The sequence below is a fragment of the Rhamphochromis sp. 'chilingali' genome (assembly GCF_963969265.1).
Source record: "Rhamphochromis sp. 'chilingali' genome assembly, chromosome: 7".
NCBI classification, from domain to species: domain Eukaryota; kingdom Metazoa; phylum Chordata; class Actinopteri; order Cichliformes; family Cichlidae; genus Rhamphochromis; species Rhamphochromis sp. 'chilingali'.
The window spans coordinates 23,416,453-23,484,786 of record NC_137934.1 but is presented as its reverse complement, the minus strand read 5'-3'; the positions used below and the strand labels follow the sequence as shown (position 1 = coordinate 23,484,786).

Genomic DNA, 68,334 nt, shown 5'->3' with positions numbered 1-68,334 from the left:
TTTGATTGTCCACAGAAGTCACTTCATCTAGTATTAGTGCACAAACAAGAGCTAGCTAAACAAAGGAGCAAAGTCATAATCATTATCAGTTATTGTCATAAATGTAATGGATAGAGGGAGTTTCCACTGAGTGTTTTACTGTTATATCAGCCTATCTGCTTTCGCTTCCTCGTTTTGGTGAACATATAAATGCTGCAGATTAAGTCATCTTCCTGAATCGTCGTACAACACACATGCAACATGTACACTCGTAAGCTTATCCTGTTTGTGGCTGCCTCTCTTTTCAGTCCAGGTGAGCTGCAAAGGTCTTCTGTTTGAACAAATCAGTGAAATATTAAATTCGAATTATTATGTTTAACGTCAGTACATTTCTTTCTTTTTGTTTCAGTTCTCACAGATGAAGACTTTTACCAAGTGAGAGCATGCTGTACATTCAAAGGGCCACACTTTGAAAAAACCGAGTACATATTAACTAGTATTTTTAATAAGAACTTGATGATGGAGTACAACAGCACAAGAGGCAACTGGACGGGATTCACAGCGTATTCAATTGAAACAGCAAAATGGTGGAACAGTGATCCCTTTGATGCACTAACAAGAAAGATTGAAAGGAAACTGTTGTGTACGGACACATCAGACCTCATCCAATCCATATGTAAGAGATTTGTTTCTTAATAATGTTTTAAAATGTTGAATGGAGTTTTGATGCCGTGAAATTTTTACATCAAATATTTTTCTGATAATTTTTGATGACATAAGATTATTATATTTATTTTACTGTAAATAAAAATAGTACTTCATTTGTTTTGCTCAGTTGCATGACATTACAGTTGATTTCCAAGTATGCCATAATTGACAACGATTCTACGATACATTACATATATTTAAGGAATACATCTGTTCACAGAGGAGGTGTATTAATGTATTTTTCTTAATCATAAGCATTGAACTTGTGTTTTTTTAGATAATCTGACAACTATACCCACTGTCAGACTAAAATCAGTGAAAAGGCCTAATGGCGAGCACGCATCTACGCTTGTGTGCAGTGCCTACAACTTTTATCCAAAACAAATCAGAATGATGTGGATGAGGAACGGCCAGGAGGTGACCACAGATGTCAGTTACTCTGACGTGATGCCTGATGGTGACTGGTACTACCAGACTCATTCCTACCTGGAGTACATCCCAACTTCAGCAGAAAAAATTGCCTGTATGGTCGAACACCTTGGTCTCTCCGAGCCGATGTTTGTGGTCTGGGGTAAGTTTGCTGCTGTGATGCCAATTAAAGGTAGAGAGATAAAACTGAAGCTGCATAATTACGAGTTTCACTTTTATCTCACTGTTTCAGACCCCTCCCTCCCAGTGGAACAACGAACTCAGATAGCTGTTGGACTGTGCGGACTCGTGACTGGATTTGTTATTGCAATATCTGGAATCATCTACTATAATAAGAAGTCTGCTGCATACATCACTGTGTGTCAAAGTAAGGAGTTTGTTAGAAGTGTACATAACATAACATATTCTGATCTAAGACTGAAAGCCTCGGTGTGCCCAGCACTCAGTAACTTTCATGACTTTGTCTCTTTAACCTTCTGTTTTCAAGAGAATCCTTAAAAAATCCTGTTCCTATTCTTACTACAGTGCATATCATTATTAAGTAGATCTGTTGCCTCATCATCATCATCATTTTTTTCTATGCTGCTCTTGCTGTGTTCATAAATTGGGCCTTTTCTGTGGTTGCAACAATATTAAGTTTTGCTAACTTAGTAAATCTGACCAATAGAGTTGTTAAAATGATAAATATGCTCTTCTTTTTAACAGGACAAGTGTTCATTCCTGTGGAATCCCTTCCTGAAGCTGGAGCAACTTAACAGCCTGAGCAAACAGGCTCAAAAATACAGGCACGCTCCATCCAAGGTGCCCCAAATATCACAGCTCTTTGAATAACGATGTCTGTTGTGAGTGACTGGAGTGACCGGGGCTTTGCATTTTTTACCTACGGGACAGAGGATACATTTGTAATGTAGTTAATACTCTTATACAGTATAGTAATATAATTTTATAGAAAAATGATTACACTGTATCTACTGCCATTAACCCTCATTAAGCAGTAAACCCTGTGAGTTAACCAGTGGTGAAAGTGGAAAAGTAGAAAAACCCTGGAATAATAGGATGGTTCAAAAGCTACCCACAGTATGCACACCCACATGGTACCTTCCTAGCAATTAAGTAAGAGAATGATTATCTCCAACTATATAGAACCAACTAACATTTTGTTTATTAATCTGAATACCCTGAAATTTTATGATTTAGTTGAATATAAAATGGCACAGATAATGTATAAAGCACAAAATAACTTGCTTTGCCACAGTACTCAGAAGCTGTTTAAAGTCAGAGAAAGTCAATATGGGAACAGGTTTCTTTAAAAAACACACAAACAAGATAAGGACAAACATAAAGCAAATATGTGTTTCTAGAGGAGTTAACTTGTGGAATAGTTATGACAGTGATTTAAAAAGGTGTAGTTCATTTTCCTTGTTTAAAAACATGTTTAAAAATAGAGTATTAGAAAAATATATAAATCAAGAATGAAAAGAGCAATAATAATAATAATAATAATAATAATACTGAAACTCTTGGTTGTTTTGCTTTGATGTAGTTGCTTATCTAAGGTGGAACGTTTTTTGTTTTGTCTTTTGTTTGTTTTTTTGTTTTGTTGCTTTGCTTTGTTTTTTTCTTTGCTTCGAGCCCTGTGTAAAGGAGCCGCATGGGTTGAAAGGGTTGGCGTAATAAGCATATGCTTCAGCCTATACCTTTTGATTAGCCTTGTCTTGTGCTTTCTTACTTTGTGGTAATCTTTATTCTGTATTCACTGAGATATTTGAATGCTACTCAAAAAAAATCTCTCCATCGAGGCATCAAACAAATATCTAGCACAGGTCCAACCGGTGGGGATACTTACCGCTATACCAACAAGGAAGGCTAATATATGAGAAGATGCAGTACCCAGAAGGTAATGCAAAGAAGCAACATTCAGCGTATGGAGGTGTAAACAGTTGGAAACAGAGTTGAATCCGACCTGATAATAAATCCACAACGTCCACGGATCACTCTATAGATAGACAGAGAGATACTTTATTGATCCCACAACAGAAATTATTGTGTTACAGCAGGAGGATCAAAAGAATAAAGAAATAAAATTTTATATAAATACAACAATGATTAAAACAAAAAATCCCCAAAGAAAATAAAAATCAGGTTAAGTTAAAGGAAACGTAAAAGTACGACTGACAGCAATTTCAGAACAAGCAAGAAGCACTCAGAGTGCAAACCTCTGCCATGGCCTTCAATCTGTGGGCAGTATTTACTTTTAGGGGAATAGTGTCACGTAAGTGGTGAACAGTAAGAGGATAAACAGGTTTTAGTAAAAACAAAGGTAGCATTGTGTAAAACAGGAACTGATCTGTTTGGAAGATGTTCAGCAGCACTAAGAAATAAACCAGGGGAAAACCCACAGGCGCTCATTTAAGCACACCTGTTCTTTGATGTTATCGCTTTCTGCCAATCACTCTGTGGCCAAGTACCTTATAAAGGCACTTAATTTCAGCCTTACACCATTTGGCAAAGGCCTAGTGCTGTCACTTTACACAACCTGATTGACACGCACACACATTCTGAATTCACCTCTTCAGAATGAGGAAACTACAGTTTTTTATAAACCACATGCAGAGTTGAGAGTTACAGACATTCAGACTTCATGTGGCCTTCATATTAGCTCAAGAACAGTGCATAGAGAGCTTCAACAACAACACTCAAGACAGAGCTTATGATATCACTGCAGTCAGCCTCTCTGATACTCTAGCTGGGGTCTCTGGACTGTCCCTCTGTCTGATTTTAAAACTTGAGGCGAGGTTTGCTGTGATTCTGTGATTTTTATTCATTTATTTTGTTTTTATGATTTTATTCTGCTGAAAACACATGTTTATAGATTATCTTTCTAGCTTTCTGGGGGTTTTTTTTGAGTATGCAGCCATTTGCATCTCTGCAAGTATGTATGTATGTTGGAATGAATGTCTGACTGCGTGGTGAAATATGTGTAATTATCTTTAATGTATGGCTTTTATTTAAACTGTGAATAACTGTAACTCTGTGTTTTGAAGAGTGCTATACAAATAAAGCTATTATTATTTGTGATTGTTGATAGATCCATCTTTGTTTAGAGATATTATATCTATATCATATGTAGAGATTTTTTTGCTGGCAGTCAGATGCAAGGAGCAGACAGTCGGTGGGGCCCTCGAAGGTGGTGTTTTTCACATGTAAAAAGAATATAGTGTTCAAAGAAATTGAATGAAAACTTTTTAATCAGACTATACTGTCAAGTCGATGAAACTTCTGGGATATTGATCTGGTCAGTTAAGTAGCCAAATAAGTTGATGATCAATTTTAGCTGCTTTGGTTTTTGTTGGAGAGTGATCCATGTGTGTATGGTGAATGAATCAGCTTGCTTGGCTGATGGTAGAGAATAGAGATGAAGTATACTAGAAGAAGCACAAGGAAATTACAGACTGGGATTGAACCACAAACTTTCCAGTTAGTAAGAGACCTGCTCTACCACATGAGCTACAGGAACCCTTTGTCATTGTCATGAATGTCATGGAGAGAGTGTATTTCAACTGAGAATTTTGTTGGTGTATCATACTCTTTGCTCACTCGGCCAATTCTATCAACTATTAAGAGTGATTAAAAAAGCAATGGACTGGTGTATCCAGCCCGGAAAAGGGTTACCCGGGCTCCACCCTGGAGCCGTCCTGGGGAGGGAGCGTGGCAGAGAGCACCTGGTGGTTGGGCCTTAGTCCATGAAGCCAAGTCATGTGCAGCCCTAACAAGCTACATGAGCCTGCCCTCATGCGGGTCCACTACCCATAGGAGGCACCGTAGGAGTTGGATTATTGTGTATTGATTGGTGGTCAAGAGCGGGGTCTTCGGTGGACCTATCCCTGCCTGTTGAGGCTGGCTGTTGGGACATGGAACCTGTGTTGAGGAAGGAGACTGAGCTAGTGCTTGAGGTTGAGAGATAGATACTAACTAGAAAAATTTGCATTTCCTGCGAAAATGCAGTGTGGATGCTTAAAGCTGAAGCTGTATGCAAAAACTAGCTGAAAAAGCTGAAAAGTTGCAGAAATTGTAAAAACTTTGCAGAAGCAAAAGAAGTTTGCTAAAATGGAATAACTTAGCAGAACTGCAATATCTTAGAGGAAACATAATACTTGGCAGAAATACAATAGCATAGCAGAATTTAGCAGAAATATTGTAACTTACCAGAAACATGATAACTTCTCAAAAATACAAGAATTTAGGAGAAATAGTATAAGATAACAGAAAGAATATATTTAGCCAAAAATACTTAAACATTACAGAAACACTATGATTTAGAAAAATAGTACAACAGAGCAGAAATATTGTGATTTACCAGAGACACTGTGATGAACTATGAATATTGTAATTTTAAATTAAGACTATGTTTTAGCACAAATATTATAATTTGGCAGAAATACTATAATTTAGCACAAATACTATAAAAAGCAGAAATACTATAATTTAGCAGAAATACTATATTAAGCACAAACCCTATAAAAAGCAGAAATACTGTACTATGATTTGGTAGAAAAAACTATAATTAATCAGAAATACTATATTTGGCAGAAATACGGTATTTGGCACAAATCTTATAAAATAGCAGAAATAGTATGATTTAGCACAATAGTAATAACTTAAACAGAAAAATTGGAAAAGCAAAAATGGACAGCTGAAAAAATGATGAACATGCTGAAGGTCCCTCAACTATACTTGTTAAATGAAAAAAATCAGCAAAAAAATCTATAACAGCCACACAATCACAAATATGTACACATAAGAAAACACACATGCACAGAGAGACACACACACAAGATCCAATTCAGTCAACCAGTCTAAATATATTGAATTTGAATCTTAGAATGAGATCATCCCATTAAAAGCCTTTCTCTCTCTCTCTCTCTCTCTCTCTGTCACACACACACACACACACACACACACACACACACACACACACACACACACACACACACACACACACACAGGGAGAGAAAAGTGAGTTTCTAGGTCAGCCTGGGAGCTGCTGAATTTGAATCCACCAATCAGAGAGCCTGTGCACTCTTTCCCTCCAAAACAGGTGCATCCTTTTTACACACGCAGCACAGAGAGACACAGGATCATTGCAGTCTATTTCTCATAATGACGACTCCCCTCAAACAAATGACCATAATTTCCTAACCGTAGGAGCTAGAACGGTCATTCTTACACCGTTTTGTTCAGAAGAGATGGGGGAATCTTCAAGTGTTGACAATTTATCATTAAAATATGAATTTTTAGAGATATATGACACGGATGACTTGTTGACTTAGAAGCCACGAATTCCCCAATATGCAAATTTGAATACCTGGAGCCCACATACATGATTGGCTGGCTGGGAAGCTGTGCAGGCCCTGATTTGTGGATTTGAATTCCTCAGCCCTCAGATATGATTGGCTGGCTTAGAAGCCATGAAGTCCCCAATATGCAAATTTGAATGCCTCAGGACACATATATGATTGGCTGGGAAACCGTGCAGGACCTGATTTGAAAATTTGAATGTCTAAGTCCTCACAGAGGATTGGCTGCCTGGGGACCAGGCAGAAATATATAGAAATACTATGATTAAGCATAAATACTACATTTAGTAGAAATACTATGTTTTAGCACAAATACTATAAAAAGCAGAAATACTATAATTTAGCAGAAATACCATATTAAGCACAAATCATATAAAAAGCAGAAATACTATATTAAGCACAAATTCTATAAAAAGCAGAAATACTATATTAAGCACAAATCTTATGAAATAGCAGAAACAGTATGATTTAGCACAATAGTAATAAGTTAAACAGAAAAATTGGAAAAGCAAAATGGACAGCTGAAAAAATGCTGAACATGCTGAGGGTCCCTCAAATATACTTGTTAAATGAAAAAATCAGCATAAAAATGCACAGGGAGAGAGAAGTAAGTTTCTAGGTCAGCCTGGGAGCTGCTGAATTTGAATCCACCAATCAGAGAGCCTGTGTACTTTTTCCCGCCAAAACAGGTGCATCTTTTTACACACGCAGCAGAGAGAGGCACAGGATTATTGCAGCCTATTTCTCATAGTGAGGACTCCCCTCAAACAAATGACCATAATTTCCTAACCGTAGGGGCTAGAGCGGTCATTCTTACACCGTTTTGTTCAGAAGAGATGGGGGAATCTTCCAGTGTTAACAATTTATCATTAAAATGTGAATTTTTAGAGATATACGACATGGATGACTTGTTGACTTAGAAGCCACGAATTCCCCCAATATGCAAATTTGAATGCCTGAGGCCACATATATGATTGGCTGCCTGGGAAGCCGTGCAGGCCCTGATTTGTGGATTTGAATTCCTCAGCCCTCAGATATGATTGGCTGGCTTAGAAGCCATGAAGGCCCCAATATGCAAATTTGAATGCCTCAGGACACATATATGATTGGCTGGGAAACCGTGCAGGACCTGATTTGAAAATTTGAATGTCTAAGTCCTCACAGAGGATTGGCTGCCTGGGGACCTGGCAGAAATATATAGAAATACTATGATTAAGCATAAATACTACATTTAGTAGAAATACTATGTTTTAGCACAAATACTATAAAAAGCAGAAATACTATAATTTAGCAGAAATACTATATTAAGCACAAATCCTATAAAAAGCAGAAATAGGATGATTAAGCATAAACACTACATTTAGTAGAAATACTATGTTTGAGCAAAAATCCTATAAAAAGCAGAAATACTATATTAGGCACAAATCCCATAAAAAGCAGAAATAGCATGATTAAGCATAAATACTACATTTAGTAGAAATACTATGTTTTAGCACAAATAGTATAAAAAGCAGAAATACTGTAATTTAGCAGAAATACTATATTAGGCACAAATCTTATAAAATAGCAGAAATAGTATGATTTAGCACAATAGTAATAAGTTAAACAGAAAAATTGGAAAAGCAAAATGGACAGCTGAAAAAATGCTGAACATGCTGAGGGTCCCTCAAATATACTTGTTAAATGAAAAAAATCAGCAAAAAAATGCACAGGGAGAGAGAAGTAAGTTTCTAGGTCAGCCTGGGAGCTGCTGAATTTGAATCCACCAATCAGAGAGCCTGTGTACTTTTTCCCGCCAAAACAGGTGCCTCTTTTTACACACGCAGCACAGAGAGGCACAGGATTATTGCAGCCTATTTCTCATAGTGAGGACTCCCCTCAAACAAATGACCATAATTTCCAAACCGTAGGGGCTAGAGCGGTCATTCTTACACCGTTTTGTTCAGAAGAGATGGGGGAATCTTCCAGTGTTTACAATTTATCATTAAAATATGAATTATTAAAGATATTTGACTTCTAATGCACCATAACTGAGTAGAGCGAAGCAAAAACTGCCTTGACTTGCCCTCAAACAACGCTTTGTGACTTGAAATCTATTTGGAGTATCGATATCATTCTTTCACCGTAAGAGACAGCAGGCTTTGGTGAACAATCATGGAAATTTTCAGGTCTCTGTGGAAATCCAACAAAAAGTTATGACGAGAGAAAAAAGTGGTTCATTTCCACAGTTTGAAATCTGAAGAAATCTGAGCGAAGGACGAATTTCCTACCCTCAAACAAGTCCAACTCATTTCAGAACGGTAATAGGTGAGAAAGAAATTCTTGAATTGTGAGCGTCAGGGGTGTCTGAAGATATTCGGGGACAAGCCTCATGTCTTAACTTTGCTTCGTTAAGGAGATATGACGATTCGAATATGCCTCTCATTACAGAAATCCAGCGGTGATTTTGAACAAGCTCTCCATTCACTTTATATGGAGAGTTTTCTGACATTGTGTTGGTCTGAGGAGATTTGCGAAAATTCTATAAATCCCACAACAATGATAGTGACATTTCCTGAAAGCCAGCAAAAATACCTACGTTTTGATGTATAATTTGTGGAAGTTGAGTGAAAATTGAGCAAGTAGCAAACAGTTGTTCGGACATGAAGAGAAGACTGCAAAACCTTCAGTGACACACTGGAAGCCAAGAGCATAGCAACCATAACAACGCATGTATTTTGTGAAAAATCACAATTTTGCAACTCAAAACTTTAAGAGGCATAAAAGTAAAACAGTAGAAGATTTGAAAAAGCTGAATCATACCTGAATAGCCCAATAATTTGTGAACATTTTAAAATTTGAATGGTTGTTCTAGGTGAAAATATGAGGAAGTAGTTAAGTTTCAAAAACAAGCAAATTTTAGCAGAATTGCAGAAGTTTCCCATTCATTTCAATGGGACAAATTAAAGGAAAAAAGCTTAATATTTTAAAAAGTATAATAGTTAAAAATAGCAAAAATCGTAGCAGGAAAGAGCAAAAATAGCAGAATAGTTTAAAATTTGAACGGTGAAAATCGGCTGAAAATTGTGGAAGTAGTTTAACGGCGAAAAGTGTACGGAAGCAACTAGAATAATAATAATAACTAGAAAAATTTGCATTTCCTGCGAAAATGCAGTGTGGATGCTTTAAAGCTGAAGCTGTATGCAAAAAGTAGCTGAAAAAGCTGAAAAGTTGCAGAAATTGTAAAAACTTTGCAGAAGCAAAAGAAGTTTGCAAAAATGGAATAACTTAGCAGAACTGCAATATCTTAGAGGAAACATAATACTTGGCAGAGATACAATAGCATAGCAGAATTTAGCAGAAATATTGTAACTTACCAGAAACATGATAACTTCTCAAAAATACAAGAATTTAGGAGAAATAGTATAAGATAACAGAAAGAATATATTTAGCCAAAAATACTTAAACATTACAGAAACACTATGATTTAGAAAAATAGTACAACAGAGCAGAAATATTGTGATTTACCAGAGACACTGTGATGAACTATGAATATTGTAATTTTAAATTAAGACTATGTTTTAGCACAAATATTATAATTTGGCAGAAATACTATAATTTAGCAGAAATACTATATTAAGCACAAATCCTATAAAAAGCAGAAATGGTATGATTAAGCATAAATACTACATTTAGTAGGAATACTTTGTTTTAGCACAAATCCCATAAAAAGCAGAAATACTGTACTATGATTTAGTAGAAAAACTATAATTAATCAGAAATACTAAATTTAGCAGAAATACTATATTAAGCACAAATCCTATGAAAAGCAGAAATAATATGATTAAGCATAAATACTACATTTAGCAGAAATACTATATTAAGCACAAATCTTATAAAAAGCAGAAATACTATATTAAGCACAAATCCTATAAAAGCAGAAATAGTATATTAAGCACAAATCTTATAAAATAGCAGAAATAGTATGATTTAGCACAATAGTAATAAGTTAAACAGAAAAATTGGAAAAGCAAAATGGACAGCTGAAAAAATGCTGAACATGCTGAGGGTCCCTCAAATATACTTATTAAATGACAAAAATCTGAAAAAAAATTTATGACAGCCACACAATTACAAATATGTACACATGAGGAAACACACATGCACAGAGAGACACACACACAAGATCCAATTCAGTCAACCAGTCTAACTATATTCAATTTAAATCCTACAATGACATGCTGCCAAATAAGGGCAGGGTACTCTCTCTCCCACTAAACACACACACACACACACACACACACACACACACACACACACACACACACACACACACACACACACACACACACAGAGGGAGAGAGCTGCCGAATTTAAATCCACCAATCAGAGTGGCTGTTTACGTTTTCCCGCCAAAACAGGTGCATCTTTTTACACACGCAGCACAGAGAGGCACAGGATTATTGCAGTCTATTTCTCATAGTGAGGACTCCCCTCAAACAAATGACCATAATTTCCTAACTGTAGGGGCTAGAGCGGTCATTCTTACACCGTTTTGTTCAGAAGTGATTGGGGAATCTTCCAGTGTTGACAATTTATCATTCAAATATGAATTTTTAGAGATATATGACATGGATGACTTATTGACTTAGAAGCCACGAATTCCCCAATATGCAAATTTGAATGGCTGAGGCCACATATATGATTGGCTGGCTGGGAAGCCATGCAGGCCCTGATTTGTGGATTTGAATTCCTCAGCCCTCAGATATGATTGGCTGGCTTAGAAGCCATGATGGCCCCAATATGCAAATTTGAATGCCTCAGGACACTTATATGATTGGCTGGGAAGCCGTGCAGGCCCTGATTTGAAAATTTGAATGTCTCAGTCCTCACAGAGGATTGGCTGCCTGGGGACCTGGCAGATATATATATAGAAATACTATGATTAAGCATAAATACTACATTTAGTAGAAATACTATGTTTTAGCACAAATACTATAAAAAGCAGAAATACTATAATTTAGCAGAAATACTATATTAGGCACAAATAGTATAAAAAGCAGAAATACTATATTAGGTACAAATCCTATAAAAAGCAGAAATACTATATTAGGCACAAATAGTATAAAAAGCAGAAATACTATATTAGGCACAAATAGTATAAAAAGCAGAAATACTATAATTTAGCAGAAATACTATGTTAGGCACAAATCCTATAAAAAGAACAAATACTATAATTTAGCAGAAATACTATATTAGGCACAAATCTTATGAAAAGCAGAAATAGTATGATTTAGCAGAAATACTGTATTTAGCACAAGTACCGAAAAGTACCAGAAATACTATGATTTAGCAGAATAGTAATAACTTACAAAATTACAAATATGGAGGCATATTGAAACAGAAATGCACAGAGGGACACACAAACACAGGCTCTAATCCAGTCAACCAGTCTAACTATATTCAATTTAAATCCTACAATGACATGCTGCCAAATAAGGGCAGGGTCCTCTCTCTCCCACTAAACACACACACACACACACACACACACACACACACACACACACACACAGACAGACAGACACAGAGGGAGAGAGCTGCCGAATTTAAATCCACCAATCAGAGTGGCTGTTTACGTTTTCCCGCCAAAACAGGTGCATCTTTTTACACACGCAGCACAGAGAGGCACAGGATTATTGCAGCCTATTTCTCATAGTGAGGACTCCCCACAAACAAATGACCATAATTTCCTAACCGTAGGGGCTAGAACGGTCATTCTTACACCGTTTTGTTCAGAAGAGATGGGGGAATCTTCCAGTGTTAACAATTTATCATTAAAATGTGAATTTTTAGAGATATACGACATGGATGACTTGTTGACTTAGAAGCCACGAATTCCCCAATATGCAAATTTGAATGCCTGAGACCACATATATGATTGGCTGCCTGGGAAGCCGTGCAGGCCCTGATTTGTGGATTTGAATTCCTCAGCCCTCAGATATGATTGGCTGGCTTAGAAGCCATGAAGGCCCCAATATGCAAATTTGAATGCCTCAGGACACATATATGATTGGCTGGGAAACCGTGCAGGCCCTGATTTGAAAATTTGAATGTCTAAGTCCTCACAGAGGATTGGCTGCCTGGGGACCTGGCAGAAATATATAGAAATACTATGATTAAGCATAAATACTACATTTAGTAGAAATACTATGTTTTAGCACAAATACTATAAAAAGCAGAAATACTATAATTTAGCAGAAATACTATATTAAGCACAAATCCTATAAAAAGCAGAAATAGGATGATTAAGCATAAACACTACATTTAGTAGAAATACTATGTTTGAGCAAAAATCCTATAAAAAGCAGAAATACTATATTAGGCACAAATCCCATAAAAAGCAGAAATGGTATGATTAAGCATAAATACTACATTTAGTAGAAATACTATGTTTTAGCACAAATAGTATAAAAAGCAGAAATACTGTAATTTAGCAGAAATACTATATTAGGCACAAATCTTATAAAATAGCAGAAATAGTATGATTTAGCACAATAGTAATAAGTTAAACAGAAAAATTGGAAAAGCAAAATGGACAGCTGAAAAAATGCTGAACATGCTGAGGGTCCCTCAAATATACTTGTTAAATGAAAAAAATCAGCAAAAAATTGCACAGGGAGAGAGAAGTAAGTTTCTAGGTCAGCCTGGGAGCTGCTGAATTTGAATCCACCAATCAGAGAGCCTGTGTACTTTTTCCCGCCAAAACAGGTGCCTCTTTTTACACACGCAGCACAGAGAGGCACAGGATTATTGCAGCCTATTTCTCATAGTGAGGACTCCCCTCAAACAAATGACCATAATTTCCAAACCGTAGGGGCTAGAGCGGTCATTCTTACACCGTTTTGTTCAGAAGAGATGGGGGAATCTTCCAGTGTTTACAATTTATCATTAAAATATGAATTATTAAAGATATTTGACTTCTAATGCACCATAACTGAGTAGAGCGAAGCAAAAACTGCCTTGACTTGCCCTCAAACAACGCTTTGTGACTTGAAATCTATTTGGAGTATCGATATCATTCTTTCACCGTAAGAGACAGCAGGCTTTGGTGAACAATCATGGAAATTTTCAGGTCTCTGTGGAAATCCAACAAAAAGTTATGACGAGAGAAAAAAGTGGTTCATTTCCACAGTTTGAAATCTGAAGAAATCTGAGCGAAGGACGAATTTCCTACCCTCAAACAAGTCCAACTCATTTCAGAACGGTAATAGGTGAGAAAGAAATTCTTGAATTGTGAGCGTCAGGGGTGTCTGAAGATATTCGGGGACAAGCCTCATGTCTTAACTTTGCTTCGTTAAGGAGATATGACGATTCGAATATGCCTCTCATTACAGAAATCCAGCGGTGATTTTGAACAAGCTCTCCATTCACTTTATATGGAGAGTTTTCTGACCTTGTGTTAGTCTGAGGAGATTTGCAAAAATTCTATAAATCCCACAATGATGGTGACATTTTCTGAAAGCCAGCAAAAATACCTACGTTTTGATGTATAATTTGTGGAAGTTGAGTGAAAATTGAGCAAGTAGCAGGAAGTTGTTCGGACATGAAGTGAAAATTGCAAAACCTTCAGTGGCACACTGGAAGCCAAGAGCATAGCAACCATAACAACACATGTATTTTGTGAAAAATCACAATTTTGCAACTCAAAACTTTAAGAGGCATAAAAGTAAAACAGTAAAAGATTTGAAAAAGCTGAATCATACCTGAATAGCCAAATAATTTGTGAACATTTTAAAATTTGAATGGTTGTTCTAGGTGAAAATATGAGGAAGTAGTTAAGTTTCAAAAACAGGCAAAATTTAGCAGAATTGCAGAAGTTTCCCATTCATTTCAATGGGACAAATTAAAGGAAAAAAGCTTAATATTTTAAAAAGTATAATAGTTAAAAATAGCAAAAATCGTAGCAGGAATTAGCAAAAATAGCTGAATAGTTTAAAGTTTGAACGGTGAAAATAGCACAAAAATTGTGGAAGTAGTTAAACGGCGAAAAGTGTACGGAAGCAACTAGAATAAAGTATAAAGAATAAAGAGAAACAGGAACTCAATAGTGTGGATGCTTAAAGCATCCACACAATAACTAGAAAAATTTGCATTTCCTGCGAAAATGCAGTGTGGATGCTTAAAGCTGAAGCTGTATGCAAAAAGTAGCTGAAAAAGCTGAAAAGTTGCAGAAATTGTAAAAACTTTGCAGAAGCAAAAGAACTTTGCTAAAATGGAATAACTTAGCAGAACTGCAATATCTTAGAGGAAACATAATACTTGGCAGAGATACAATAACATAGCAGAATTTAGCAGAAATATTGTAACTTACCAGAAACATGATAACTTCTCAAAAATACAAGAATTTAGGAGAAATAGTATAAGATAACAGAAAGAATATATTTAGCCAAAAATACTTAAACATTACAGAAACACTATGATTTAGAAAAATAGTACAACAGAGCAGAAATATTGTGATTTACCAGAGACACTGTGATGAACTATGAATATTGTAATTTTAAATTAAGACTATGTTTTAGCACAAATATTATAATTTGGCAGAAATACTATAATTTAGCAGAAATACTATATTAAGCACAAATCCTATAAAAAGCAGAAATGGTATGATTAAGCATAAATACTACATTTAGTAGAAATACTTTGTTTTAGCACAAATCCCATAAAAAGCAGAAATACTGTACTATGATTTAGTAGAAAAACTATAATTAATCAGAAATACTAAATTTAGCAGAAATACTATATTAAGCACAAATCCTATGAAAAGCAGAAATAATATGATTAAGCATAAATACTACATTTAGCAGAAATACTATATTAAGCACAAATCTTATAAAAAGCAGAAATACTATATTAAGCACAAATCCTATAAAAGCAGAAATAGTATATTAAGCACAAATCTTATAAAATAGCAGAAATAGTATGATTTAGCACAATAGTAATAAGTTAAACAGAAAAATTGGAAAAGCAAAATGGACAGCTGAAAAAATGCTGAACATGCTGAGGGTCCCTCAAATATACTTGTTAAATGACAAAAATCTGAAAAAAAATTTATGACAGCCACACAATTACAAATATGTACACATGAGGAAACACACATGCACAGAGAGACACACACACAAGATCCAATTCAGTCAACCAGTCTAACTATATTCAATTTAAATCCTACAATGACATGCTGCCAAATAAGGGCAGGGTCCTCTCTCTCCCACTAAACACACACACACACACAGACAGACACAGAGGGAGAGAGCTGCCGAATTTAAATCCACCAATCAGAGTGGCTGTTTACGTTTTCCCGCCAAAACAGGTGCATCTTTTTACACACGCAGCACAGAGAGGCACAGGATTATTGCAGTCTATTTCTCATAGTGAGGACTCCCCTCAAACAAATGACCATAATTTCCTAACTGTAGGGGCTAGAGCGGTCATTCTTACACCGTTTTGTTCAGAAGTGATTGGGGAATCTTCAAGTGTTGACAATTTATCATTAAAATATGAATTTTTAGAGATATATGACACGGATGACTTGTTGACTTAGAAGCCACGAATTCCCCAATATGCAAATTTGAATACCTGGAGCCCACATATATGATTGGCTGGCTGGGAAGCTGTGCAGGCCCTGATTTGTGGATTTGAATTCCTCAGCCCTGATATGATTGGCTGGCTTAGAAGCCATGAAGGCCCCAATATGCAAATTTGAATGCCTCAGGACACATATATGATTGGCTGGGAAGCCATGCAGGCCCTGATTTGAAAATTTGAATGTCTCAGTCCTCAGAGAGGATTGGCTGCCTGGGGACCTGGCAGATATATATATATAGAAATACTATGATTAAGCATAAATACTACATTTAGTAGAAATACTATGTTTTTGCACAAATACTATAAAAAGCAGAAATACTATAATTTAGCAGAAATACTATATTAGGCACAAATAGTATAAAAAGCAGAAATACTATATTAGGTACAAATCCTATAAAAAGCAGAAATACTATATTAGGCACAAATCCTATAAAAAGCAGAAATACTATATTAGGCACAAATCCTATAAAAAGCAGAAATACTATATTAAGCACAAATAGTATAAAAAGCAGAAATACTATAATTTAGCAGAAATACTATGTTAGGCACAAATCCTATAAAAAGAACAAATACTATAATTTAGCAGAAATACTATATTAGGCACAAATCTTATGAAAAGCAGAAATAGTATGATTTAGCAGAAATACTGTATTTAGCACAAGTACCGAAAAGTACCAGAAATACTATGATTTAGCAGAATAGTAATAACTTACAAAATTACAAATATGGAGGCATATTGAAACACAAATGCACAGAGGGACACACAAACACAGGCTCTAATCCAGTCAACCAGTCTAACTATATTCAATTTAAATCCTACAATGACATGCTGCCAAATAAGGGCAGGGTCCTCTCTCTCCCACTAAACACACACACACACACACACACACACACACACACACACACACACACACACACACACACACACAGAGGGAGAGAGCTGCCGAATTTAAATCCACCAATCAGAGTGGCTGTTTACGTTTTCCCGCCAAAACAGGTGCATCTTTTTACACACGCAGCACAGAGAGGCACAGGATTATTGCAGCCTATTTCTCATAGTGAGGACTCCCCACAAACAAATGACCATAATTTCCTAACCGTAGGGGCTAGAACGGTCATTCTTAAACCGTTTTGTTCAGAAGAGATGGGGGAATCTTCCAGTGTTAACAATTTATCATTAAAATATGAATTTTTAGAGATATACGACATGGATGACTTGTTGACTTAGAAGCCACGAATTCCCCAATATGCAAATTTGAATACCTGGAGCCCACATACATGATTGGCTGGCTGGGAAGCTGTGCAGGCCCTGATTTGTGGATTTGAATTCCTCAGCCCTCAGATATGATTGGCTGGCTTAGAAGCCATGAAGGCCCCAATATGCAAATTTGAATGCCTCAGGACACATATATGATTGGCTGGGAAACCGTGCAGGCCCTGATTTGAAAATTTGAATGTCTCAGTCCTCACAGAGGATTGGCTGCCTGGGGACCTGGCAGAAATATATAGAAATACTATTATTAAGCATAAATACTACATTTAGTAGAAATACTATGTTTTAGCACAAATATTATAAAAAGAAGAAAAACTATAATTTAGCAGAAATACTATATTAAGCACAAATCCTATAAAAAGCAGAAATACTATAATTTAGAACAAATAGTATAAAAAGCAGAAATACTATAATTTAGCAGAAATACTATGTTAGGCACAAATCCTATAAAAAGCAGAAATAGTATAATTTAGCAGAAATACTATGTTAGGCACAAATCCTATAAAAAGCAGAAATACTATAATTTAGCAGAAATACTATATTAGGCATAAATCCTATGAAAAGCAGAAATAGTATGATTTAGCAGAAATACTGTATTTAGCACAAGTACCGAAAAGTACCAGAAATACTATGATTTAGCAGAATAGTAATAACTTATTGAAACACAAATGCACAGAGGGACACACAAACACAGGCTCTAATCCAGTCAACCAGTCTAACTATGTTCAATTTAAATCCTACAATGACATGCTGTCAAATAAGGGCAGGGTCCTCTCTCTCCCACTAAACACACACACACACACACACACACACACACACACACACACACACACAGGGAGAGAGGACTAAGTTTCTAGGTCAGCCTGGGAGCTGCTGAATTTGAATCCACCAATCAGAGAGGCTGTTTACGTTTTCCCGCCAAAACAGGTGCATCTTTTTACACACGCAGCACAGAGACATAGACCTGCTTCTTTCAGTTTATTTCACATAGTGAGGATTCCCCTCAAACAAATGACCATAATTTCCTAACCATAGGGGCTAGAGCGGTCATTCTTACACCGTTTTGTTCAGAAGAGATGGGGGAATCTTCAAGTGTTGACAATTTATCATTAAAATATGAATTTTTAGAGATATATGACATGGATGACTTGTTGACTTAGAAGCCACGAATTCCCCAATATGCAAATTTGAATACCTGGAGCCCACATACATGATTGGCTGGCTGGGAAGCTGTGCAGGCCCTGATTTGTGGATTTGAATTCCTCAGCCCTCAGATATGATTGGCTGGCTTAGAAGCCATGAAGGCCCCAATATGCAAATTTGAATGCCTCAGGACACATATATGATTAGCTGGGAAGCCGTGCAGGCCCTGATTTGAAAATTTGAATTTCTCAGTCCTCACAGAGGATTGGCTGCCTGGGGACCTGGCAGAAATATATAGAAATACTATGATTAAGCATAAATACTACATTTAGTAGAAATACTATGTTTTAGCACAAATACTATAAAAAGCAGAAATACTATAATTTAGCAGAAATACTATATTAAGCACAAATCCTATAAAAAGCAGAAATAGGATGATTAAGCATAAACACTACATTTAGTAGAAATACTATGTTTGAGCAAAAATCCTATAAAAAGCAGAAATACTATATTAGGCACAAATCCCATAAAAAGCAGAAATAGTATGATTAAGCATAAATACTACATTTAGTAGAAATACTATGTTTTAGCACAAATAGTATAAAAAGCAGAAATATTGTAATTTAGCAGAAATACTATATTAGGCACAAATCTTATAAAATAGCAGAAATAGTATTATTTAGCACAATAGTAATAAGTTAAACAGAAAAATTGGAAAAGCAAAATGGACAGCTGAAAAAATGCTGAACATGCTGAGGGTCCCTCAAATATACTTGTTAAATGAAAAAATCAGCAAAAAAATGCACAGGGAGAGAGAAGTAAGTTTCTAGGTCAGCCTGGGAGCTGCTGAATTTGAATCCACCAATCAGAGAGCCTGTGTACTTTTTCCCGCCAAAACATGTGCCTCTTTTTACACACGCAGCACAGAGAGGCACAGGATTATTGCAGCCTATTTCTCATAGTGAGGACTCCCCTCAAACAAATGACCATAATTTCCAAACCGTAGGGGCTAGAGCGGTCATTCTTACACCGTTTTGTTCAGAAGAGATGGGGGAATCTTCCAGTGTTTACAATTTATCATTAAAATATGAATTATTAAAGATATTTGACTTCTAATGCACCATAACTGAGTAGAGCGAAGCAAAAACTGCCTTGACTTGCCCTCAAACAACGCTTTCTAACTCGAAATCTATTTGGAGTATCGATATCATTCTTTCACCGTAAGAGACAGCAGGCTTTGGTGAACAATCATGGAAATTTTCAGGTCTCTGTGGAAATCCAAAATAAAGTTATGACGAGAGAAAAAAGTGGTTCATTTCCACAGTTTGAAATCTGAAGAAATCTGAGCGAAGGACGAATTTCCTACCCTCAAACAAGTCCAACTCATTTCAGAACGGTAATAGGTGAGAAAGAAATTCTTGAATTGTGAGCGTCAGGGGTGTCTGAAGATATTCGGGGACAAGCCTCATGTCTTAACTTTGCTTCGTTAAGGAGATATGACGATTCGAATATGCCTCTCATTACAGAAATCCAGCGGTGATTTTGAACAAGCTCTCCATTCACTTTATATGGAGAGTTTTCTGACCTTGTGTTAGTCTGAGGAGATTTGCAAAAATTCTATAAATCCCACAACAATGATGGTGACATTTTCTGAAAGCCAGCAAAAATACCTACGTTTTGATGTATAATTTGTGGAAGTTGAGTGAAAATTGAGCAAGTAGCAGGAAGTTGTTCGGACATGAAGTGAAAATTGCAAAACCTTCAGTGGCACACTGGAAGCCAAGAGCATAGCAACCATAACAACACATGTATTTTGTGAAAAATCACAATTTTGCAACTCAAAACTTTAAGAGGCATAAAAGTAAAACAGTAAAAGATTTGAAAAAGCTGAATCATACCTGAATAGCCCAATAATTTGTGAACATTTTAAAGTTTGAATGGTTGTTCTAGGTGAAAATATGAGGAAGTAGTTAAGTTTCAAAAACAAGCAAATTTTAGCAGAATTGCTGAAGTTTCCCATTCATTTCAATGGGACAAATTAAAGGAAAAAAGTGGAATATTTTAAAAAGTATAATAGTTAAAAATAGCAAAAATCATAGCAGGAATTAGCAAAAATAGCTGAATAGTTTAAAATTTGAACGGTGAAAATCGGCTGAAAATTGTGGAAGTAGTTTAACGGCGAAAAGTGTACGGAAGCAACTAGAATAATAATAATAACTAGAAAAATTTGCATTTCCTGCGAAAATGCAGTGTGGATGCTTAAAGCTGAAGCTGTATGCAAAAAGTAGCTGAAAAAGCTGAAAAGTTGCAGAAATTGTAAAAACTTTGCAGAAGCAAAAGAAGTTTGCTAAAATGGAATAACTTAGCAGAACTGCAATATCTTAGAGGAAACATAATACTTGGCAGAAATACAATAGCATAGCAGAATTTAGCAGAAATATTGTAACTTACCAGAAACATGATAACTTCTCAAAAATACAAGAATTTAGGAGAAATAGTATAAGATAACAGAAAGAATATATTTAGCCAAAAATACTTAAACATTACAGAAACACTATGATTTAGAAAAATAGTACAACAGAGCAGAAATATTGTGATTTACCAGAGACACTGTGATGAACTATGAATATTGTAATTTTAAATTAAGACTATGTTTTAGCACAAATATTATAATTTGGCAGAAATACTATAATTTAGCAGAAATACTATATTAAGCACAAATCCTATAAAAAGCAGAAATGGTATGATTAAGCATAAATACTACATTTAGTAGAAATACTTTGTTTTAGCACAAATCCCATAAAAAGCAGAAATACTGTACTATGATTTAGTAGAAAAACTACAATTAATCAGAAATACTAAATTTAGCAGAAATACTATATTAAGCACAAATCCTATGAAAAACAGAAATAATATGATTAAGCATAAATACTACATTTAGCAGAAATACTATATTAAGCACAAATCTTATAAAAAGCAGAAATACTATATTAAGCACAAATCCTATAAAAGCAGAAATAGTTTATTTAGCACAAATCTTATAAAATAGCAGAAATAGTATGATTTAGCACAATAGTAATAAGTTAAACAGAAAAATTGGAAAAGCAAAATGGACAGCTGAAAAAATGCTGAACATGCTGAGGGTCCCTCAAATATACTTGTTAAATGACAAAAATCTGAAAAAAAATTTATGACAGCCACACAATTACAAATATGTACACATGAGGAAACACACATGCACAGAGAGACACACACACAAGATCCAATTCAGTCAACCAGTCTAACTATATTCAATTTAAATCCTACAATGACATGCTGCCAAATAAGGGCAGGGTCCTCTCTCTCCCACTAAACACACACACACACACACACACACACACACACACACACAGACACAGAGGGAGAGAGCTGCCGAATTTAAATCCACCAATCAGAGTGGCTGTTTACGTTTTCCCGCCAAAACAGGTGCATCTTTTTACACACGCAGCACAGAGAGGCACAGGATTATTGCAGTCTATTTCTCATAGTGAGGACTCCCCTCAAACAAATGACCATAATTTCCTAACTGTAGGGGCTAGAGCGGTCATTCTTACACCGTTTTGTTCAGAAGTGATTGGGGAATCTTCAAGTGTTGACAATTTATCATTCAAATATGAATTTTTAGAGATATATGACATGGATGACTTATTGACTTAGAAGCCACGAATTCCCCAATATGCAAATTTGAATGGCTCAGGCCACATATATGATTGGCTGGCTGGGAAGCCATGCAGGCCCTGATTTGTGGATTTGAATTCCTCAGCCCTGATATGATTGGCTGGCTTAGAAGCCATGAAGGCCCCAATATGCAAATTTGAATGCCTCAGGACACATATATGATTGGCTGGGAAGCCGTGCAGGCCCTGATTTGAAAATTTGAATGTCTCAGTCCTCAGAGAGGATTGGCTGCCTGGGGACCTGGCAGATATATATATAGAAATACTATGATTAAGCATAAATACTACATTTAGTAGAAATACTATGTTTTCGCACAAATACTATAAAAAGCAGAAATACTATAATTTAGCAGAAATACTATATTAGGCACAAATAGTATAAAAAGCAGAAATACTATATTAGGTACAAATCCTATAAAAAGCAGAAATACTATATTAGGCACAAATCCTATAAAAAGCAGAAATACTATATTAGGCACAAATAGTATAAAAAGCAGAAATACTATAATTTAGCAGAAATACTATGTTAGGCACAAATCTTATAAAAAGAATAAATACTATAATTTAGCAGAAATACTATATTATGCACAAATCTTATGAAAAGCAGAAATAGTATGATTTAGCAGAAATACTGTATTTAGCACAAGTACCGAAAAGTACCAGAAATACTATGATTTAGCAGAATAGTAATAACTTACAAAATTACAAATATGGAGGCATATTGAAACACAAATGCACAGAGGGACACACAAACACAGGCTCTAATCCAGTCAACCAGTCTAACTATATTCAATTTAAATCCTACAATGACATGCTGCCAAATAAGGGCAGGGTCCTCTCTCTCCCACTAAACACACACACACACACACACACACACACACACACACACACACACACACACACACACACACACACACACACAGACAGACAGACACAGAGGGAGAGAGCTGCCGAATTTAAATCCACCAATCAGAGTGGCTGTTTACGTTTTCCCGCCAAAACAGGTGCATCTTTTTACACACGCAGCACAGAGAGGCACAGGATTATTGCAGCCTATTTCTCATAGTGAGGACTCCCCACAAACAAATGACCATAATTTCCTAACCGTAGGGGCTAGAAGGGTCATTCTTAAACCGTTTTGTTCAGAAGAGATGGGGGAATCTTCCAGTGTTAACAATTTATCATTAAAATGTGAATTTTTAGAGATATACGACATGGATGACTTGTTGACTTAGAAGCCACGAATTCCCCAATATGCAAATTTGAATGCCTGAGGCCACATATATGATTGGCTGCCTGGGAAGCCGTGCAGGCCCTGATTTGTGGATTTGAATTCCTCAGCCCTCAGATATGATTGGCTGGCTTAGAAGCCATGAAGGCCCCAATATGCAAATTTGAATGCCTCAGGACACATATATGATTGGCTGGGAAACCGTGCAGGCCCTGATTTGAAAATTTGAATGTCTAAGTCCTCACAGAGGATTGGCTGCCTGGGGACCTGGCAGAAATATATAGAAATACTATGATTAAGCATAAATACTACATTTAGCAGAAATACTATATTATAGCACAAATCCTATAAAAAGCAGAAATAGGATGATTAAGCATAAACACTACATTTAGTAGAAATACTATGTTTGAGCAAAAATCCTATAAAAAGCAGAAATACTATATTAGGCACAAATCCCATAAAAAGCAGAAATAGTATGATTAAGCATAAATACTACATTTAGTAGAAATACTATGTTTTAGCACAAATAGTATAAAAAGCAGAAATACTGTAATTTAGCAGAAATACTATATTAGGCACAAATCTTATAAAATAGCAGAAATAGTATGATTTAGCACAATAGTAATAAGTTAAACAGAAAAATTGGAAAAGCAAAATGGACAGCTGAAAAAATGCTGAACATGCTGAGGGTCCCTCAAATATACTTGTTAAATGAAAAAATCAGCAAAAAAATGCACAGGGAGAGAGAAGTAAGTTTCTAGGTCAGCCTGGGAGCTGCTGAATTTGAATCCACCAATCAGAGAGCCTGTGTACTTTTTCCCGCCAAAACATGTGCCTCTTTTTACACACGCAGCACAGAGAGGCACAGGATTATTGCAGCCTATTTCTCATAGTGAGGACTCCCCTCAAACAAATGACCATAATTTCCAAACCGTAGGGGCTAGAGCAGTCATTCTTACACTGTTTTGTTCAGAAGAGATGGGGGAATCTTCCAGTGTTTACAATTTATCATTAAAATATGAATTATTAAAGATATTTGACTTCTAATGCACCATAACTGAGTAGAGCGAAGCAAAAACTGCCTTGACTTGCCCTCAAACAACGCTTTGTGACTTGAAATCTATTTGGAGTATCGATATCATTCTTTCACCGTAAGAGACAGCAGGCTTTGGTGAACAATCATGGAAATTTTCAGGTCTCTGTGGAAATCCAACAAAAAGTTATGACGAGAGAAAAAAGTGGTTCATTTCCACAGTTTGAAATCTGAAGAAATCTGAGCGAAGGACGAATTTCCTACCCTCAAACAAGTCCAACTCATTTCAGAACGGTAATAGGTGAGAAAGAAATTCTTGAATTGTGAGCGTCAGGGGTGTCTGAAGATATTCGGGGACAAGCCTCATGTCTTAACTTTGCTTCGTTAAGGAGATATGACGATTCGAATATGCCTCTCATTACAGAAATCCAGCGGTGATTTTGAACAAGCTCTCCATTGACTTTATATGGAGAGTTTTCTGACATTGTGTTAGTCTGAGGAGATTTGCGAAAATTCTATAAATCCCACAACAATGATAGTGACATTTCCTGAAAGCCAGCAAAAATACCTACGTTTTGATGTATAATTTGTGGAAGTTGAGTGAAAATTGAGGAAGTAGCAAACAGTTGTTCGGACATGAAGAGAAGGCTGCAAAACCTTCAGTGTCACACTGGAAGCCAAGAGCATAGCAACCATAACAACGCATGTATTTTGTGAAAAATCACAATTTTGCAACTCAAAACTTTAAGAGGCATAAAAGTAAAACGGTAAAATATTTGAAAAAGCTGAAACGTACATGAATAGCCCAATAATTTGTGAACATTTTAAAGTTTGAATGGTTGTTCTAGGTGAAAATTTGAGGAAGTAGTTAAGTTTCAAAAACAAGCAAAATTTAGCAGAATTGCTGAAGTTTCCCATTAATTTCAATGGGACAAATTAAAGGAAAAAAGTGGAATATTTTAAAAAGTATAATAGTTAAAAATACCAAAAGATATAGCCGGAAAGAGCAAAAATAGCAGAATAGTTTAAAATTTGAATGGTGAAAATCGGCTGAAAATTGTGGAAGTAGTTCTACGGCGAAAAGTGTACGGAAGCAACTAGAATAATAAAGTATAAAGAATAAAGAGAAACAGGAACTCAATAGTGTGGATGCTTAAAGCATCCACACAACTAGAAAAATTTGCATTTCCTGCGAAAATGCAGTGTGGATGCTTAAAGCTGAAGCTGTATGCAAAAAGTAGCTGAAAAAGCTGAAAAGTTGCAGAAATTGTAAAAACTTTGCAGAAGCAAAAGAAGTTTGCTAAAATGGAATAACTTAGCAGAACTGCAATATCTTAGAGGAAACATAATACTTGGCAGAAATACAATAGCATAGCAGAATTTAGCAGAAATATTGTAACTTACCAGAAACATGATAACTTCTCAAAAATACAAGAATTTAGGAGAAATAGTATAAGATAACAGAAAGAATATATTTAGCCAAAAATACTTAAACATTACAGAAACACTATGATTTAGAAAAATAGTACAACAGAGCAGAAATATTGTGATTTACCAGAGACACTGTGATGAACTATGAATATTGTAATTTTAAATTGAGACTATGTTTTAGCACAAATATTATAATTTGGCAGAAATACTATAATTTAGCAGAAATACTATATTAAGCACAAATCCTATAAAAAGCAGAAATGGTATGATTAAGCACAAATACTACATTTAGTAGAAATACTTTGTTTTAGCACAAATCCCATAAAAAGCAGAAATACTGTACTATGATTTAGTAGAAAAACTATAATTAATCAGAAATACTAAATTTAGCAGAAATACTATATTAAGCACAAATACTATGAAAAGCAGAAATAGTATGATTAAGCATAAATACTACATTTAGCAGAAATACTATATTAAGCACAAATCCTATAAAAGCAGAAATAGTATATTAAGCACAAATCTTATAAAATAGCAGAAACAGTATGATTTAGCACAATAGTAATAAGTTAAACAGAAAAATTGGAAAAGCAAAATGGACAGCTGAAAAAATGCTGAACATGCTGAGGGTCCCTCAAATATACTTGTTAAATGACAAAAATCTGCAAAAAAATTTATTACAGCCACACAATCACAAATATGTACACATGAGGAAACACACATGCACAGAGAGACCCACACACAAGATCCAATTCAGTCAACCAGTCTAAATATATTGAATTTAAATCTTAGAATGAGATCATCCCATTAAAAGCCTTTCTCTCTCTCTCTCTCTCTCTCTCTCTCTCTGTCACACACACACACACACACACACACACACACACACACACACACACACACACACAGGGAGAGAGAAGTAAGTTTCTAGGTCAGCCTGGGAGCTGCTGAATTTGAATCCACCAATCAGAGAGGCTGTTTGTTTTCCCGCCAAAACAGGTGCATCTGTTTACACACGCAGCAGCACAGAGAGACACAGGATTTTTGCAGTCTATTTCTCATAGTGACGACTCCCCTCAAACAAATGACCGTAATTTCCTAACCGTAGGGGCTAGAACGGTCATTCTTACACCGTTTTGTTCAGAAGAGATGGGGGAATCTTCAAGTGTTGACAATTTAATATTAAAATATGAATTTTTAGAGATATATGACATGGATGACTTGTTGACTTAGAAGCCACGAATTCCCCAATATGCAAATTTGAATGCCTGAGACCACATATGTGATTGGCTGGCTGGGAAGCCGTGCAGGCCCTGATTTGTGGATTTGAATTCCTCAGCCCTCAGATATGATTGGCTGGCTTAGAAGCCACGAAGGCCCCAATATGCAAATTTGAATGCCTCAGGACACTTATTTGATTGGCTGGGAAACTGTGCAGGCCCTGATTTGAAAATTTGAATTTCTCAGTCCTCACAGAGGATTGGCTGCCTGGGGACCTGGCAGATATATATATATAGAAATACTATGATTAAGCATAAATACTACATTTAGTAGAAATACTATGTTTTAGCACAAATACTATAAAAAGCAGAAATACTATAATTTAGCAGAAATACTATATTAAGCACAAATCCTATAAAAAGCAGAAATACTATATTAGGTACAAATCCTATAAAAAGCAGAAATACTATATCAGGCACAAATCCTATAAAAAGCAGAAATACTATATTAGGCACAAATAGTATAAAAAGCAGAAATACTATAATTTAGCAGAAATACTATGTTTGGCACAAATCCTATAAAAATAATAAATACTATAATTTAGCAGAAATACTATATTAGGCACAAATCTTATGAAAAGCAGAAATAGTATGATTTAGCAGAAATACTGTATTTAGCACAAGTACCGAAAAGTACCAGAAATACTATGATTTAGCAGAATAGTAATAACTTACAAAATTACAAATATGGAGGCATATTGAAACACAAATGCACAGAGGGACACACAAACACAGGCTCTAATCCAGTCAACCAGTCTAACTACATTCAATTTAAATCCTACAATGACATGCTGCCAAATAAGGGCAGGGTCCTCTCTCTCCCACTAAACACACACACACACACACACACACACACACACACACACACACACACACACACACACACACACACACACACACACACAGGGAGAGAGCTGCCGAATTTAAATCCACCAATCAGAGTGGCTGTTTACGTTTTCCCGCCAAAACAGGTGCATCTTTTTACACACGCAGCAGCACAGAGAGGCACAGGATTATTGCAGCCTATTTCTCATAGTGAGGACTCCCCTCAAACAAATGACCATAATTTCCTAACCGTAGGGGCTAGAGCGGTCATTCTTACACTGTTTTGTTCAGAAGAGATGGGGGAATCTTCCAGTGTTAACAATTTATCATTAAAATGTGAATTTTTAGAGATATATGACATGGATGACTTGTTGACTTAGAAGCCACGAATTCCCCAATATGCAAATATGAATGCCTGAGACCACATATATGATTGGCTGGCTGGGAAGCCGTGCAGGCCCTGATTTGTGGATTTGAATTCCTCAGCCCTCAGATATGATTGGCTGGCTTAGAAGCCATGAAGGCCCCAATATGCAAATTTGAATGCCTCAGGACACATATATGATTGGCTGGGAAGCCGTGCAGGCCCTGATTTGAAAATTTGAATTTCTCAGTCCTCACAGAGGATTGGCTGCCTGGGGACCTGGCAGAAATATATAGAAATACTATGATTAAGCATAAATACTACATTTAGTAGAAATACTATGTTTTAGCACAAATACTATAAAAAGCAGAAATACTATAATTTAGCAGAAATACTATATTAAGCACAAATCCTATAAAAAGCAGAAATAGGATGATTAAGCATAAACACTACATTTAGTAGAAATACTATGTTTGAGCAAAAATCCTATAAAAAGCAGAAATACTATATTAGGCACAAATCCCATAAAAAGCAGAAATAGTATGATTAAGCATAAATACTACATTTAGTAGAAATACTATGTTTTAGCACAAATAGTATAAAAAGCAGAAATATTGTAATTTAGCAGAAATACTATATTAGGCACAAATCTTATAAAATAGCAGAAATAGTATTATTTAGCACAATAGTAATAAGTTAAACAGAAAAATTGGAAAAGCAAAATGGACAGCTGAAAAAATGCTGAACATGCTGAGGGTCCCTCAAATATACTTGTTAAATGAAAAAATCAGCAAAAAAATGCACAGGGAGAGAGAAGTAAGTTTCTAGGTCAGCCTGGGAGCTGCTGAATTTGAATCCACCAATCAGAGAGCCTGTGTACTTTTTCCCGCCAAAACATGTGCCTCTTTTTACACACGCAGCACAGAGAGGCACAGGATTATTGCAGCCTATTTCTCATAGTGAGGACTCCCCTCAAACAAATGACCATAATTTCCAAACCGTAGGGGCTAGAGCGGTCATTCTTACACCGTTTTGTTCAGAAGAGATGGGGGAATCTTCCAGTGTTTACAATTTATCATTAAAATATGAATTATTAAAGATATTTGACTTGTAATGCACCATAACTGAGTAGAGCGAAGCAAAAACTGCCTTGACTTGCCCTCAAACAACGCTTTCTAACTCGAAATCTATTTGGAGTATCGATATCATTCTTTCACCGTAAGAGACAGCAGGCTTTGGTGAACAATCATGGAAATTTTCAGGTCTCTGTGGAAATCCAACAAAAAGTTATGATGAGAGAAAAAAGTGGTTCATTTCCACAGTTTGAAATCTGAAGAAATCTGAGCGAAGGACGAATTTCCTACCCTCAAACAAGTCCAACTCATTTCAGAACGGTAATAGGTGAGAAAGAAATTCTTGAATTGTGAGCGTCAGGGGTGTCTGAAGATATTCGGGGACAAGCCTCATGTCTTAACTTTGCTTCGTTAAGGAGATATGACGATTCGAATATGCCTCTCATTACAGAAATCCAGCGGTGATTTTGAACAAGCTCTCCATTCACTTTATATGGAGAGTTTTCTGACCTTGTGTTAGTCTGAGGAGATTTGCAAAAATTCTATAAATCCCACAACAATGATGGTGACATTTTCTGAAAGCCAGCAAAAATACCTACGTTTTGATGTATAATTTGTGGAAGTTGAGTGAAAATTGAGCAAGTAGCAGGAAGTTGTTCGGACATGAAGTGAAAATTGCAAAACCTTCAGTGGCACACTGGAAGCCAAGAGCATAGCAACCATAACAACACATGTATTTTGTGAAAAATCACAATTTTGCAACTCAAAACTTTAAGAGGCATAAAAGTAAAACAGTAAAAGATTTGAAAAAGCTGAATCATACCTGAATAGCCAAATAATTTGTGAACATTTTAAAATTTGAATCGTTGTTCTAGGTGAAAATATGAGGAAGTAGTTAAGTTTCAAAAACAGGCAAAATTTAGCAGAATTGCAGAAGTTTCCCATTCATTTCAATGGGACAAATTAAAGGAAAAAAGCTTAATATTTTAAAAAGTATAATAGTTAAAAATAGCAAAAATCGTAGCAGGAATTAGCAAAAATAGCTGAATAGTTTAAAGTTTGAACGGTGAAAATAGCACAAAAATTGTGGAAGTAGTTAAACGGCGAAAAGTGTACGGAAGCAACTAGAATAAAGTATAAAGAATAAAGAGAAACAGGAACTCAATAGTGTGGATGCTTAAAGCATCCACACAACTAGAAAAATTTGCATTTCCTGCGAAAATGCAGTGTGGATGCTTAAAGCTGAAGCTGTATGCAAAAAGTAGCTGAAAAAGCTGAAAAGTTGCAGAAATTGTAAAAACTTTGCAGAAGCAAAAGAAGTTTGCTAAAATGGAATAACTTAGCAGAACTGCAATATCTTAGAGGAAACATAATACTTGGCAGAGATACAATAGCATAGCAGAATTTAGCAGAAATATTGTAACTTACCAGAAACATGATAACTTCTCAAAAATACAAGAATTTAGGAGAAATAGTATAAGATAACAGAAAGAATATATTTAGCCAAAAATACTTAAACATTACAAGATAGAATGGCTTTCAAATTAGATAGAGCGGTAGAGAGAGGGATACAAGATAGAATGGCTTTCAAATTAGATAGAGCGGTAGAGATAGAGGGATACAAGATAGAATGGCTTTCAAATTAGATAGAGTTGGGAGAGTGATAGGATAGACAGAATTGCTTATAATGATAGAGAGAGAGAGGATCTTCTGCAGCAGGTCACCTGTAAGACACAAAAGGACTGGAATTAGTCGTATTTCCAATATGCTTGTATTTACCATATTCTTCAGACTATATGGCACACCTAAAATCCTGTCATTTTCTCAAAAATATACAATGTGCCTAGTGTATCGATTCTGGTTATGCTTACTGACCTCAAACGGGATTTCTGTGGTACACAGCGCTCAAAATTCTGTCAAATATTTTAGTAATACTTCGGTAAGCTACAAAGCTGCGCTGCTTGATGTATTGTCAGAGCATTATGGCTACCATAGTCAGGACCCTCGCAGAGTAATTCGTACGGTGCTTCAACATAACATTATGGTGTGTGTACAAGGACCTGGCACGTGCTAAGAGACATGCTTATGAAGCAGATTTCAAACTGATCAACCCATGAAGAGTTTGATGGATTTGTAGATGAGGAATGAACTGAAAAAGTGAGTGTATTGTTCTGTATTTTATGTGTTACAACTGAACAGTGTTGAGAGTTGTTGTGAATGACTTGAATAAAGTTGGACTTATCTGACTGTTTGTTCGGCTTAATCTGCCTTAAAAACAGGCTTGTTTATTGACATTATGCCTTATAATCTCAAAAATACAGTACATGTAGGGCTTTAAATACTAAAGAGTTCTACAGTAAATTATTGGAGTGAACAGAATGACAATGTTTAACAAATGATGGTGGAACTGTTATAAGGACATTTTTACGTTCTATTAAAACAATAAACTAAGTCTAAACTCAAACCAAGACGTGCTGCTACAGTAACTTACTGTAAATATTATATGGTCCAACAAAACCAACACACTGAGGTTAGAGCAGACAGTTTCAGGCCACTCTGTATGAATTTTGGCAAAATGAGAAATTTGGAGACAGCTAGTTTCTACACAGCAGTTTCTACATATTTCAGTCACATTTGGGGCATGTTTGATACACAGCAATAAGCACTACACTAAATCTATAATAAACGTATCATAGCTGATATAAAGGCCTAATTACCATAATTTAGTATGATGATAATTTCTTTGTAGATCATTTCATGATAAAAAGAACAGAAGTGAGTGCTGTATCTGAGCTGTTGCATGTAAGATCTTTGCTGGAGATTCCCACATTTCTTAAACAAACAAACAAACAAACAAACAAACATGACTTTCAGACAGTTCATCTTTTGTAAATTAGGGCAGGATTATTTTCAAAAAACAGCCTTGATAAAAATATCAGGCCACTATAAAATGTCTTATGTTTATGTTTTCATCCCACCTATATTTTGCAAGTCATTATGACAAATTACAAAAAGCAGTTTTTAGGCAGTGATTTAAGGGAAGAAGCTTTTGAAATCCACCATGCCCTACCACCAGTGGTCTCAAACTCTGGTCGTTAAGGCCTGGTGTCCAGAAACTTTTCTATGTGTCCCTGTTGCAACACACCTGAATAACATTAGTAGGTCATTAGCAAAACTCTACAGAACGTGACTGCATGCTGAGGTGGTAATTCAGCCATTTGATTCATGTTATAGCAGCTCATGAGTGAATGAACATGATGCAATGAAAGTACTTTTAGAAGTACATTTTTCCAAACACTTAAATTACTTAAATTTGAACAGTCTTCGGGGATGCCACTTCAACACAGTCAAATTCTATACTCTCACTAATGACCTACAAATGTTATTCAGGTGTTTTGTAACAGGGACACGTGGAAAAGCTTCAGGACACCGGCCCTTGAAGAGTGGAGTTTGAGACCCCTGCCCTATGTGAATATTTAATTGTCCCTAAACTGCTAGTCGTGAGCTGCTCTAATGTGAAACAAACACATATAGTTCTGTAAAGGTTTACAAAGAGATTTCTAAGGATCTGGAGACCCCAGAAAACAGAAACCCTCCCAGACGTTGTAGCTGAACAGGCAAAAACAAGTTGCCTAATAATATCTCGATGATAACCAAGAGCTGTGCTGACTAACTGCACTAAACTGAATCATCTATAGTGAGAGAAAAACACCAGCATTAAAGTCAAACATGGTGCTGTTACTGTGATGTCCCAGAGTTCCTTTACTACTTCAGGACCTACATCAACTCATCAGGTCCTGGGCTTAAGTTTAATCACACTTAGGATCTGAAGCACACAAGCAAGTCCAATTGAATGAATGAAACAAAACACTTGGTGTAAACGAATCAGTCTGGACCTTAATGAAATTAAGATACTTGGTATGACTTGAAAACCCTATCCATCCATCCATCCATCCATCCATCCATTCGCTTCCGCTTATCCTTTTCAGGGGGCACTGGAGCCTATCCCACCTGTCGTAGGGTGAGAGTCAGGGTACACCCTGGACAGGTCGCCAGTCTGTCGCAGGGCCAACACACAGGGACAGACAACCATTCGCACTCACATTCATTCGCAGATACACACCTAGTGACAATTTGGATTATTCAATTAACCTATCCCCACAAGCTGCATGTCTTTGGACGGTGGGAGGAAGCCGGAGTACCCGGAGGGAACCCAAGCAAACACCGGGAGAACATGCAAACTCCACACAGAAAGACCCCGGCCTGATGTTGGAATTAAACTCAGGACCTTCTTGCTGTGCGGCAACAGTGCTAACCACCGTGGTACTTGGTATGACTTGAAAACCCTATATTGGGCCTTAATTAAGACTTTTTTCTTTTCTTTTTTTGCCTGTCCTGTTTGGATCTAATTAAGACAATTCTGAAATTATAGTGGACCAAAATCAACCAGTGATGTAAACCAGTCATTACCAGTTACTGTAAATGCTTGATGGTAATTGTTGCTATAAGGGCATCCACAGCTGGGTATTAGAGACCAATATGTTTTTACATTAGACCAGGTTGTTCTGGTTCAAAAATGAAATCATCACTTTAAAACTGCTTTTTGTATTTATCCAGGTCATCCTTGTTAGATGATTTGAAACATGTGAAAAAAAGCATAAACAAAATAAATCTGCAAGGAAGAAAGACCTTTCTCAGCACTGTACTGCAGACAAAACCTATACTTACCAGACTTGCGACGATCAGATCAGTATCCTAGAGAAAGGAAACAACACATCAGATCACTGTTTAATGACTTACACTGTTGAACCTCTTCACACACAATCCAATTTACTGTGACATGAAATAACTAGTAAGATCCTCAATTTCTTCAAGCCTTTATGAACTCACTGTAGTTTAAAGAGGACAAACTTTAGTTACAGAGTCTCACATGACGATAACATGTGTAATAAAGGCATGCATACTACAGAAGTGCAAAGAAGAGGCACCAATATTTGTTGGTACAGATTATGGCTTTTTAGCTCCATCATTTTCTATCACAAGTCAGTGCTTAATAAAGTGTGGAAAAACCACAACTGTTAGAATCAACGGAAAACCTCATTAGGTTTTAGTTCTGATCTGAATATGTAAATCCTAAAATACATGTAAATTCTGACATGTTATAGTAACAACAGTGGCACGCCATTTTTGCAATTAATTTCTTAAAAATTATAATAAAAAGTCCTTCCATTGTACCTGTTGGCAGGAATCTTTTTGTATTTTGCAATATTTCCCTTTTATATATAATTTTCAAACACATTGTATCAAGCAACTTATTAAGAAACTGATTTAAACTTAGTGTACATAAATTACACACAGGCTTTAACATACACAACATTGCCTACTCACAACTCTGGTTCTCTTAGTCTTTTATTATTGCTTAAATGTTTAACCTACCACTTCTGTTCACTCAGGCAAAAATACTTCTATAGTGGTCTGACTTTAATGTAATACATAAGCAGAATATGAGTGAAGATATAAATCAACAACTGTGGTGCTCTTAAGTGTTTAAACTACCACTTACACTAACTCACCTAAAATGCGTTCATAGTTATGTCTGCTAGGTAAATCCATAAACAAACGGAGAACATGAACAACTGTATAAAAACAGTTGTTTGTGTTCAAACATAAAAATCAGACACAAATGGCCTGTTAAACTTCAGGGACAGTCAGAGGTCATGTGCGGGGCCTTTGCTGCTACAAGGTATAAATTCTGACCATTTGTTTTTGCCCATCAGTAAATGGTAATGTCACAAAAACCAAACTACGTTAGGTAAGTTGCTAAACATGTTACACAGTGACAATGTCATATTACTGCAGTTACAATTGCTGCTTACTTACCAGCAAAGGCAAAACCGAAGTTCTGTTTCACTCTGTAACAAAAGAACAAAAATACAGAATCAGACAACTGAAATCAGCATCAGAGTCAATACTGCATCACAATCTGTAGTGAAAAAAAAATCTGTTAAATTCTTTGTTTACAACAGCTTTACTATAAACACCCCATCTTCTCTTTCTGCACCTTATTAAAGATTTCTGTCTTTATTAAGGTGATTCTTACAGAATTCTGAGAGATCTCTGCTCTCACTGCTCTTTCTTTCCTGTCTTTAAACTCTCTCACATTCAGTCATTTTGCTGGAAATTACAAGTTGAATATACAGTAGTAGAATTACAGTACAGTAGAACTTATAGTAGAAACTACTTACACAGCCCTACATTTGTCATTTTAATTTTGCATTAGACTTTAGTTTGGACTGCTAGTTTGGCTTACTTTGATCAATTGTATAAAATATCACCTTTTTATAAGTTTATTTGTAATAAGATAATCTGGTTATTTTGTAATACATACATTCAGATAAATAATAAATTAGATCCAGTCTGTTAGTCTGTTTCATTGGCTATAACATTTGACTGCAAGTTTATAGTACTATTATTTAAGGACAAACCCATTTTGTCACTCGGTGTAAGTATTCAGTTAGTATTGTCATCGAGAAGTGCCTGAGGACCCAGACTTCCTGTTTCCTGACTGCTGCAGAACATCCAGCTGAAGAAACCCCGTTTCTAAAAGAGGTACAATAAAACGCACCAAATTGTTTCCAGAGAACTTTGAATTTCCTTTATTTTTTGAGTTTGGAGTACAAATCAGCTTTTTAACATCTATTCATATATTCATAAAAACATTTTATAGTATAATAGTACATTTCTCAGATTTAACAGTAACTTGAGGAGTTATAAGTTTTTCTGTTTCAAGGTTCAGTTTTGTTTATATTTGTGTATAACCACATATAAGTTCCAGATTGTACTTCAGCAAAATGCCAAGAAAAAGTCAAAGGTCGCAGTCCCAGAAGCTTAGATGGCAAAAGCAGAAAGAACAGGTGAATGTTTCTCAGACCAGTGAGCAGGTAAAGGTGTGTGTTTCAGCTTTTCCCAGCACAGAAGTGCAGAGCAGTGTTCAGACAGCCACAGTGTCTTATGCAGATGTGGTAAAGAGAAGTGTTCCCTCAGTGTCTGTCCCAGAGCCTGAAGTTATGCAGGTAATCCAGACTGAACCCCAGCTAACTGTACAAACACAGCATGATGGAGAGACAGCCACAGTGTCTTATGCAGATGTGGTAAAGAAAGGTGTTCCCTCAGTGTCTGTCCCAGAGCCTGAAGTTATGCAGGTAATCCAGACTGAACCCCAGCTAACTGCACAAACACAGCATGCACCTGGGGTCTTGCCTGGTGTGATAGACCCCAGCCTCTATGGATCTTGTACTCAGAGCTTGTTCTTGTGCTGCCATGATTAGTGCCTCTGTGCTGTCTTTCAGTCCAGCTTTGTCCAGCCACTGGTAGGATTTCTGGATATCAGCCACCTCCTCTATCTGCCGGTGGTACATACCGTGCAGGGGCCTGTCCTTCCATGATGGTTCCTCGTCTCCCTCCTCTTTCTTGGGTTTCTGCTGCCTGAGGTATTCACTGCTTCCGCTTAGCGTACAGCCTCAGGGTGCTGGACTTGGGGTGAAACCCTCCATGCATGGTCAGGAGCTTTCTTGTCTTTATGTCAGTGGCTTCTATCTCCTCCTTTGGCCAGCCTATTACCCCAGCAGGGTACCTGATCACGGGCAGGGCGTATGTGTTGATGGCCCGGATCTTGTTCTTACCATTCAGCTGACTCCTCAGGACTTGCCTGACCCTCTGCAGGTACTTGGTGGTTGCAGCCTTTCTAGCGGCCTCTTCATGGTTCCCATTTGCCTGCGGGATCCCCAGGTACTTGTAACTGTCCTCTATGTCTGCAATGTTGCCTTCTGGTAGTTCAATCCCCTCAGTTCTGACTACCTTCCCTCTCTTTGTTACCATCCGACTACACTTCTCCAGTCCGAACGACATTCCAATGTCATTGCTGTATAGCCTGGTAGTGTGGATCAGTGAATCGATGTCTCGTTCACTCTTGGCATACAGCTTGATGTCATCCATGTACAGGAGGTGGCTGACAACTGCTCCGTTCCGTAGTCGGTATCCGTAGCCAGTCTTGTTAATGATCTCACTGAGGGGGTTCAGGCCTATGCAGAACAGCAGTGGGGACAGAGCATCTCCTTGGTAGATCCCGCACTTGATGGTAACTTGTGCTATGGGCTTGGAGTTGGCCTCTAGTGTTGTACGCCACATCCCCATTGAGTTCCTGATGAAGGCTCTTAGGGTCCCATTGATCTTGTACAATTCTAGGCATTCCAGTATCCAGCTGTGGGGCATTGAGTCATAGGCCTTCTTGTAATCAATCCAGGCAGTGCACAGGTTGGTCAGTCTGGTCTTGCAGTCTCGGCTGATTGTTCTGTCTACCAGTAGCTGGTGTTTTGCACCTCTGGTATTCTTGCCATATATATATATATATATATATATATATATATATATATATATATATATATATATATATATATATATATATAAACATTATCCATTAAGGATTCCCCTCAAAACAAATGACTATAATTTCCTAACCGTAAGGGCTAGAACGGTCACTGCACCGTTTTGTTCAGAAAAGATGGGGGAATCTTCAAGTGTTGACAATTTATCATTAAAATATGAATTTTTAGAGATATATAACATGGATGACTTGTTGACTTAGAAGTCACGAATTCCCAAATATACAAATTTGAATGCCTCAGACCACATATATGATTGGCTGGCTGGGAAGCCGTGCAGGCCCTGATTTGTGGATTTGAATTCCTCAGCCCTCAGATATGATTGGCTGGCTTAGAAGCCATGAAGGCCCCAATATGCAAATTTGTAGTCCTCAGCCCACATATATGATTGGCTGGGCCCTGATTGGAAAATTTGAATGTCTCAGTCCTCACAGAGGATTGGCTGTCTGGGGACCTGGCAGAAATATATAGAAATATTATGATTAAGCATAAATACTACATTTAGTAGAAATACATTGTTTTAGCACAAATACTATAAAAAGCAGAAATACTATAATTTAGCAGAAATACTATATTAAGCACAAATCCTACAAAAAGCAGAAATACTATATTAAGCACAAATCCTATAAAAAGCAGAAATAGTATGATTAAGCATAAATACTACATTTAGTAGAAATACTATGTTTTAGCACAAATACTATAAAAAGCAGAAATACTATAATTTAGCAGAAATACTATATTAAGCACAAATCCTATAAAAAGCAGAAATACTATATTAAGCACAAATTCTATAAAAAGCAGAAATACTATATTAAGCACAAATCCTATAAAAAGCAGAAATAGTATGATTAAGCATAAATACTACATTTAGTAGAAATACTATGTTTTAGCACAAATAGTATAAAAAGCAGAAATATTATAATTTAGCACAAATAGTATAAAAAGCAGAAATACTACATTTAGTAGAAATACTATGTTTTAGCACAAATAGTATAATAAAGCAGAAATACTATAATTTAGCAGAAATACTGTATTTAGCACAAGTACCGAAAAGTACCAGAAATACTATGATTTAGCAGAATAGCAATAACTTACAAAATTACAAATATGGAGGCATATTGAAACAGAAATGCAGAGAGGGACACACAAACACAGGCTCTAATCCAGTCAACCAGTCTAACTATATTCAATTTAAATCCTACAATGACATGCTGCCAAATAAGGGTAGGGTTCTCTCTCTCCCACTAAACACACACACACACACACACACACACACACACACACACACACACACACACACACACACACACACACACACAGAGGGAGAGAGCTGCCGAATTTAAATCCACCAATCAGAGTGGCTGTTTACGTTTTCCCGCCAAAACAGGTGCATCTTTTTACACACGCAGCAGAGAGAGGCACAGGATTATTGCAGTCTATTTCTCATAGTGACGACTCCCCTCAAACAAATGACCATAATTTCCTAACCGTAGGGGCTAGAACGGTCATTCTTACACCGTTTTGTTCAGAAGACATGGGGGAATCTTCCAGTGTTTACAATTTATCATTAAAATATGAATTATTAAAGATATTTGACTTCTAATGCACCATAACTGAGTAGAGCGAAGCAAAAACTGCCTTGACTTGCCCTCAAACAACGCTTTGTGACTTGAAATCTATTTGGAGTATCGATATCATTCTTTCACCGTAAGAGACAGCAGGCTTTGGTGAACAATCATGGAAATTTTCAGGTCTCTGTGGAAATCCAACAAAAAGTTATGACGAGAGAAAAAAGTGGTTCATTTCCAGACTTTGAAATCTGAAGAAATCTGAGCGAAGGACGAATTTCCTACCCTCAAACAAGTCCAACTCATTTCAGAACGGTAATAGTTGAGAAAGAAATTCTTGAATTGTGAGCGTCAGGAGTGTCTGAAGATATGCCGGGACAAGCCTCATGTCTTAACTTTGCTTCGTTAAGGAGATATGACGATTCGAATATGCCTCTCATTACAGAAATGCAGCGGTGATTTTGAACAAACTCTCCATTGACTTTATATGGAGAGTTTTCTGACCTTGTGTTAGTCTGAGGAGATTTGCGAAAGTTCTATGAATACCACAACAATGATGGTGACATTTTCTGAAAGCCAGAAAAAATACCTACGTTTTGATGTATAATTTGTGGAAGTTGAGTGAATATTGAGCAAGTAGCAAACAGTTGTTCGGACATGAAGAGAAGACTGCAAAAGCTTCAGTGGCACACTGGAAGCCAAGAGCATAGCAACCATAACAACGCATGTATTTTGTGAAAAATCACAATTTTGCAACTGAAAACTTTAAGAGGCATAAAAGTAAAACAGTAAAACATTTGAAAAAGCTGAATCATACCTGAATAGCCCAATAATTTGTGAACATTTTAAAATTTGAATGGTTGTTCTAGGTGAAAGTATGAGGAAGTAGTTAAGTTTCAAAAACAAGCAAATTTTAGCAGAATTGCTGAAGTTTCCCATTCATTTCAATGGGACAAATTAAAGGAAAAAAGTGGAATATTTTAAAAAGTATAATAGTTAAAAATAGCAAAAGTCATAGCCGGAAAGAGCAAAAATAGCAGAATAGTTTAAAATTTGAACGGTGAAAATCGGCTGAAAATTGTGGAAGTAGTTCTACGGCGAAAAGTGTACGGAAGTCCTAAGAATAATAATAATAACTAGAAAAATTTGCATTTCCTGCGAAAATGCAGTGTGGATGCTTAAAGCTGAAGCTGTATGCAAAAAGTAGCTGAAAAAGCTGAAAAGTTGCAGAAATTGTAAAAACTTTGCAGAAGCAAAAGAAGTTTGCTAAAATGGAATAACTTAGCAGAACTGCAATATCTTAGAGGAAACATAATACTTGGCAGAAATACAATAGCATAGCAGAACTTTGCAGAAATATTGTAACTTACCAGAAACATGATAACTTCTCAAAAATACAAGAACTTAGGAGAAATAGTATAAGATAACAGAAAGAATATATTTAGCCAAAAATACTTAAACATTACAGAAACACTATGATTTAGAAAAATAGTACAACATAGCAGAAATACTGTGATTTACCAGAGACACTGTGATGAACTATGAATATTGTAATTTTAAATTAATACTATGTTTTAGCACAAGTACTATAATTTGACAGAAATACTATCATTTGGCAGAAATACTATGATACAGGAGAAGTACTGAGATGTAGTAAAAGTACTTTGATTTAACAGAAATACAATTATGGAGGAGTAATACTTTAAAATGGGAGAAATATTGATACACACACACACATACACAGAGCCTAAAGGGAAGAGTATTTGTGCCATGGAGTGTTAACAAGAATGTGAGGTCCATATTAGAAAAGCTCGTAAAATCACAAAAGTTTGCAGAATTGTAATAAATGATGAATATGAATTACTGGTCTGTGACAGTGTATTAATTTGTAGGGAAAAAAAATGTTGACCAAGGTGGAATCGAACCGGCGACCTTTGGCTTGCAGACCCGTGTCATTACCAACTGCGCCACTGGGAAAAAGAGCAGCTGCTTGGAAAAACAGGGTGATGAGCAGTCAGAATTAGATCGAGGTGAGAGGCGAAAAACGCCGTTTTTTGGAGTTACAAAACGTTGTGTAACTCAAACACTAGGTGGACTAGAAGCATAATCCTTGTACTGGGTGAATCAGCGGACTTTGGTGTACTTTGACTGCGATTTTCATTGCTCTATGTACATCCGTCGCTGAGATATGACGAGAGAGGAAACGAAAGACCTCAGATATGATTGGCTGGCTTAGAAGCCATGAAGGCCCCAATATGCAAATTTGAATGCCTCAGGACACTTATATGATTGGCTGGGAAACCGTGCAGGCCCTGATTTGAAAATTTGAATGTCTCAGTCCTCACAGAGGATTGGCTGCCTGGGGACCTGGCAGAAATATATAGAAATAGTATGATTAAGCATAAATACTACATTTAGTAGAAATACTATGTTTTAGCACAAATACTATAAAAAGCAGAAATACTATAATTTAGCAGAAATACCATATTAAGCACAAATCATATAAAAAGCAGAAATACTATATTAAGCACAAATTCTATAAAAAGCAGAAATACTATATTAAGCACAAATCCTATTAAAAGCAGAAATAATATATTAAGCACAAATCTTATGAAATAGCAGAAACAGTATGATTTAGCACAATAGTAATAAGTTAAACAGAAAAATTGGAAAAGCAAAATGGACAGCTGAAAAAATGCTGAACATGCTGAGGGTCCCTCAAATATACTTGTTAAATGAAAAAATCAGCATAAAAATGCACAGGGAGAGAGAAGTAAGTTTCTAGGTCAGCCTGGGAGCCACTGAATTTGAATCCACCAATCAGAGAGCCTGTGTACTTTTTCCCGCCAAAACAGGTGCATCTTTTTACACACGCAGCAGAGAGAGGCACAGGATTATTGCAGCCTATTTCTCATAGTGAGGACTCCCCTCAAACAAATGACCATAATTTCCTAACCGTAGGGGCTAGAGCGGTCATTCTTACACCGTTTTGTTCAGAAGAGATGGGGGAATCTTCCAGTGTTAACAATTTATCATTAAAATGTGAATTTTTAGAGCTATACGACATGGATGACTTGTTGACTTAGAAGCCACGAATTCCCCAATATGCAAATTTGAATGCCTGGAGCCCACATACATGATTGGCTGCCTGGGAAGCCGTGCAGGCCCTGATTTGTGGATTTGAATTCCTCAGCCCTCAGATATTATTGGCTGGCTTAGAAGCCATGAAGGCCCCAATATGCAAATTTGAATGCCTCAGGACACATATATGATTGGCTGGGAAACCGTGCAGGCCCTGATTTGAAAATTTGAATGTCTAAGTCCTCACAGAGGATTGGCTGCCTGGGGACCTGGCAGAAATATATAGAAATACTATGATTAAGCATAAATACTACATTTAGTAGAAATACTATGTTTTAGCACAAATACTATAAAAAGCAGAAATACTATAATTTAGCAGAAATACTATATTAAGCACAAATCCTATAAAAAGCAGAAATACTATATTAAGCACAAATTCTATAAAAAGCAGAAATACTATATTAAGTACAAATTCTATAAAAAGCAGAAATACTATATTAAGCACAAATCCTATTAAAAGCAGAAATACTATATTAAGCACAAATCTTATGAAATAGCAGAAACAGTATGATTTAGCACAATAGTAATAAGTTAAACAGAAAAATTGGAAAAGCAAAATGGACAGCTGAAAAATGCTGAACATGCTGAGGGTCCCTCAAATATACTTGTTAAATGAAAAAATCAGCAAAAAAATGCACAGGGAGAGAGAAGTAAGTTTCTAGGTCAGCCTGGGAGCTGCTGAATTTGAATCCACCAATCAGAGAGCCTGTGTACTTTTTCCCGCCAAAACAGGTGCATCTTTTTACACACGCAGCAGAGAGAGGCACAGGATTATTGCAGCCTATTTCTCATAGTGAGGACTCCCCTCAAACAAATGACCGTAATTTCCTAACCGTAGGGGCTAGAACGGTCATTCTTACACCGTTTTGTTCAGAAGACATGGGGGAATCTTCCAGTGTTTACAATTTATCATTAAAATATGAATTATTAAAGATATTTGACTTCTAATGCACCATAACTGAGTAGAGCGAAGCAAAAACTGCCTTGACTTGCCCTCAAACAACGCTTTGTAACTTGAAATCTGTTTGGAGTATCGATATCATTCTTTCACCGTAAGAGACAGCAGGCTTTGGTGAACAATCATGGAAATTTTCAGGTCTCTGTGGAAATCCAACAAAAAGTTATGACGAGAGAAAAAAGTGGTTCATTTCCAGACTTTGAAATCTGAAGAAATCTGAGCGAAGGACGAATTTCCTACCCTCAAACAAGTCCAACTCATTTCAGAACGGTAATAGTTGAGAAAGAAATTCTTGAATTGTGAGCGTCAGGAGTGTCTGAAGATATGCCGGGACAAGCCTCATGTCTTAACTTTGCTTCGTTAAGGAGATATGACGATTCGAATATGCCTCTCATTACAGAAATGCAGCGGTGATTTTGAACAAACTCTCCATTGACTTTATATGGAGAATTTTCTGACCTTGTGTTAGTCTGAGGAGATTTGCGAAAGTTCTATGAATACCACAACAATGATAGTGACATTTTCTGAAAGCCAGAAAAAATACCTACGTTTTGATGTATAATTTGTGGAAGTTGAGTGAATATTGAGCAAGTAGCAAACAGTTGTTCGGACATGAAGAGAAGACTGCAAAAGCTTCAGTGGCACACTGGAAGCCAAGAGCATAGCAACCATAACAACGCATGTATTTTGTGAAAAATCACAATTTTGCAACTCAAAACTTTAAGAGGCATAAAAGTAAAACAGTAAAAGATTTGAAAAAGCTGAATCATACCTGAATAGCCCAATAATTTGTGAACATTTTAAAATTTGAATGGTTGTTCTAGGTGAAAGTATGAGGAAGTAGTTAAGTTTCAAAAACAAGCAAATTTTAGCAGAATTGCTGAAGTTTCCCATTCATTTCAATGGGACAAATTAAAGGAAAAAAGTGGAATATTTTAAAAAGTATAATAGTTAAAAATAGCAAAAGTCATAGCCGGAAAGAGCAAAAATAGCTGAATAGTTTAAAATTTGAACGGTGAAAATCGGCTGAAAATTGTGGAAGTAGTTCTACGGCGAAAAGTGTACGGAAGTCCTAAGAATAATAATAATAAAGAACTAGAAAAATTTGCATTTCCTGCGAAAATGCAGTGTGGATGCTTAAAGCTGAAGCTGTATGCAAAAAGTAGCTGAAAAAGCTGAAAAGTTGCAGAAATTGTAAAAACTTTGCAGAAGCAAAGGAACTTTGCTAAAATGGAATAACTTAGCAGAACTGCAATCACTTAGAGGAAACTGTAAAGCTGAAGCTGTCTGCTGAAAATAGTTGAAAATAGCTGAAGAAGCTGAAGAAATCAAAGTCAGTGTTTAAAAAGTTGTTGAAATTTTAATAACTTTGCAGAAGAACATCAAGTTAGCAAAAATGTAATAACTTAGCAGAAATGCAATAACTTAGAAGAAACATAACAATTCAGCAGAAATGTTGTAGTTTACCAGAAGCTACAACTTAGCAGAAATGTAATAATTTATTAAAAAATTAATAACTTGGCAGAAATATTACAACTTACCAGAACTGCTATAATTTTGCAGAAATGTAATTATTAGGAAAAAAATGTATACAGATAACAGCTGAAAACGATGACGTAACCTCAAAGTTACTTGTTTAACTGTGAAAAATGACCAGAAACATTAGAAAAGAAAGAAAACCAATTCAATTCAATTTATATAGCAACAAATCACAACAAAAGTCGCCTTAAGGCGCTTCATAGATACAGAGAAAAACCCAACAATCATATGACATATGACCCCCTATGAGCAAGCACTTTGGCGACAGTGGGAAGGAAAAACTCCCTTTTAACAGGAAGAAACCTCCAGCAGAACCAGGCTCAGGGAGGGGCGGCCATCTGCTGCGACCGGTTGGGGTGAGAGAAGGAAGACAGGAATACCAGCCAGCAGATAAACTGATGTGAAACAAAACCAAGGTAAAATTGCAGAATTTACACAGTTGGTGAAAGGTAAAAATGGCAACAAAAAACCCCCAAACAAACAAACAAAAAAAACAAACAAACAACATTTAGTTAATAAGTGCACAAGATGATTCGATGATAAATATGGTACCAATCTACAAAATACTGTCGAAATGAAGTCCACATTGTGATATATTTCAGGTGTGGAGAGTCACAGAGCTAAACAATCGATGTGCATATTTAAAGAATCAAATAAAGAACATTGTTGTGGAATAAATTACAGTGAATAATAATCACTGCCCTGCGTTAGAGAGTGACTTATGATGATGTATTAATTGGCTTAACTTTACCTCTAACAGCTTTTCACATAGTGCTGTGACCAGGGTGAAATCCATCATAAAGTAACTGTAAACAGTAGAACCATTAGCATGAATGTTATGGTTCTACTCTGATCAAAACTCAAGTCAGCTGTGTGACCTGATATAAAATGATAAAGAGGAACACATATAAATGACCTTTATGAACTTTTCAAAATGACTTTATATGTCTGACCCATTATCTATATATATTAGAGCAGATGTGGAAAACCACTGTTAGACCTACTCTATACTAACACAAACACAGTCAAAAATTCATTGCTAGTGTGACATGTGGTCCTTTTTGCCTTTGACCAATGATATGCTGGTTACTTGGACCAGTTTAGTATTTGCTGTCACAGAGGAATGTTAACCATAAATCCAAAAGACAAAACTGAAAAAATATGTTAATTGCAAACATGTTTTTGCTTAGTAAAAGGATTGAAATTACATGGAAACTGTCACCTTAAAGCCTCATTGTAAATATCATCACAAACAGATGTTTTCCACACGGTTAACAAAGCTCCACCACATCCAATCACTGCATATAAATCTAAAAGAAAACAACAACAAATAAAATGTAATTAACACAAGTGAAGTCTAAGGAGCTTGGAAAGAAAAGCGTCTGGACTTCTTTGAGTTCCTTGAAGACGTTTCACCTCTCATCCGAGAAGCTTCTTCAGTTCTAAGGGTCAGTTGGTGGGGAGTCCCAGATTTAAACCCAGTGGGAGTTTCCCCCCAAAGAGGGACAAAGAACCCCCTGATGATCCTCTACCTAATCACATGAGCCAAGGTGTGAAAGTGGGTGTGGGTCCCAATCAGCCAGGGTTTCGGGTGAGCTCATTGTGAAACCTGGCCCCACCCTATCATGTGATTTCCTGAGGTCAGGAAATCACCCACGCCCACTCCCAGGATGTGAGTGGACGTTACGGTGTCTGGGGAGGACGTTACGGTGTCTGGGGAGGGAACTCAAAACTGGATTATAGATGGCAGACAGTTGGTGTCGTAAACCACCGCCTCTGTTTAAAGATGGTCGCTCACAGTGGACATAAATGGCTTCTTTCACTCCTCCATCTGTCCAAAATGTGAACATTGGCATCCTCAAAGACTGACCTTTGTCCTTTAGATGCAGATGAACTGCTGAGTCTTGTCCCGTGGAGGTGGCTCTTCTATGTTGTGCCATGTGCTTGTGAAGTGGCTGTTTGGTCTCTCCGATGTAGAAGTCTGGGCATTCCTCGCTGCACTGTACAGCGTACACCACATTGTTAAGTTTGTGTTTAGGAGTTTTGTCTTTCGGGTGAACCAGTTTCTGTCTGAGTGTGTTACTGGGTCTGAAGTACACTGGGATGTCGTATTTGGAGAAAACTCTCCTGAGTTTTTCTGATACACCGGCTACATAGGGGATGACAATGTTGTTGTGTCTGTCTTTCTTATCCTCCCTCGCTGGTGTCTGATGTTCTTTTCTGTGAAGCTGGAATGCAGGCACACTGGACGAGCTTATTCTAAAAAATACAGAAAAAGGAACATTTTATTTGTGTTAAGGCCTAAAAACTACAAATAAGTTATACAATGAACAATATTGAAATACCTTATAGGTGCTGCAGGCCATATAACCAGAATCCAGAGCAATCTCACACTCACATGATGGTGAGGAAAGACATGAGCTCTGCAGTGAGGTTTGAATGTCTCAGTTGGAACACTGAAGAACTCAGAAGACAGCAATACCTGCACAGAGAGACAGAGTAGAAAAAGCATAGATTTGTAATCCATAATGTGAATTAAAACTCAAAAAGTGTCAACAAGTATAATCATTTGAGTGTGGAATTATTTATGCAATAAACAGGATTTAAATTAATTAATTGAATTAAAAAACACTGACATTTTTTTTTATCAAAGATAAAGAATCATACCGCTCTCTGCTCTGAGGATCACTGAGCATCTCTGACAGGAAATACAGTTTCCTCAGTATGAGTCATCATTGATGGTCTCAGAGGTGTGTAGTGTGGCAGCATGATGATGGTCTCCAGATCAGGCAGGAGGTCAGGTGATGGGTGTGTCATCTTCTCCATTGAAGACACACTGGTATGGCAGTTCATAACACAGCAGTCTCCTTGTGGCATGTAGTTATCTGTGCAGTCCAGCACTGATGGATCAAGTTTGGCTCAGCAGTTCATGAAGATGGTGTTAAGATGTTGTTGTTTCAGCTGAGGATGGTGAAGTTTGAAGGTTTTGCCACAAAGGAGACTGTGCCGTGTCTGAAAAAATATATCTACAAAACAAGTGCTTTTAACACCACCCACCCAGCTCAGCCCCCTAGTGTCTATGTAATGCTGGTATGGGGTGTCGGTTACTAAGTCTAATTAGTACATAGGGGATGACAATGTTGTTGCATCTGTCTTTCTTATCCTCCCTCGCTGGTATCTGATGTTCTTTTCTGTGCATCTTTGCTGACTTTATCAACGCCCAATTAGGATAGCCACACGTTTTGAGTGCTTCCTTTACATGTGTGTGTTCCTTCTTTTTCCCTTCAGGCTTAGAGGGAACATGTTCTGCCCGGGGGGGAGGGATGTGTCCTAATTACTCCAAGTTTGTGTTCCAGAGGGTGATGGAAGTCAAAGAGGAGGTACTGGTCCGTGTGTGTGGGCTTCCGGTAAACTTCAATGTTGAGTTTGCCGTTCTCTTCAATGTGCACAGCGCAGTCCAGGAAAAGCAAACAGTCGTCCTTTGTGTCTTCCCTGGTGAACTTGATGTTTTTATCCACGGCGTTAATGTGCGCAGTGAAGGATTCCACTTCTTGCCTTTTGATTTTGACCCAGGTGTCGTCTACATATCTGTACCAGTGGCTGGGTACTCTTCCTTTGAAAGAGCCAAGAGCCTTCCTTTCCACTTCCTCCATGTAAAGGTTGGCTACAATAGGTGACACGGGGGAGCCCATGGCACAGCCATGTTTTTGCCTGTAGAAACCCTCGTTGTATTTGAAATATGTAGTGGTGAGGCAGAGGTCTAACAGTGTGCACATCTGATCGGGTGTGAAGTTGGTCCTGTCTTCCAAGGAGCTGTCTTCTTGCAGTCGTTTTCTGACAGTCTCCACTGCCTCTGTAGTGGGTATGCAAGTGAAGAGAGAGACTACATCAAAGGACATCATGAGAACCTTCACAGACATGACACAAGGGAAGACTTTTGATTTAATAACTAAGCTTAAAACAAGTGTTACCTTTGAATATTTGTGGGAAAAATCTGATGCTACCCCAAGAATACAAAGCCACACTGGAAATGATGACAGGCTTGCAGCCCTCTGTCTTCCTGGAGTGAGGTGCCCGATCAGTAGAAGTGAATTGACAGAAGTCAGTGTCTGTAAGAGTGGCCAAACACTGATACTCTGTCCACTTGCGTAGAGTCTAAGAAGCTGGAATGCAGGCACACTGGACGAGCTTGTTCTAAAAAATACAGAAAAAGGAACATTTTTTTTGTCTGTAGAAACCCTAAAAACTACAAATAAGTTATACAATGAACAATGTTGAAATACCTTATAGGTGCTGCAGGCCACATAACCAGAATCCAGAGCAATCTCACACTCACATGATGGTGAGGAAAGACATGAGCTCTGCAATGAGGTTTGAAGGCCTCAGTTGGGACACGGAAGAACTCAGAAGACAGCAATACCTGCACAGAGAGACAGAGTAGAAAAAGCATAGATTTGTAATCCATAATGTGAATTAAAACTCAAAAAGTGTCAACAAGTATAATCATTTGAGTGTGGAATTATTTATGCAATAAACAGGATTTTAATTAATTAATTGAATTAAAAACTGACATTTTTTTTTATCAAAGATAAAGAATGATACCTCTCTCTGCTCTGAGGATCACTGAGCATCTCTGACAGGAAATACAGTTTTCTCAGTATGAGTCATCATTGATGGTCTCAGAGGTGTGTAGTGTGGTAGCATGATGATGGTCTCCAGATCAGGCAGGAGGTCAGGTGATGGGTGTGTCATCTTCTCCATTGAAGACACACTGGTATGGCAATTCATAACACAGCAGTCTCCTTGTGGCATGTAGTTATCTGTGCAGTCCAGCACTGATGGATCAGGTTTGGCTCAGCAGTTCATGAAGATGGTGTCTGAAAAAATATATCTAACAAAACACGTGCTTATAACACCACCCACCCAGCTCAGCCCCCAAGTGTCTATGTAATGCTGGTATGGGGTGTCGGTTACTAAGTCTAATTAGTGCATCAGAAAGCGGGGGCTACACCTAAAGCCCACACTTTTTGATGTCTTTGTTTATTAGCAGCTTTTTCCAGCTGCTCAGAGAATTCTGACTTGGCCTTTATCCACCCAAACCCAAACCCACCCGGATAAAGGCCAAGTCAAACTCACACACCATACCAGCATTACATAGACACTTGGGGGCTGATCTGGGTGGGTGGTGTTAAACTGTAGTCGGGAACTTTCAGAAAACTATCCATTTACTTCTAAATCAGTTTTTATACATATTCTGTAAGCTGTACTAATGTTTTTCTCTACATAATGTATCATTATAGACATCTCTGGTAGCGTAAAGATAGTTTATAACTTTTGACATTTTTTACCTGTAAAACATGATAAGCAAAAACTCATTCATCACAAAAACTTTTGATTCTACAAAAGCTACTATAATCAAGAAAATATAATTGTCTGTATTTATTCATGTGACCCATAATAAATACCTGCATTTAGGTGGGATTTATTTATTTACTATTTCATATTTTCAAGCCCTTGGAGGGGAAGATCTCGTTTGTTGAGCTACATACGTCACAGTAAAAAGATTTAGTCATTTAAAACATGAGAATAAAAGAAATGATGTTGGTTTAATAAATGTTGCAGCACATTTCAGATCAGAGGTGCATGATAGCAGATGTTCTCTGCTCTGCATGAAGTTCAGCAATGATTTGGTGAAATGATTAATAACATTGCAATAAGAAAGGGTCTTCTGACAGACAGAGTAGGGAAGACCCTTTTTTCAATGAAAAATCTTTTTCATGCTCTACAATCAGTAAACTCTGTAACAAACATGATCTGTAATTGTTTCAAAACTCACCAGACGACTTCATGATTGGCTCGAGGACAGGACACAAAAGACAGGGTTGTGGTAACTGTAATATGATCTCAGAACACCTGAATACAGACATTTCTGTGGCTGAGAAATAAAAATGAGGTCAAGCAGGGTGTTCTTGTTTGTAGTGGCAGAAGTGATCAGCTGTGAATACCCTCTCGACTGAAACTGCTCCAGAATCTGTTTTCTTCCACTCTGCAACTGGTTCTCATTAAAATCTCCACACACAATGATTGGGTGACAGTCCATTATTTCAAGTGAATCTAAAAGACTTACCAGGTTTTGCATGAATGGTGTCAAACTGTAGTCAGGGGGTCTGTACACAACAGCAATGAGTGCAGGGAATGGAGCCTGAACCTTCAACACTAAAAACTCAAGATCAGTGACATTATGCAGATACTGTTTTACCTGAACCTGAAAATGATTCCTCAAATACACAACAACTCCCCCACCACTTCTGCTGGCCATGTGAGGAAAGTTTGTGTAGGACACATGTCTGTTGCGTTTGAACATGGTGTAGCCGTCCAAATGAAGACTGTCTGCAACAAAGGAGCCTTGAAGGTGAGACTCAGTGAGACACAAAACATCTGCTAAACACATTTCATGATGACTCTTGATGTCACTGATGTGAGATGGCAAACCCTCCGTATTGTGATGGATCAGTGTAAGAGTGTCAAGTCTGCTGGCTGTTTCTCTGACCTGAAGAAGAGGCATCATTTCCTCAACACTGGCTTGTCTCATGGTTTGGAGCGCTGCAGTTACCTCAGGATTGGCGTAAATCTTTTTCTCATCCAAGTCCTGCAAATAGAGTCCACTGAGAGACGTCACCCTGCTGAGAGCAACATAAGCCATACCTGGTTCAAAAATGTTCTTCATTGAAACTACAGCTGTCTGTGTTGTAAGACCCTGAGTTTTGTGAATTGTGCAAGCGAATGCTAGCTTTACAGGAAACTGTCTGCGTACTGCTCCTTTAAACTTCAGACTCTCCTCTGCTCTCTCAATGTAAACAAGATCATCAGATGCTGCATTAGCACTGCGGTTGTGTCTCATAGGCTGCCGGTTGTCCATCCTGAGCCCCAGTTTAATTATGTGTCCATCATTTTCAGATCTCACCACCTTTACCAGTATACCAAAAGCACCGTTGACTAAACCGTTTAGTGTGTCCAAGTTTCTGGTCAGCATGACTCGAGCTCCTTCAGCAACATTCAGAGTGTCAGGTAAATCATTTCGCCCACCTGTAAATGGTTTGTCTCTTCGTTCCATTCTGCCTGTACATTTATCCTTCTGGAAATCGTCTGCATTGATGATTATGATGTTTGAATGAAGCTTCTTCAGGGTATCTGTGTTGTGGGATTCCACATTCTTGTTGGTGGCATAAATGTGTAAGACCTCAGTTGGACATTCTTCTGGTGCAGTCACAGCCTGTGACAACAAATCTCTGTCGCACTGAGAAAGCTCATCTGTCTTTTCTTTGACTCTAATCCTGTTCAGCATCTCTGCAAAGGCCACATCATCTTTCTGACGCATGATCTCGGTTAGAGTGATCATCTGAAAATGCTCCTGCCATAGGTCAATCTGTTCTGGATCGTAAACACAGAGAGGTTTAGACTGTCGCACTGGTGGCAGCTGGTAAAAATCTCCAACAGCTAAAACTGACATTCCACCAAAAGGTCTCTGAGTGCCTTTGATTTGTTTCAGTCTTGCATCCACATAAGCAAAAAGGGGTTTTGAAACCATTGAAATCTCATCAATAACAATAATTTCAGCATTCATCAGCTCAGATCTGACTTCATCCAGTTGGTTACCAAGTCCTTGAATGGGTGGTTTCAGACTCCTGGGTAGTTTCAGTAGAGAATGTAACGTAGAGCCACTGATAGAAAAAGCTGCTGTACCGGTAAATGAAGTCAGTAAAACAGTTGGATTTGATATGTCAGCTTCTTCTGCATTAGCAGGCAGTCTGCTCAGGATCTTTGATGCTTCAGAATGAATACACTTAATCAGATGTGACTTTCCAGTTCCTGCACCACCGTTGATATAGAAGAAAAATGGATCTGGGTTCAAACCACAAACTCGCTGAATACACCAGTCTCTTATGGCATAGAACACGCAGGCCTGCTTCTGGTTCAGATTCTGATACATTACACGTACCACGGCTGGATCTACTGCAGGTTGTTCTCTGACGGCTCTGATCTTTGTTACAGCATCAGACTGACGACTGTAGTCGGGAACATTCTCCTGTTCGTTCTCATCATCAGAATGTCTCTCAGGAAGATTCTCATCGCATTGCAGCCTCACAACTTCAGATTCAGGAGCAAGATTACACCATTCATCAATCACAACATCCCTATTTTGTTCAAACTCTTCCAGTGCACTCTCAATATCCTCAGAGTTCTTCTCATACTTGTCTTTATTTCTTTTCACAACCCTTTTCACAGACTCACTGTGGTCTGAACATGGAAGTCGTACAAAACCTGAGTTGTAGAAGGACTGATAGGTTTGGAACCCTTGTGGTTTCAGTTCCTGCTCTGATCTGTGTGGAAGGTAAAGTCTCAACAGTCGACCATAATATTGCTCAGGATCTTTTTCCTGTGAACAGTGGTAATATCTGATTATAGCTGGTTTATCATTCTTTCGCCTTTGTACAAATCCAAGCTGGTTTAGAAGAGGAAGCACATCTTTTCCTTCATTTGGACCACTCACCAACCTGCACAAGGCAGCAAAATCAGCCAGTGACATTTCCTCATATTCTGGGGTCTCAGGTCTGCATTTGTATTTATCACTCAAACTTGTCATCCAAATATTACAACTGTCGTGTGTTGTGCTTTCCAGGAAGCTCATGGGCCGACTCATTTTTACTGGGTTATCATCTGTTGGTACAAATACAACACTGCGGGAACATTTTTTCATTTTTAGGCCACAGACTCGAGTCACACACTCCTGTGCGCTGATTTCTCTCTTTTTTGAGTAAGCTTGCATCACAGCTCTCATTTCATCACATTCATTGACGGTGTTCTTATCAGAGTTGTCAATAACTGTCTTCAGGTATTCAGAGAGGCCAGATTCTTTCTTTGTTATATATTTACAGAGGTATTCTATACATGAATAGGCATTCAAAATGAATGAGACATCTAAATTAGAGTTCCAGGCTTCAAGCAGGTCTGGGTTGTAATTGTTGATCCAACACTCATTTGGGTCACGTTTCAGAATCAGAGCTGTTTTCTTGTTTATGTCTTGGAGGCATTGTTCATACTCATTCATTGTTAAGTTGCATCGTGACAGAATCTGCTCTATGGTGAGGGAAGCAGCTTCAGGTTCCTTCAGCAGGTTCAACAAAGGTCTGAGTTTGGCTTTTGCAGCTTCAGTGTCTGAATCCTCATCCTGTCTCACAATCATTGTTCTTGTGGCTGGTGGTTTGGGAAACCCAAATCTACAACCAGAGTTCACACTCTTAAAGCATGTCTTTGTGTGGTTTTTGCTGTGCTTTTGTAGCTCAGTGACTTTTTTGTGCAGTTCAGGTTGTTTTTCTGGATCAGGGAGTTGAGCTGAGATGTATCTGTCCACAAAGTCACAGACAGTTTGGTCATCATCCACATCTGCTTCTACCTTTTCTCGAATCCACAGCAACATGTGTATATGTGGACTACCTCTGTGCTGGAACTCAACTCTGTAAAAGTAATCAATGATCTCACCAAGGGGCTGTGCAGGAGAAAAAAGCAAATCTCTGAACAAAGCCTCAACACGTTTATCAAACATTCGCATGGTGGTTACTGGATTTGATCTTAGAATTTCACACTTTTCTGACCAGTCCAGGGCTTCAAAATCAACCTCTTCACCTTGCTGTCTCTTTATTGCTTGAATCACTTCAGGCCATCTCATCTCAGCAGCAGAGAAAGTGACAAAGAACTGAGGTGTTCCTATTTGGCGAACCATGCTGAATAGATCTCTGGTAGTTTTCTGCCAGTAAGCTGGAGTTCCTCTGAGTGGCTGCATAAATCTGATTGCATCTTTATTTCTTACCAGCTTCTCTACTTCTGTCTTACTTTGTAACATTCCTGATGTGATTTTGCGTCCATCTTTCGTCATAGTTTTACCTTTCCTTAGCTGTATTGTCATGCTAGAATTAGCCAAGTGTATTTCAGTGACAAACTGTGAGAAAAACAGGTAATTTGTGTCTTTAGCAAATCTTGCATCAATGTTGAAAAGCCTTGACTTGAAGTATGCACTCGGTGTGAGCTTGAGACGTCTCTTTTCATCAAGTGTATTCTGACCAGTAGGAAACTGCACAGGAAATGCCATGGCTTCCAAATGAGGAGTTCTGAAGAAGCTAACAGGATTGTTTCTTTCTGCAGGAGCCACACAATATGTGTTATCAGTGAAACAGAGAATCTCTTCTGAAATGTCAACAGGCTGCAGACAACTTTCTAGAGCAAAACCTCCATTGTTCAAATCACTTTCTGGTTCATCTGGATTTTGTTCCTCTGGTTGTTCATCACAGGATTGCATATTAATATCTTGGTCACTTTGAGACTCACTTTCACACAAAAGGGCATCTTTTTCATAGTTGTCAATTTCCATTAAATCTGCTTCATTATAATCATCACTTGCCATGCTGGCTTCATCACTGCTGTCATCATCAGGTAACGTTGGATCACAAAGCAATGCATCATCTCTGATAACAATATCTGTGTACTGTGGATGAATTTGTTTCAGTTTACGCAGAGCTTGAATGAGTTTAGACCAGGTGACAGTCTGGAACAGCTGATGGCCTTTGTAGCACAGTCGTCTTTTCAGCTTTATCCTCATGATCTGTGATTGGCTTCTGATCCTCGGTAAACTGTCAACTGTTTGTTGGACCTCAGATGGTACACACACCACATTACCACGTATGAGTCTCTGTCTCCCCTTTGGAAGAGGAATAATCTTAGCAAATGGTATGCATTTGGCAATCAGATGTCTCTCCAGAATGTTGAGATCACACAGTTCAGCTGGAATATCCTGCAGTTCTAAACCATTAACAGCAGCAAGCCTGGGCATGCATCCACTTTTGAGGGAACTGTGACACGTGTGACAAATATACTCTTTTTTTCTCTCAACAGGAAAGCTGCAGTGATCATGACATGCTTCATCACACACATGAACAAATTTACCAGTTAGGCACTGATGAGCTACAGTCTGGTGTTTTGAGTAATTTTCTCTTTTGCAGATTTTCACCTGATTAGGAAAAGAAGCTTTTAGACAAACAGTACAAACATAAGATGGTGCTGACTTAATGTTAGATCTGAAACGAGATATGGCCTCATTCATTAAAGTGTTCTCTGGATGACACTGTAAACTCTCAGCTGGTCGATGCATCTGGCGATATTTCCGTTTTATATTCATTGCACATCTGATATTATGCATCTGTCTGAAAGAAAAACTGTTCCAATATTTTACTCTCATTCGTTCTCTCATATTGCCCTTGTGTTGTTGCTGAAATTGTTTTTCTTCTCCATACCGCTTTGTCATATAAGATCGTTTTTTCTGTTTAAAATCTTTGCTTTTTTTATATAGGTTATATACATATGACCTCATGTAAGCTTTATGTTTCTCTCTGAATCCAGCACAAGTTCTGTATATTCTTCTTATACGTTCCTTCTGCTTTTCTCTGAATAGGGGATTGTCTCTATATGTCCTTATGACACGTTCTCTTTTTCTCTCTCTAATTTTAGCACTTTCTCTATATATCTTTCTCAAATGTTCTCTGTGTTTCTCCTTATAGGTAGCATTTAATTTATACAGCTCATTTTTGTACAGACTCCTTTTATGTCTGTGATCAGGATCATTACACTTCTTAGTTGAGTTTTTTTTCTTTGTCTTGAAGCTTTCATCAAACCTGTACATCTGCCTTTCTTTCGTCTTCTGATTTTCCTTTCTCTGTGGTACTTTTTCTTGGGCTAATAATCTTCTCCTCATTTTTTGCCTTTCCTGTTTATTACGTTTCAGCAGTTTATCTGAGAGTTCCTCTGTTATCTTAGTTGAACTGGAGGCACTGTTTGAATCATTCTGAGGAACAGAATCTGGTGTTACCTGAGTTTCTCTCACAGAAGATGCAGAGGTTTCCTTTTCAAAATAATCAGAAGGATGATGTTTATTTCTGGGAGCAGCTGTCTCATTTGAAGAATCAACTCTGGATGACATTACTTCACTGGTTAAATCTTTGGTCACAGGTTTCCGTGTCTGCTCAGTGTATATTTCGGAGTTTAATTCATGAACACGTTCATTTAAAGCTGGTGCTGGTGCACTTGTAGCTGTTTGTCTGTATTCGGTGGTTTGATTAGCATCTCTTTGGTCAGCAGCGTTTTCACTGTGAAACTCGATGGGCTGTAGCTCATAAGTGCAGCTTGGTGCGATGCTGAACATTCTGTACAAACGTTTGATCCTGTCAATCATGTCATTAAGACGTGTGAATTTCAACATAACTGCAGTTCCACCACTTACACTTAGCGACAATGGCATACCAGTAGACTTACGTGGGTGAGGGTCAAAATATGCATATTCACCTGAAGTCAGCCTGCTAACAGCGATGACTGTTCCTCCCATGACTAGCAAAGCATAGCGAACGTCTGAAGCCAAACACTGTAGTCCCTGTTCAAGGCTCGGAAAGTGATCTGTACCATCAAATGTGCCGTAATGAGCAAACTGAGACATGTCGACTTGATACTCGTGTCTGCGGCTGGTAACAACTGAGGGAAGTTCATCGCAGGCTAGAAACACGCTGTTCACAAACCTCAGTCTGGCATCTGAATAGACGGCATGGCCTTTGTCCAACACACGGTTTAGATCTGCTCTGGTAATAAATTCATCCTCGTGTAAGAATGACAGGAAAACCAAACTGTTAGCCATGCATTGCTGATTCCGGTACTTTCCATACCTAGGAGCGGCCTGGCTTCGGGAAGCACAGACGCTACTCACTCGTGAACGACTTTCACTGTTTGTAACCTGTACATGAGACTGTCCTGGAGCTTGTCCATCATGCTGTGTTTGTACAGTTAGCTGGGGTTTAGTCTGGATTAGCTGCATAACTTCAGGCTCTGGGACAGATACTGAGGGAACACTTCTCTTTACCACATCTGCATAAGACACTGTGGCTGTCTCTCCATCATGCTGTGTTTGTACAGTTACCTGGGGTTCAATATGTATTACCTGCATAACTTCAGGCTCTGGGACAGATACTGAGGGAACACTTCTCTTTACCACATCTGCATAAGACACTGTGGCTGTCTGAACACTGCTCTGCACTTCTGTGCTGGGAAAAGTTGAAACACACACCTTTACCTGCTCACTGCTCTGAGAAACATTCACCTGTTCTTTCTGCTTTTGCCATCTAAGCTTCTGGGACTGCGACCTTTGACTTTTTCTTGGCATTTTGCTGAAGTACAACCTGGAGCTTATATGTGGTTATACACAAATGTAAACAAAACTGAACCTTGAAACACAGAAAAACGTATAACTCCTCAAATTACTGTTAAATCTGAGAAATGTACTATTATATATAAAAAGCTGATTTTCTACTCCAAACTCAAAATAAAGGAAATTCAAAGTTCTCTGGAAACAATTTGGTCCGTTTTATTGTAGCTATTTCAGAAACTGTATAATTTTACTTATATATTTTTAACCAGACTGGTAAATAATTACAACTTCTATAAAATGATATACAGAATAAATCTCAACAATCAACAGGCTATAATAAAAGTCTTAGCTCTTAGGGGAGTTTATGTAAATCTTTCAGATATCTAAAATTGAAATCAAATATATGGAGCTTTGTTGGTGTGGTGATAAGATGACAGGTGATGAGGATTCTTCAGCTGGATTTTCTGCAGCAGTCAGGAAACAGGAAGTCCTCAGGCGCTTCTCGATGACAATACTAACTGAATACTTACACCGAGTGACAAAATGGGTTTGTCCTTAAATAATAATACTATAAACTTGCAGTCAAATGTTATAGCCAATGAAACAGACTAACAGACTGGATCTAATTTATTATTTATCTGAATGTATGTATTACAAAATAACCAGATTATCTTATTACAAATAAACGTATAAAAAGGTGATATTTTATACAATTGATCAAAGTAAGCCAAACTAGCAGTCCAAACTAAAGTCTAATGCAAAATTAAAATGACAAATGTAGGGCTGTGTAAGTAGTTTCTACTATAAGTTCTACTGTAATTCTACTACTGTATATTCAACTTGTAATTTCCAGCAAAATGACTGAATGTGAGAGAGTTTAATGACAGGAAAGAAAGAGCAGTGAGAGCAGAGATCTCTCAGAATTCTGTAACAGATAGATCAAGTTCTGGTAACTTGGATTTCTGAAAATTGGATTCTGAAAGGATTCTCAAAACTTGGATTCTCAAATTAGATAGAGGGATACAAGATGGAATGGCTTTCAAATTAGATAGAGCGGTAGAGAGAGGGATACAAGATGGAATGGCTTTCAAATTAGATAGAGCGGTAGAGATAGAGGGATACAAGATAGAATGGCTTTCAAATTAGATAGAGTTGGGAGAGTGATAGGATAGACAGAATTGCTTATAATGATAGAGAGAGAGAGGATCTTCTGCAGCAGGTCACCTGTAAGACACAAAAGGCCTGGAATTAGTCGTATTTCCAATATTCTTCAGATTATATGGCACACCTAAAATCCTGTCATTTTCTCAAAAACATACAATGTGCCTAGTGTATCGATTCTGGTTATGCTTACTGACCTCGAACGGGATTTCTGTGGTACACAGCGCTCAAAATTCTGTCAAATATTTTAGTAAGACTTCGGTAAGCTACAAAGCTGCGCTGCTTGATGTATTGTCAGAGCATTATGGCTACCATAGTCAGGACCCTCGTAGAGTAATTCGTACGGTGCTTCAACATAACATTATGGTGTGTGTACAAGGACCTGGCACATGCTATGAGACATGCTTATGAAGCAGATTTCAAACTGATCAACCCATGAAGAGTTTGATGGATTTGTGGATGAGGAATGAACTGAAAAAGTGAGTGTATTGTTCTGTATTTTATGTGTTACAACTGAACAGTGTTGAGAGTTGTTGTGAATGACTTGAATAAAGTTTGACTTATCTGACTGTTTTGTTTGGCTTAATCTGCCTTAAAAACAGACTTGTTTATTGACATTATGCCTTATAATTTCAAAAATACAGTACATGTAGGGCTTTAAATACTAAAGAGTTCTACAGTAAATTATTGGAGTGAACAGAATGACAATGTTTAACAAATGATGGTGGAACTGTTATAAGGACATTTTTACGTTCTATTAAAACAATAAACTAAGTCTAAACTCAAACCAAGACGTGCTGCTACAGTAACTTACTGTAAATATTATATGGTCCAACAAAACCAACACACTGAGGTTAGAGCAGACAGTTTCAGGCCACTCTGTATGAATTTTGGCAAAATGAGAAATTTGGAGACAGCTAGTTTCTACACAGCAGTTTCTACATATTTCAGTCACATTTGGGGCATGTTTGATACACAGCAATAAGCACTCCACTAAATCTATAATAAACTTATCATAGCTGATATAAAGGCCTAATTAGCAAAATTTAGTATGATGGTAATTTCTTTGTAGATCATTTCATGATAAAAAGAACAGAAGTGAGTGCTGTATCTGAGCTGTTGCATGTAAGATCTTAGCTGGAGATTCCCACATTTCTTAAACAAACAAACAAACATGACTTTCAGACAGTTCATCTTTTGTAAATTAGGCCAGGATTATTTTCAAAAAACAGCCTTGATAAAAAATATCAGGCCACTATAAAATGTCTCATGTTTATGTTTTCATCCCACCTATATTTTGCAAGTCATTATGACAAATTACAAAAAGCAGTTTTCAGGCAGTGATTTAAGGGAAGAAGTTTTTGAAATCCACAATGCCCTACCACCAGTGGTCTCAAACTCTTGGTCGTTAAGGCCTGGTGTCCAGAAACTTTTCTGTGTGTCCCTGTTGCAACGCACCTGAATAACATTAGTAGGTCATTAGCAAAACTCTACCTGACTGCATGCTGAGGTGGTAATTCAGCCATTTGATTCATGTTATAGCAGCTCATGAGTGAATGAACATGATGCAATGAAAGTACTTTTAGAAGTACATTTTTCCAAACACTTAAATTACTTAAATTTGAGTAGTCTTAGGGGATGCCACTTCAGCACACAGTCAAATTCTATACTCTCACTAATGACCTACAAATGTTATTCAGGTGTTTTGTAACAGGGACACGTGGAAAAGCTTCAGGACACCGGCCCTTGAAGACTGGAGTTTGAGACCCCTGCCCTATGTGAATATTTAATTGTCCCTAAACTGCTAGTCGTGAGCTGCTCTAATGTGAAACAAACACATATAGTTCTGTAAAGGTTTACAAAGAGATTTCTAAGGATCTGGAGACCCCAGAAAACAAATACCCTCCCAGATGTTGTAGCTGAACAGGCAAAAACAAGTTGCCTAATAATATCTCAATGATAACCAACAGCTGTGCTGACTAACTGCACTAAACTGAATCATCTATAGTGAGAGAAAAACACCAGCATTAAAGTCAAACATGGTGCTGTTACTGTGATGTCCCAGAGTTCCTTTACTACTTCAGGACCATCAACTCATCAGATCCTGAGCTTAAGTTTAATCACACTTAGGATCTGAAGCACACAAGCAAGTCCAATTCAATGAATGAAACAAAACTCTTGGTGTAAACGAATCAGTCTGGACTTTAATGAAATTAAGATACTTGGTATGACTTGAAAACCCTATATTGGGCCTTAAGACTTTTTTCTTTTCTTGCCTGTCCTGTTTGGATCTAATTAAGACAATTCTGAAATTATAGTGGACCAAAATCAACCAGTGATGTAAACCAGTCATTACCAGTTACTGTAAATGCTTGATGGTAATTGTTGCTATCAGAGCATCCACAGCTGGGTATTAGAGACCAACATGTTTTTACATTAGACCAGGTTGTTCTGGTTCAAAAATGAAATCATCACTTTAAAACTGCTTTTTGTATTTATCCAGGTCATCCTTGTTAGATGATTTGAAACATGTGAAAAAAGCATAAACAAAATAAATCTGCAAGGAAGAAAGACCTTTCTCAGCACTGTACCGCAGACAAAACCTTTACTTACCAGACTTGCGACGATCAGATCAGTATCCTAGAGAAAGGAAACAACACATCAGATCACTGTTTAATGACTTAGACTGTTGAACCTCTTCGCACACAATCCAATTTACTGTGACATGAAATAACTAGTAAAATCCTCAATTTCTCCAAGCCTTTATGAACTCACTGTAGTCTGAAGAGGACAAACTTCAGTTACAGAGTCTCACATGGCGATAACATGTGTAATAAAGGCATGCATACTACAGAAGTGAAAAGAAGAGGCACCAATATTTGTTGGTACAGATTATGGCTTTTTAGCTCCATCATTTTCTATCACAAGTCAGTGCTTAATAAAGTGTGGAAAAACCACAACTGTTAGAATCAACGGAAAACCTCATCAGGTTTTAGTTCTGATCTGAATATGTAAATCCTAAAATACATGTAAATTTTGACATGTTATTGTAACAACAGTGGCACACCATTTTTGCAATTACAAAAATTATAATAAAAAGTCCTTCCATTGTACCTGTTGGCAGGAATCTTTGTATTTTGCAATATTTCCCTTTTTTATATAAAATTTTAAACACATTGTATCAAGCAAATTATTAAGAAACTGATTTAAACTTAGTGTATATAAATTACACACAGGCTTTAACATACACAACATTGCCTACTCACAACTCTGGTTCTCTTAGTCTTTTATTATTGCTTAAATGTTTAACCTACCACTTCTGTTCACTCAGGCAAAAATACTTCTATAGTGGTCTGACTTTAATGTAATACATAAGCAAAATATGAGTGAAGATATAAAGCAACAACTGTGGTGCTCTTAAGTGTTTAAGCTACCACTTACACTAACTCACCTAAAATGCGTTCATAGTTGTGTCTGTTACGTAAATCGACAAACAAACGGAGAACACGAACAACTGTATAAAAACAGTTGTTTGTGTTCAAACATAAAAATCAGACACAAATGGCCTGTTAAACTTCAGGGACAGTCAGAGGTCATGTGTGGGGCCTTTGCTGCTACAAGGTATACATTCTGACCATTTGTTTTTGCCCATCAGTAAATGGTAATGTCACAAAAACCAAACTACGTTAGGTAAGTTGCTAAACATGTTACACAGTGACAATGTCATATTTCTGCAGTTACAATTGCTGCTTACTTACCAGCAAAGGCAAAACCGAAGTTCTGTTTCACTCTGTGTAACAAAAGAACAAAAATACAGAATCAGACAACTGAAATCAGCATCAGAGTCAATACTGCATCACAATCTGTAGTGAAAAAAAAATCAGTTAAATTCTTTGTTTACAACAGCTTTACTATAAACACCCCATCTTCTCTTTCTGCACCTTATTAAAGATTTCTGTCTTTATTAAGGTGATGTGTCGTTTTATCCATCTGCAATAAGCCACAGAAATTCCTCATTAACGTAAAGCTCTAATACTTTACATAACACAGCAGATACCACAAGCAATGATTTGCTCGCACTGCACACTTGATCAAATGATAACATCACAGTTTCAAAGCATGCAACAATCACAAATGATACTTGATACTATAAATGCTTGATGGTAGTTCTTCGTATCAGGGCTTCCACAGCTGGGTATTAGAGACCAGCATGTTCTCACATTAGAACAGATAGCTCTGGTTTGGTTTTCTCTGCTTCATACGTGAAATCATCACTTTAAAATGCTTTTTTGTATTTATTCATATCATCCCTGTTAGATGATTTGAAACATGTGACAAAAAAGCATGAACAAAATAAATCTGCAAGGAAGAAAGACTTTTCCCAGCACTGTACCTCAGACAAAATGAACTCACTTTAGTCTAAAGAAGGCAAAATTAAATTGCAAATGGCCTTAACATGTGTAATAAAAACCATAATTACTACAGAAATGCTTTGATAAGCCTTTAAAATTAAAATTAGACATAAATGGCCTATTAAACTTCAGGGACATTTTTAGGGACACTCAGAGATCTAGTGGGGGAGCTTACTGCTTATAAATCCTAAATGTGTTTTTGCCCATGAGCAAATGGCAAAATATCACAAAAAGCCAAACTATTGTATATAAATTGCTAAACATGTTACACAATCCCAGTTTCATATTGCTTCAGTTACAATCACTGTTTACTTACCAGCAAAGGCAAAACCAAGCTTTATGTCACTCTGTGTAACAAAAGACAAAGAACAAAAATACAGGATCAGAAAACTCAAATCAGCATCAATACTGCATCACTCTCTGTTGTCAAAAAGATTCACTAAACTTCTTTGTTTACTACAGCTGGAATACAAACAACAACTCTCCTCTGTTTTCTTTGGTCTACCTCTCATTTAAGATTGCAATAACACTCATACATGAAAAACTGCACGATGTATATTTTTAAGGCTTTAATATTTGAGGTGGTCTGCATTCAAATTCTACTTCCTAAAATATTACCAACTGCACATAGTATCATTAAATATGCTGTTATTTTAAAATAAATATCTATATACCATATTAATAATAATAATAATATACTGACATATTTTATTTATGTGAAGGTGGGCTGTTGTTTATTTCATTAATTTTCCACAAAGTGAGAATTTAAACTGTGCTGCAGATTTAGGTTGGCACAAACAAGCCTTTGTTAAACAGTTCTTAAAAATTAAAGTCTCCTGTTTAGGAGTTCTTATTATTCTTGGGCTATGTCCACATGTACACAGGTACTTTTGAAAATGGAGATTTTTCTATCCGTTTGCACCTTTCGTCCACACTTAAACGGCGTTTTCGGTCACTGAAAAACTAAAAACGCTTGCCAGGATATTTTTGAAAACTCCGTTTTTGCATTTATGTGTGGACAGGGACACGGAGAAAACGCAGCGCCTTTTTTGACGTCACACTGTGCGCCACGTTATTTTTTCGGTGAAATGCATTTCTACAATACGGTTACTGTTAATTGTTCTCTCTGCAGTGTTTAAATGCTTACATATACACACACAGTTACTGTCCCCCCACACATATGACTCTGTTCTGCTTTTATGCCCCATCTTTGTTTGCTATTTCCCACCGAGGCTTCTAGACTTCTGATTGGCCAACATTTCTACACTTTAGGAATATAGCGCCACCTGTTGCTTTGGTAGGTTCCTAGCAGAGTTTTCCTTCATTTCTGCATTCATGTGTGGACGGGATTGTTTTTTAAAACGAAAACGGAAAGTCTCAGTTTTCAAAAATACCCGTGTATGTGGGGACATAGCCTATGTTTAATCCTCAGTTTCTCCCCCCCTCCTTTCTCTTAATTAATCCACAAGACCTGGACAAACGTGACTTTTTTCTCCCGTGTTCGGTCAGAGGCGGTAAAATGGCTCCTTTGATCTTGCCGACAGCTGACACTGAATCTAAGATGGCGGTTCGTTAAAAACTTTACAGCATAAAGAATGAGGCTGTTTTAACCAACTGATTTGTGAAGAGAACTAACTGCACCTTATGTAACAGACGGACAAACACGAACACACCAAATGTAATTAATAAAACAACACAATAACCGTGGTTCACAGTCAAATTTTCATTTCACACTGGGCTCAAAGGAGCGCTAGGCATTAGCATCGGGTTGTTAGCTCATCAAACACTCCTTTTACATACAAAAATGACAAAGTTTCACTAAGAAAAAGCAACCACTGTGTTACTCTAATATGAGTTATACCTCGGTTGGCTTTATAAATCACTAAAAGAACTCGTTAAATCGCACAAACAGACTATAAACATTTAGGAGAGAAGAGGAGAAGCAGAGCAGCAGCACTCACCCAGAGCGGACTCAGCGAAGTGTGCGGAAAGGCGGATGTCCGGCAGTCAGGTAAAAGATGAGGCGTTCACGGGTAGTAGGAAATTCCAGTATTACACACAATGGGCATTGTAAACATCAAAAATGTAGGTGATTTTAAATATTCTATACAATATTTATTTGCTACAGAAAAAACTCGCAGAACTTTAATTCTATAAGTTGAATAAATATTATTAGAAGGCTCTACTCCTGAACACCAACACCAAAGAGCTGAGTTCACCAGACCTGAAAAAAACAAAAAACAACCAATCCAGGACAGTCAGTCTGCAAAGATGTTTTAAAGACATATATATATATATATATATATATATATATATATATATATATATATATATATATATATATAAACATTATCCATTAAGGATTCCCCTCAAAACAAATGACTATAATTTCCTAACCGTAAGGGCTAGAACGGTCACTGCACCGTTTTGTTCAGAAGAGATGGGGGAATCTTCAAGTGTTGACAATTTATCATTAAAATATGAATTTTTAGAGATATATGACATGGATGACTTGTTGACTTAGAAGCCACGAATTCCCCAATATGCAAATTTGAATGCCTGGAGCCCACATACATGATTGGCTGGCTGGGAAGCCGTGCAGGCCCTGATTTGTGGATTTGAATTCCTCAGCCCTCAGATATGATTGGCTGGCTTAGAAGCCATGAAGGCCCCAATATGCAAATTTGAAAGCCTCAGGACACATATATGATTGGCTGGGAAACCGTGCAGGCCCTGATTTGAAAATTTGAATGTCTCAGTCCTCACAGAGGATTGGCTGCCTGGGGACCTGGCAGAAATATATAGAAATACTATGATTAAGCATAAATACTACATTTAGTAGAAATACTATGTTTTAGCACAAATACTATAAAAAGCAGAAATACTATAATTTAGCAGAAATACTATATTAAGCACAAATCCTGTAAAAAGCAGAAATACTATATTAGGCACAAATCCTATAAAAAGCAGAAATACTATATTAGGCACAAATAGTATAAAAAGCAGAAATACTATAATTTAGCAGAAATACTATGTTAGGCACAAATCCTATAAAAAGAATAAATACTATAATTTAGCAGAAATACTATATTAGGCACAAATCTTATGAAAAGCAGGAATAGTATGATTTAGCAGAAATACTGTATTTAGCACAAGTACCGAAAAGTACCAGAAATACTATGATTTAGCAGAATAGTAATAACTTACAAAATTACAAATATGGAGGCATATTGAAACACAAATGCACAGAGGGACACACAAACACAGGCTCTAATCCAGTCAACCAGTCTAACTATATTCAATTTAAATCCTACAATGACATGCTGCCAAATAAGGGCAGGGTCCTCTCTCTCTCACTAAACACACACACACACACACACACACACACACACACACACACACACACACACACACACACACACACACACACACACACAAACAGACAGACACAGAGGGAGAGAGCTGCCGAATTTAAATCCACCAATCAGAGTGGCTGTTTACGTTTTCCCGCCAAAACAGGTGCATCTTTTTACACACGCAGCACAGAGAGGCACAGGATTATTGCAGCCTATTTCTCATAGTGAGGACTCCCCTCAAACAAATGACCATAATTTCCTAACTGTAGGGGCTAGAACGGTCATTCTTACACCGTTTTGTTCAGAAGTGATTGGGGAATCTTCAAGTGTTGACAATTTATCATTAAAATGTGAATTTTTAGAGATATATGACATGGATGACTTATTGACTTAGAAGCCACGAATTCCCCAATATGCAAATTTGAATGGCTGAGGCCACATATATGATTGGCTGGCTGGGAAGCCGTGCAGGCCCTGATTTGTGGATTTGAATTCCTCAGCCCTGATATGATTGGCTGGCTTAGAAGCCATGAAGGCCCCAATATGCAAATTTGAATGCCTCAGGACACATATATGATTGGCTGGGAAGCCGTGCAGGCCCTGATTTGAAAATTTGAATTTCTCAGTCCTCACAGAGGATTGGCTGCCTGGGGACCTGGCAGAAATATATAGAAATAGTATGATTAAGCATAAATACTACATTTAGTAGAAATACTATGTTTTAGCACAAATACTATAAAAAGCAGAAATACTATAATTTAGCAGAAATACTATATTAAGCACAAATCCTATAAAAAGCAGAAATACTATATTAGGTACAAATCCTATAAAAAGCAGAAATACTATATTAGGCACAAATCCTATAAAAAGCAGAAATACTATAATTTAGCAGAAATACTATATTAAGCACAAATCCTATAAAAAGCAGAAATACTATATTAGGCACAAATAGTATAAAAATCAGAAATACTATAATTTAGCAGAAATACTATATTAAGCACAAATCCTATAAAAAGCAGAAATACTATATTAGGTACAAATCCTATAAAAAGCAGAAA

General features: G+C 37.2%; 3 protein-coding genes and 2 long non-coding RNA genes across 8 annotated transcripts; 1 reads left to right on the top strand and 4 right to left on the bottom strand.

Annotated features, from left to right (window-relative positions):
* Positions 1–240: 240 nt before the first annotated feature.
* On the top strand, positions 241–1,871 carry LOC308400334 (class II histocompatibility antigen, B-L beta chain-like; the record flags this gene model as incomplete). Its single annotated transcript, XM_080887982.1, has 5 exons — positions 241–292; positions 389–655; positions 965–1,258; positions 1,349–1,483; positions 1,822–1,871. 5 exons carry the CDS (start codon positions 241–243, stop codon positions 1,869–1,871), a joined length of 798 nt encoding a protein of 265 aa, XP_080744108.1.
* Positions 1,872–30,987: 29,116 nt separating this feature from the next.
* LOC308399515 lies at positions 30,988–35,378 on the bottom strand. Its single transcript, XR_013972191.1, has 3 exons — positions 35,341–35,378; positions 34,189–34,215; positions 30,988–31,184 (listed from the first exon to the last, which is right to left on the bottom strand). It is a non-coding gene; the product is annotated as an uncharacterized lncRNA (long non-coding RNA).
* Positions 35,379–44,927: 9,549 nt separating this feature from the next.
* Positions 44,928–50,957, bottom strand: LOC308399975 (uncharacterized protein). Of its 2 annotated transcripts, none has more exons than XM_080887435.1 (6): positions 49,710–50,957; positions 49,391–49,527; positions 49,079–49,301; positions 48,431–48,990; positions 47,453–47,589; positions 44,928–47,366 (listed from the first exon to the last, which is right to left on the bottom strand). In XM_080887435.1, exons 4-6 carry the CDS (start codon positions 48,881–48,883, stop codon positions 46,757–46,759), a joined length of 1,200 nt encoding a protein of 399 aa, XP_080743561.1. In that variant the 5' UTR covers positions 48,884–48,990; positions 49,079–49,301; positions 49,391–49,527; positions 49,710–50,957; the 3' UTR covers positions 44,928–46,756. The 2 variants fall into 2 exon arrangements, with proteins under 2 accessions (XP_080743561.1, XP_080743560.1); XM_080887434.1 differs by having other exon boundaries at positions 48,431–48,960.
* LOC308399973 (ATP-dependent DNA helicase PIF1-like) lies at positions 50,947–53,897 on the bottom strand. Of its 3 annotated transcripts, none has more exons than XM_080887430.1 (3): positions 51,367–53,897; positions 51,235–51,274; positions 50,947–50,962 (listed from the first exon to the last, which is right to left on the bottom strand). In XM_080887430.1, the coding sequence occupies exons 1-2, from the start codon at positions 53,863–53,865 to the stop codon at positions 51,266–51,268; spliced, it is 2,508 nt and encodes an 835-aa protein (XP_080743556.1). In that variant the 5' UTR covers positions 53,866–53,897; the 3' UTR covers positions 50,947–50,962; positions 51,235–51,265. The 3 variants fall into 3 exon arrangements, with proteins under 3 accessions (XP_080743556.1, XP_080743558.1, XP_080743557.1); XM_080887432.1 differs by lacking the exon at positions 50,947–50,962 and having other exon boundaries at positions 51,163–51,274; positions 51,367–51,497; positions 51,658–53,897; XM_080887431.1 differs by lacking the exon at positions 50,947–50,962 and having other exon boundaries at positions 51,251–51,497; positions 51,658–53,897.
* Positions 53,898–58,547: 4,650 nt separating this feature from the next.
* On the bottom strand, positions 58,548–66,084 carry LOC308399992. Its single transcript, XR_013972287.1, has 5 exons — positions 65,882–66,084; positions 64,237–64,267; positions 63,267–63,298; positions 62,122–62,148; positions 58,548–59,571 (listed from the first exon to the last, which is right to left on the bottom strand). It is a non-coding gene; the product is annotated as an uncharacterized lncRNA (long non-coding RNA).
* Positions 66,085–68,334: the final 2,250 nt, after the last annotated feature.

Coding starts and splice junctions, on each gene's coding strand:
- LOC308399975 (XM_080887435.1), bottom strand. CDS start 48,883: ATGTGCACACTGTTAGACCTCTGCCTCACCACTACATATTTCAAATAC. Junction 47,590..48,430: donor TTGGAGTAATTAGGACACAT/CCCTCCCCCCCG, acceptor CTCTCTGTGCAG/GTATTGCTGTCTTCTGAGTT. Junction 47,367..47,452: donor TGGCCTGCAGCACCTATAAG/GTATTTCAATAT, acceptor TGTATTTTTTAG/AATAAGCTCGTCCAGTGTGC.
- LOC308399973 (XM_080887430.1), bottom strand. CDS start 53,865: ATGAAAAAATGTTCCCGCAGTGTTGTATTTGTACCAACAGATGATAAC.